This window comes from Gouania willdenowi, chromosome 1 (genome assembly GCF_900634775.1).
Source record: "Gouania willdenowi chromosome 1, fGouWil2.1, whole genome shotgun sequence".
Taxonomy (NCBI): Eukaryota; Metazoa; Chordata; class Actinopteri; order Blenniiformes; family Gobiesocidae; genus Gouania; species Gouania willdenowi.
In genome coordinates this window covers 23722618-23786803 of record NC_041044.1, presented here as the reverse complement: position 1 = coordinate 23786803, position 64186 = coordinate 23722618, and the positions used below count along the sequence as shown (strand labels likewise).

Genomic DNA, 64186 nt, shown 5'->3' with positions numbered 1-64186 from the left:
AAACAAACTCGTCTCACACCATCGAAATAGATTGACGATGTGTAATGCAGAGAAAAGCTGTGAGTCGTCACTGAAATTCCAATCCCATAGCCTCTATAGCCGAGCTCAGAGGAGTCAGGTTACCTGTCATGAAGCTACTGCATGTCTATTAACACAGACGTGACACCAGAGAGCCGCTCTGCTACTTTAGCAACGCTTTAAACTCACAGACAAATAACTGATATTAAATACTGATATCCTCCATCATTTTCTTTTAGATAAAATCATGTGTCAATGATCAAACGTTCACTCTGAAAACAAAGGAAAAAGGTTGAAATTGCCACTTGAATGTTGGTTACATCGCCATTGTAAACATTCCGTTTGTTGACATATAGTGCATTGCATTGTGGGATGTGGAGTCAGGTATATACTGTATTAGTGTTTTTACTTCATTCTAACATCACGGGGAATACCAGGAACAAATAAACAAATACAATGGTGTCAAGCTAGTCACTGTCCTCCTTGAAGAAGAAGAAGAAATCAGTAAAAATGCTACATTGATGTAGGGCTGGGTGATATGGACCAATAGTCTTATTTGGATTTTTTTTTTTCTAATGGCAATATTCAATATAAACTTTGATATTTTTAACTCAATAAAGGCAAACCAGAAAGACAATTCTTGGTTAAATTTGCTGATGCAAAATGCCACACAGGCACATTTATGAACAAGCAGCTGAACAATATGTGTCTAAGGGACAGCACGTGTGAGTGAGTTCTGTAGTGTGGCTTGTTTAGGGGAAAGTCTGGGTTTTGACGCACTCAGCAATCCACCCTAAAACAAGTATTTTGATACAAAATAAGCTACAAAATAAAAATATGTTGATATAGGCGATATTGTAATTATCTATATCGCCAAAATAAAACTCTCGATATATTGTCCAGGCCTACAATGATGTGTATGTGGGTTAATTGTCTTCTAAATAAAAAAATGCTCCTGATATACATTCTCTGAGACTAAAGTTTGCATCTTTAAATGTATGAATGTTTATCTTGAAACCTGTATATATTAAACTTGTAATATTTTAAAGTTCATTTTGGATGATACTATGGGCTACACTACCAAAATTCATAGTGCTGGAACACACTTCTTTAAACCACATTTCTTATATTTAATATTTTGATGCACTCAGAAACAGAGAAGAAGAGATTGGAAACTACAAACTAAAGCTTCTTTTGGTAGGAAAGGTTATTGCACAGTTGCAGGGGTGGGGTCAATTATAATTGTAAATGCCTAATTGATAATAAATTACAATTATGGTGTAATTATAATTGTAATCTAAAAAAAATTGCTGTTTTAATCGTAATCAAATTGTAATTGAGTTCAGATTATTGACTTTGTAATTGTAATTGCCATGAAAATCCTATGAAAACTGTCAATTATAATTTAATGCAAAACTGGGGAACCATGTTACAGTTCTATGTACAGTTATACATATATGTAGTTAACGATTATTAAAATATGTTTTATATCAAGCTTTCCCAAATTTGACCATTTAAAGAAAAATGTAATTAAGGGGGTATACTGACACAAAAATGACTCAGATGCCCACACCAAATATATTAATACCTATATTTTCATTGATAAGGATTCCTAACAGGTAACCAATATACAGTATAGGAAAGAAATTAAATGATTTGTTTTTTTGTGTATTTTACAGCTGATTTAGGACCCGTTATCATAAGAGGTAATAACACAAGGGGAAGGTTAACTTTTATTAGGTTATTTATTTCAAGCTTAGTAATTGTGATTACATTTTCTCGAACTTTTGTAATTGAGAATTTAATTGGAATCGGCTTTCTAAGGATACACATAATTGTAATTTAATTTTAATTGGAAAAACGCTGGTAATTGTAATCGTAATTGAATTGTAATTTAACATGGGTAATTGAAACCATAATTGTAACTGACCCCAACCCTGCATGGATGTGTGCACAGAAACCTTCACCATGGCTGTGGCTGTAGAGTTTATGCTGACTTACATGTGAAGGTGCTGTGGTGTTGGTCACCGATGCTCCACTACAAAGCTCATCGTTGTTCCATCAAAGGAGGGAGGGGCGATGATTCTTGGACCTTGCTGCGTTGTGATGCTGATGACTGGCTTTCTTTCGGAGCTCAATGTGCCACTTTTAGTGGTCATGTGACCAAAACTCACAGGCAGATGCAGCGGTCCCTGTGAAGCTCCTCCTACTGTGCTGTACTGCACACTTTCTGTGCCGGATGGGATAGTTTCCAGACGGGGGCCTCTGGCGTTGGTTGAATGTTCTCCTCCAAGATCCTCTGAGTGACAGGGCGATGGAGGCAGCAGCACTTGGGCAGCTAATGAAGGCGAAGGGATGAAGCTGGGGTAGATCATGTAGGCGGGAGCATATCCTGTGGGGTGGGCCAGAGCCAGGGGGGACAAAGACAGTGGCACAGGGGTGACGGGGGTTACAGGAGAAACAGGTGAATGAGACATGGGCACCTCCACATACTGGCCTGTCTCAGGGTCAAACAGTCTCTTTGTAGTGGCTTGTATGGGAGTGTCCACTAGGTAATAATGACCAGTAGTGGGGTCCAGAAGCATCTTGCGCTGCATTTGTGGGGCAGTGTCTGTAGGTGAGGTGGGTGACAGTGTGGGTGCACAGGGGGAGATGTGCAGTACCTGCTGTTGTCTTTGTGGCCCTGCTGCTGTAGGGTGGTGGTAGATGGTTAAAGGAGATATTATCTGCTCAGGTGCAGTGCTGACACTCACATTGTTTTTACTAACGTCAGACACACACTCCTGATTCAGCTCTTTCACCTCATTTGTATTCCTCAACCCTGGGATTGTTAAATAGTTCTCAGAGTCCGGGCAGCCCTGTGTGAGGGTGGGATTAGGAACACTGACTTTAACTTTCCCCTGCTCTACCAGGCTCTGCTTTGGCGGCTCTGTTTTCACACACAAAGGAGCAGCTGGTGTCTTGAAGCTTTTCAAAGCAGACGATGCCTGCAGCAAAGAGCTTTGTGGTACTAGTTTACTATTTGAACTAACACTGATGTTGGCCTTGTTGCCAAAATGAAGGATGCTTTTATTAGTGAAAGTTTTACTTTGTTGTGCTTTGATATCATTGCTGTTATAAGGAAGATGTATGATGTTCATTTCTCTGTTTACTCCCTGTGTGATCCCGGGGTCTGGGGTGTTGTTTCCATTCTGAGGAACCACATTGATGTTTGACCTCCCTGGTTCCTCTACACTGGGCTTTTCCCTGGCAATATGTGACAACACATGACTGTCTGCAATGGGACGCGGAGTCTGACTTTTACGTTTCCACTCATTTCTATCAAATACATAAAGCTGCTCCATTGTTTTGACCGCTGCTTTAAGTTTCTCCAGTGCGTCCTGCTTTGGTATTGTGGGTTCGTTTCTTCTTTCGACAGGCTCATTTGTTTGCTTGTCCTGCCTGTGTTTGGCTGGTTTTTTGTCAAGGTTTGGTTGAATCTCGGCGTGGTCAGGGTGTCCCTGCTGCTTGGCTGAAGCATTCTGCTCTTTGTTAGTCACACAATGAGGCCTGTTGTCACTATGAGATACTTCAGGAACGGTTTCTATCTCTGTCAGGTTCTCTGGTGTTGTTGCTGTCTGTGACTTAGTTTTAACAGAATTGCATTTAATTACAATGGGGGATGGTAATACATGTTTACCTGGTTCATTTTTTACCTTTTCCTCAGCTTTGTCAGCTGCTATGGAGCTTTTATTTTCACTATTGTCCAATGAAACAAAGCGATAACAACTTTTGACCAATTTGCGAACATCCCTGACTTGATATATTGGTGTTTGTAACTTATATTTGTTTTCTCTTATATCCCTAACTGTAAAACTGGGAACTCTGTCGGCTGCTGACAGTATGTGGCATTTGCTATTGTCTGTTGCTCTCAACGTGTTTACATTGTAGCTTATTTTTGGGGTTAATAGGCTTGCAATATTTAGTGTACAGCCTCGATTTTCCTTTAAACTTCTCAGGCATATTTTGATTTCAGGTGTTTTACCTCCTTTGTCCTTCCCCTCCATGACCTCTGTGTTACCACTGTTTGTAGTTTTCAGCTCTTTTTCACACTCCTGAGGGCTGACAGGAGCCTCTGTGGCAGGCTCATGTCCCGTTAGATCTTCGGTGAGATCTGGATCATTTGAAACAAGTTGACAGCTTGGAACAAACACCAGTTTTGTCAGCATGCTGCTGGTGTCCTGTCCACCGGATGAAGGTGGCTGAGTGTCACTCTCATGTGAAGGTTCAGGATCCTTTCCAGACCCGGACTCAGCTTCTTTTAATACACTAAAGGCACTACCTTGACTGTGGATCAGTTGGACTTTTTTAGCCTCATTTTGTGCCTTTTCTTCTTCTTCTGCTGCTGCTTTGCTGTTCTCCTCTGCAGAACAAAAGGAACCAAGTCTACTCCTTTCCAGCCTTTGATCATCAGCTGAACTTACAGTAAAAGCTGAGCCTGTCTCTGACGTTTGCCGCTGCAATCCTCTACCTTGCGTTTTGTCTTTAACTCCGTCGTGGTCTCTGATCTGAAAACAGGGGGAAGCTGCTGGATACGTGTCACAGATTTCTCCTCTTTCCATTTTGCGCTCTTGCTCAAACTGCATCTTCTTAGAGATCACATTTTTCAGAAGACTTGAGGCGAATATGGCCTTCTTGTGGGATTCCCCCACGCTGTCTGTGTGATATTGCATTTTACACCCCGACCTTGCCAGCACAGTGTCGGTGACCTGCCCAGATCGTACCTTCCTGGAGCTTTTGGAGCCTCTGCCTCCTTCCACACAGCGAAAATTCAGCGTCACTCCGCGCTGCGCAGGCTGAGGATGGATGTGTTTACTATATGATGATGCCTGCTGTGATGTTGTCCTTTGGTTAAACGCATAAAATGTTGTTGGGGTTGCTTTTATCCCTGGAAGAGATTTACCGTTCAACTTGTTGTCCAGGCTGTTATTCATTTCCAAAGTTGCGCTGGAAGTCTTGTGCGCAATTACGCTGCGCTCTGATCCCCGGGATACGTTTCCATAGTTCCAGTCCACATACGCAGACCATTTATTTAGTCCTAATTCCGACACAGAGGATTCACTGGAGGTGCTGAGATTGATGGCATCAAAGTATGGACACGCTAAGCTTCGGAAAGATTTGGCGGTCAAATTACGCACCTCTTTATCAGCGTCGTCCAGTTCACTGATGGAGCTGGAGGCCCCGCTTGAATACTCATTAATATCTTTCCGTCTCAGTTTGGTTGGAAGGTGCTGACGGCCCGGGGCAGGGATGAAATACTGGGCTCTGTCGCACAGGGGAGCCGGTCTGGCGCCAGGGTTCACCAAAGCGTAGTGGCTCCTGTCTGCAGACGGTTGTGTGTATCCACAGCTGGTGCTGTCAAAGACGCTGATGGGGTCGGTCACCGCCCTGGAGGACGTCTTTATTGATAAGTGGATCTCCCCCGCGTTAGTGTCCTCCCTTTGGTGTTTGCACTCACTCTCGTCTGAGCTGGCGCACAGATCGCTCTCCTCCGGCTCGGTGCTGACAACAGGTCCACCCAAATTAGACTGCACTGTCGCCAGGCTCCTGCCCTCCAGGATCAGAGTACCCTCCTGGGTGTCATCGCTCTCGAAAGAGGCGTAATCCACAAAGGAGTAAACAAGGTTATCATCTTCGAATTCCCAGCGGGTCCCTCGGCCCAGGTCGTAATCCGCGTCGTGGTCGAGCTCGGCCAGTTGGATTTCGTGCGTGGTGATGTAGTGGGACTCGTCCTCCACCGTGTCTGACAGCACGGACTCGGTGGTGCTGTTCCGACACATGTCGGTGTACTGCAGCTCCTCAGCCTCACTGCAGTCACTGCGCTCCAGCTCAGCCTCAGAGTCCTGGTCTGCTTTGGAAAGTTTGGTCAAAGTTTCCAAAGGAGGCTTGACAGGTCCAGACCCAGACCCAGGGCCCAACTGCTGGCCTTTGTCTGCACGAGGCCCTTCTTCACATAGATCAATGAGATCCTCTGAAGCGGATTCACTGATAGTTTCGTGATCCACCTGCTTGGACACTGACGCATGGTTTCCGTCACCGGTGAACGTGACTTTCACCGTTTTGGGGCCGTCGGGCTTCATGTCCAGGTCCACATAGTTGGACTCGTCACTGTTGGTCTGAGGTGGTCGGCCCTCGCTGTCCCCCATGTGATCTTTCTCTTTCATGTCGTTCATGTGCAGCTTTCTGTACAGTCCAGTGTCATCTCGGTAGGTGAGAGTTTCCTCTGCTGCCTCCATTGTGTCCGGTGGTACCGTCAGGTGGTCTTGGTCTACGATGTTAGCCTGACACCGGACGGAAAACTCTGAGTGCTGGAGCAGAGGACTGAGAGAGAGAGAGAGAGAGAGAGAGAGAGAGAGAGAGAGAGAGAGAGAGAGAGAGAGAGAGAGAGAGAGAGAGAGAGAGAGAAGGGGGTTTCAATACACTATATATATACATATACTAGAGGTGGGACGATAAGCAATGATACTCGATAACAATGCAAGATGATACTTTTTGAGAGAAAAAAGACAGTTTGAAACATAATCATGCCTTTATTTGACTAACTCTGAACATACTTATATACAGTATACTCTGAATATACTATGTTTCTTTTCAACACAAGTGAACATCAATTAAAGTACGATAAATCTTTCCTATATTGAAAGTGCAAAAAGTGCCACTCTGCTCATATGATGCTGAAACAGAGACTGACATTTCATGTCATTGTGACATTCTTCAAAAACAAATTCCTCTCTGTGCGCAAACTTTACATAACACGTTTTGAAAACATCAAACCCAGATTTATATGTACATGTTTTTACAAATCAGAATCAGATGTACTTTGTCTGGCTAATTTTTTTTTGGCAGCAATTGGAACACATATCATGATATCACTATATCCTATTAGTCACATCCCCTTGTTGTTTTAACTACTGAACCCTCTCTTTGCTGAGGCAGGCCCCAGCATAACTGTCAAAAATAATCCTGATCTGGATCAGGGAATCTAGTGTGTGTGTGTGTGTGTGTGTGTGTGTGTGTGTGTGTGTGTGTGTGTGTGTGTGTGTGTGTGTGTGTGTGTGTGCGTGTGTGTGTGTGTGAGAGAGAGAGAGAAGGAGGATGATAAGAGGGTGAGGAAAGGGGGGGAATAGTGTGTCAAGAGTTGGGCAAAGCCCAGGGAAACCCCACGTTAGCTTCTCATATGGTCTCAGGCTGCACCTGCGCTTTATTTTGAAATCAGTTTTTTTTCCTCCAGACTATACTTCACGGAGATTTCGGTTTTCGGAACCTTTTTTGGAGGAGCAGTTCCTTTGCATCATCTACCAGTTTTCTCTCACATATCCACAGCGTGTCATTTTATCATCTGTATTCTTCCTGATGTGATGCAACACATTTGAGTTGTTGCACACTTTGCCACAACCTTGCTTGAATGACGGAAATAATCCAAACTAAAGTTTGGTTTTGATATTGTGTTTTAAAGTATAAAACCTCTTTGCTTTCAATACTTACACATTTTGGAGCATTTTTTCTCCTTATCATGACACTTACATTTGGTCAAACCATTATTATTCCAATCAACGCAATACTAAAGGGGGTAAGCTACAGCAATCGCTGCAGCGCATCTGGAGCAGTCTGATTGAGCCATGGCTGGAAGGCTGCACCAACATTAATTTATAATATTACGATGTAGGACTGGTGACGTCTTATGTTCAAAAAACAATTTTCTTTGAGATGGAGGTTTAATACAAAAATCTAGCAAAAAGAATACAAAACAGAGCACTTCTTTTCTGAATTTTTCTGCAATAAAAAAAGTGTAGAAAAACATCACAACATAACTAATGTTTCCAAAAATTAATGGGCAGACATACACTGGGTTTCCATTACAGATTTTTGCAAAATAAAAGCGATATTTCCAAATGTCGACAAAGTATAATTGCACTTTGAACGTTTCCATTGAACGTAGTTTTAAGCCTTATATTTCCTATGCAATCTCATCCTGCAAGACTTCACTGCAGGAAAATGGACGCTCTTTATAACACTCTATATTCCTTTGTTGTTTCACGTCTAATGTGGCAGTAATGATTTTAAATCTAATGCTAAGAAATGTCTCAGTCTCCTCTTCTGTTTACACGTTTTCTCAGAGAAATGGTCATGTGACCAGGTACGTCACGCTCTATGACGCGTATTTGCGGAAAAAGTGTTTCTATAGCACTTTTGCGACACATTTCATTATCGAAACGTCTGAAATTCCTCCTCGTGAAAGCGCAAAACTTTTTTTGCGATATTTGACAGTTTTTTTTCCAAATTTCAGGTGTTTTCATGACCAGTTTTTATTGCACTATTTAGACTTTGTGCATTTCCAAGGGTGATGGAAACTGCAGTTGTCAGTGCATGCAGGCAAGAAAATGACAAAAAAAAATCAAATGGGAGATTGTGTAAACATTGTGTAAACATTGTGCTCACCCCACACTTAGCATAATGGGCCTTTTTTTTAAACAGGGTTTCCCAACCAGGGGTACGCGTACCCCTAGGGGGAAAATTAAGAATTTATTTCCAAGATAATAAACAATATTCTCAGTCATTTCATAAGTCCGTCAATAAAATGGTACGTGTGCGCCATGACTTGTTTTTCAAATTTAAATTCCTGTTTAAAGGGGACATATTCAAAGAAACCCCTTTTATGGTAAATGTCATAAAACTTATATATAACACAGGCAAGTTATATATTTGTTTTGTATTTATTTATTTATATTACTTATTATTTTTATTTATTCTTATTTTTTTCTAATTTCAACTGTTATTTTTCTTTAATAACAATATAATCATGATATATCAGTATTAATAATACAGTATTAATAATACAAACGTTTACTATGATAATATTTCTTGTATTTATCATTTTTATTGCCTTGAAGGCAACATCATTTTATGTTTAATTTGAGTTAAATAAGAAGATGATGCCTGAAAATTAATTGTTCAATTTATGAAGATGAAATAAAATGAGTTGCGTTGAATATTCAGTTGTGTTATGTTCTACTTTTGGAGAATCATGAACACGTATGAGTGAGGGGGTACTCATGGTATGACAAAAAAGCTCATGGGGTACACAAGACAAGAAAGGTTGGGAACCACTGTTTTAAAAGACTAAAGCTCCACAAGTAAATGAACAAAAATCAATATCCAAAGTTTGACAGAACATGCTGGATGCAGAATGATGAGAGTTTTCTTGCAAACGTGTTAAAATCTATGCAATGATGTTGCACAAACGTCCTATAAATAAACATTGGATAAACACTCTTTGTGTAATATTTGAAACCGTCCTGCATATCAGTAGTGCACCCATTAAAGGTCCGTCTAAGTGTTGAAGACACAAGTGTTGTCTTTGGCCATGGCCCCACATTGGTGGTATGCAGCATCGGTGGGGAAGGGGAGGGAGAGGCTCAACAGTTGCTCCACGAGGAGGGCACACTGACAGCACTACCAAGGACATAGGCTACCAGTCAAATCCTACTTACAAAACTCTTGTGGACAGATCATTTGCATTTTTTTTGACAGTGTAAAAATAGTGCAGTCGCTCTTTATTAAACTTGTGTGTTTTAGTTACATATCATGTTTCTTCTTTTCCTGCTACACGAACTGACTCAACTACAATACAGATCAGGGGTCACCAACACGGGGCCCGTGGGCACCAAGTAGCCCGTATGGACTATGTGAGGTGCCCTCAGGAGCTCTAGTTACCAATGAGCTTCATTTTAAATCTGATTTACATCCCAGGATTCAACCTCACTAAGATAAATACATATGACAGACGTAGTTAGTACTTAAGTTGCATACTGCTGCACGTGATAAAGTTTTAGTATTAAATTTCCATCTTTAAATGTTTATTCACTTATGACAAGTGTTTTTAAGTGTTGTAGATTTGCTGTATGCTGTGGTACGTTATATATATACGTTATATGTATTTTTGTATGATTGTTACATTTTACAAATGTTACATGTTATACGATTAGATAAAAGTTGTTGGTTAGTAGCTAGTAAAATGGGAAGATGATAGTTTTCTGTGAAATGTAATGAAAACGAAACTGCATGAATTAGAAGTGTTGCATGTTGAAACTTAAACAGTGACTACTTTTTTAGGTTACTGCTAGCCATCCATCTTTATTATTTTACCCTCTAATTAAAGTGAAACCATGAACATTTAGTATTTAAAATGTGATTTTAGCCCTTCAGACTATTCAGTACCTATAAGTTTCAGAAAGGTTGGTGTCCCCTGATATAGACATTTCAGTGCTAATAAGTGTCTACATTCATTAACAAACAGACTGTTTAGAAAATAGCTGTGTAAGAGCCTGAAATATCACATCAGTATGTGTTTGAGTATATTTTTATCAGGTAATGTGCATCACAGGTTTTTATTAGTTATAACGACTAATTTGAACCACATCTCATATTTTTTTGTAACCTTGCAAAAATAATCAAATTGTTATGGCATCTGAATGGAATAAAATACAATGTGGTATATTTCAAGTTTTCTTTACTGTCATTCATGTATCTTGTGAAAAATTCTACCTTAATTTTACTAAATCAGAATTGAAAATCCGGAGTTGCCACACATACTGTGAATTAGCTGCAATGTACTGATAAGTATAGATATTATAATAAATGTGATTTTTGTTTATGAACCAGGTTCAAAGCAGAAGTCCCACTGCCATAAAAAGAATGATCTGCATGTGTCAGTGCCACTGCTTTTAAAACAGAAAATCAATGCATAGATGCCTGTATTATATCTATTTACTACAGGTAGAAAGATAAGCTACAAACTTATAAAGACAAAAGTTATACACTTATAGAGGCGTTTATTGCGATATTTCATATTCAAGTCAAGAAATCAGAAGTGTTAAGAGACATCACAGTTTGATCAAAATCTGTTTTTGTCAAATAAGCTAACATGTGATTCACATGTATGGGGCGCCGGTTGCAAAGTTGCACATGCTAAAATAAACTGACTTTTTGTTAAATTTTTCTTTTTTCTTTAAACCACGGTTCTTTAAATCACGTTTAAAAAACATGTGAACACTTTGGACCAGATTTACAGCAATATTTGTGAAATTTGTGATATTTATTTTCTTAAAAAAATATAATGTCATTGTTAAATCTAAATCTAAATGTTAAATTTTAAATATAAATGTTAAATTTAAATGTGAAATCTTAATGTTGAATCTAAATGTTAACTCTAAATCTAAATGTTAAATCTAAATCTAAATGTTAAATCTAAATCTAAATGTTAAATCTAAATCTATATGTTAAATCTGAATGTTCTGGGTAAAACTAAATATTTAACTAATATACAAATTCATCGGAAGTAGCAACAAAAAAGCTAATTCTGGTGAATTTGCATATTAGCTAAATATATAGTTCCACCCGTGACATTTAGATTTATCATTTGGATTTAGATTTAATATTTACATCTAATATTTACATCTAACATTTAACATGTAACATTTAACATTTAGATTTAACATTTAGATTTAACATTTAACAACATTGACGTATATTTTTACAAGAAAAGAAATGTTGCAAATTTCACGTATTGCTGTAAATCTGTAAAAAAGTAACAGAAAAATTCACGGTTTGTTGCTAAATGTTGTATATGCGTATTTTACAATCGGCGCCCCATAACTGGGGGACGGTTTGACGCACAGGTTAAAGTGACTCACACAAAGCTGGTAAATTTAGGTATCTATTTAAAAAGCATGCTGAGATCTGTTTCTTACTGCGGCTATTAAACAGCAGGTGCTAAATCATGACTGCCATTAATCACTGTTATGATCGGACCCTGTGAGGACCTCTGCAGCCCTTAAAGTCTCAGATGTTGATACAGAACGGGGAGAAATCCACAATGTGTGATGCCTCTAAAAATAGCTTGACAGTGATGGATAAGTTAAGCTCTAACGCACCCAGTGTTTCTGTGCTAACAAGTATCAATGTAACACTGACTGATTTCCAGGGGCGACAGGTGTTAGTTGGACGGTTGTTTGTCCACTCTCACAGCAGAGGGGCCCCTTCATGGTCGACTGACATCATTTGATCAGCTCTCTTGTAATGTTCCTCTGGAGTTCATTCTTACACTGAGAAAAACACCAACACAACTTCAGGTCACATAGAAGCAGCTTCAATTCAAATGAAGAGCCGCAAACATATCAAAAAGGAGGAACAAAGGAAGCAATAAAACTACTGACCGACCGACCAGAAAACCTCACAACTAGTGACCCAAACTAACAATAAGCTGGCAAGCATTATTATTATTATCATTCATGAGGTTCAATGTCAGTAAATCAGTAGATCTGCCAAAGAGCGTGAGACATGACTATCTTTTTGTGGACGTTTTGTTTTCTGTTTACATTCATTCACATTTTTACTGGGTCGGTGTTGATGTTGTCTTATGGGTTGTAAAGTTGCCATGCCAAAATAAACAGCAACTTTTAGCAATGTTTAGCAACAATGCCAAAATAAACAGCAACTTTTAGCAATGTTTAGCAACAATGCCAAAATAAACAGCAACTTTTAGCAACATTTAGCAACAATGCCAAAATAAACAACAATGTTTTGCAAAATTTAGCAACAAATCACATTTAAAAAACGCATGTGGATTTTTTCATCTTACTTTTGACCAGATTTACAGCAATACTTGTGAAATTTGTGATATTTTGTTCTTGTATAAATATAATGTCAATGTTAAATGTTAATGTTAAATGTTAATGTTAATGTTAAATGTCAATGTTAAATGTCAATGGTAAATGTCATTGTTAAATGTCAATGTTAAATCTAAATGTTAAATCTAAATCCTAAATCCTAAATCCTAGATTCTAAATCCTAAATCCTAAATCCTAAATCCTAGATTCTAAATCCTAAATCCTAAATGCTAAATGCTAAATGCTGAATCAAAATCAAAATCAAAATCAAAACAAAATCAAAATCAAAATCAAAATCAACATCTAAATCTAAATGTTAAATGTAAATCTTAAATGTTAAGTATGAGCTTTTGGTACTTCTGGTGAATTTACGTACATATGAGCTAAATATTTAGGTTCAAATGTGACATTTTAACATTTAACATTTACATTTACCATTTATACTTCACATTTATATTTAAATTCAATATTTAACAATAAATTTAGATTTAACATTGACATTACCTTTTTACGAGAAAAGAAATACCACAAATATTGCTGTAAATCTGGTCAAAAGTAACATAAAAAAATTCAACCATGTTTTTTAAATGTGGTTTGTTTCTGTATGTGAAAAAAAGTTGCAGATTATTTTAGCATGCGCAACGTCACAATCAGTGTTCCATATTGTCTGATAGTTGTCATGGTTAAAACAAAAATAACAATAAAATGGATTCAATTGTGAAATAAAGTATAAAAAAGACTCAAACTGTTGCGGCCGGTCAATGACGGCAATGCTTGGACATCTGTTGCCTATGAGAACGCCTGCTGTGAGGCAGTCACCAGCAGCCGGATACTGCACTGGTTACAGGTCACCCACCCCCATCCTTTGAGGGTATGGTTCACTTTGGAATTTTAAAGTGTCGCATATGAGCCGCTTCGATGGATGCTGGGGATCAGCGCGGTATATCTGAAACCACAGATAATGACTATTCACAGCTTTAATGATGACCATGAAGCCAAGGCTTGGTCAACAGGGCTCATAATGTAAATGTGAAACAAGACAACAAACAGAAACTCACTATAATCAAATAAATAGTATATCTTTCTTAAGTCACTGTTTCAAATGAATTAGTTTTTATGGAACTAATTCTACATCTGTGTAACATTTTGCTCAAGCATTAATTCAAAAAAATGTTTGTATTGCATTGCATTTACACATTCTAGACTCACACAGACTGTACTGCAAATTACGTTACCTTACACAAGTATTTAGAAATGCTCCAATGCAAGGTCACAATAACATAAGCACCATACATATGTGACTGCAAATTTGCAAGCACGGAAGTGTTTTTGTTCATTATGTTCATTTCTGATGAAAAGTGAAACATGTAAGTCCAGCAGAGAACCCAGAACAAAGACACAGCAGTGGTAGATATTGGAGTGAAAGAGGTAAGAGTTGTTGACAGCATAGAAAGACTTCAGCACCCTGTTGACCCAGAACAGACAAGCTGCTACCGGAGTTAATGTGTTAAATTAAACTGTTGTTGTTGACATTGACTCAGGAATAGCAGGAACAAGAAGTCCAGCATTAACAGTAGTGGCTTCCATTATGGGAAGATGGTCGATTAGGCAGTTCCCTACTGACAAGATAAAAAACCAGTGGAAACTTTAAAAACTTTTAAAATAACCTTTGTTGCTTTTATATTAAAAGTGAATTGAAGGGACTTGTTTGTAACACCTAGCATTAAAATGTAAGGAATGGGGAATACAACTTTTTCTCTCTCCGTCACATTTTAATCATTGTCTAAAGAATGGGTTGAGGATGTTTGTTCAGGGATACCTTGTGTTTTTGGATACTCTAACCTGAAAACAGCAACGTCAGAGGCAGAGCTGCCATGAATTATGCCAGCAATGACAGACATGCACGATTGCTCCCTTCTGGCATTGGGTGTTTGGTTTCAACCATGCTCATAGACTACTGGTCGTCCAGCAAAAGTCGGCACCTTGTTAGGACCTACACCACGATAACAAACCCTATTGTTACATGAACATATCTTTCTCAGAAATTTGAATGGCAGCTAATAAGTTTCACCAAATTTAAATAGGCAGTGGCCATCGGTTTTTCACTTATAGAGTCAATAAATCTTTGTTCTCTATCAGATCCACAACACTTCAATTCCTCATCGACTATGACTATATATAAAAAGAAGGCAGTGGCTCTCCGTACGGTTGACGTATCAATATACCGACATTCTATCCATACGCAGCGCCCCTATTTTGCGAGTTTAGGTTATGTGATTGGTCAGTCATTCGCCAGTTTAGGTTGCATGATTAAGACTAAACCTTACACTAAACCTAAACCTAAACCTAACCCTAAACCTAACCCTAATCCTAAGACGCTACATACTTGTACTGGGGGTTGTCCGTACAAATAGACACTTTCATTTAAATACAACACTGGCCACATGAAATATTAAAAAAAAAGTATTGTGGAAAAAATGGGCAACTGTTATTCCTGCAAGTCTTAAAGTATGAAGCTATTGCACACCAAAATGCAATGTTGATTTCAACAGCAAATTGTGACTTTTGTTCTTGTCCTGGAACAAATATTTAATTTAGTATTACTTCATAATAAAACTACAATGTATTTAGTCCAATAAATCTCTTGGTTATTTTGAATTAAAATAGCCTGTTATATTTCAACTTTATTCTTGGCATTTTGACTTTATTCTTAAATTAGCCCAAAATTAATTTCCCTATCAAAATTGGCCCTAATCCACTTCCGTACCATATAATTTCCCATATTATAAGATAGTGTCAACTCAGTGTGGTCTGACGGCAGACGGACACAGGATCTATAAGGTGTGAGCTCTTTGTGTTTTAAGAGGGTAACTGATGTGCTTGGAATTCTAAATGAGCCTCTGATTTCATTGCTTTTAGTTAAGTTAATAAATAAAAAAAAAAAAGTATGATTAACGTGTGTATAAATATGTTACTTCTGAGGCGTATCTGCCTGAAGACAGTTGTTGGTTTAAAAGTAGATTTGTACAGAAAAAAAGTTTTGTTAGTAAAGAGTATTTAATATTAAGATAAGTTGAGTTGGACTTTATATTTTGGACATCAAACAAACCACATTATTACTTAAAAGTATTGTACCTGAAACACTGACTCTAACTGAGCTGCATGAAACTGAAATTTTCTCTCTCTTTTCTCTCAGACTACTATGATGATATGATTCCCATTATTTTGTGCAGTTTAAAAAAAAAGCTGAACATGAGCTGAAGAAATAACGCTTTAGATATTTAACCATGGAGAGGAGAGCTGGGACCTATCTAACCCTCTGGCCACATCCTGACCAGGACTCACCCTCTACTATCTTCAGATGTGAAACTCCTGTTAAATGACAGTATATCTGAAATGTCACAAAGACCATCTAATCCAATCAGGACGTTCATAGTTTTAATCTTTCTTCTTTGATCCCTTTTGTTTTGATTACAATCTTGGTCAAGGCAGCACTACCTATTGTTAGAACCAGGAAGTCCAACACAATTAAACGTTCATGCTTGGAGCCATTATCTTAGGGCCAACTACGAATGATTGGCAGGCCACAGTTGGACCATGGGCTGTAGTTTGGACACCACTGGGTTATACAATCCCACAAATTTGTCAAACAGCCTACTATATGGTACACAAAAGTGATCATATACTGTATGTGTGAAAGATCTTCACAATAATTCTACTTAGCAGTGAACTGGGATTATATATGAGAATGACAGATAAATCCCATTATGAATGGGATAAATGGTTGTTATGTGTGAAGAAAAAAGTGTATATTTTTTGGGTTAAGGATACTGCCACTGTTGTACAAGAAAGAAAGAAAGAAAGAAAGAAAGAAAGAAAGAAAGAAAGAAAGAAAGAAAGAAAGAAAGAAAGAAGGCCCTTATTCCATGTAGTTGGTCTTTTACTCCCTCTGGTGGTAGTTCGTAGAGGTGGGACGATGTCACGATTGATATGAAAGACCAACTCCCCCACACAAAAAAAAAAATAAAAAATTATACACACACACACATATATATATATATATATATATATATATATATATACATACTATAATTATTATTATATTCCTATTGAGTGGAAACGGTCGTACCCAGGGTAGCTGTATATATATATATATATATATATATATATATATATATATATATATATATATATATATATATATATATATATATATATATATACCTACTTGGTCAACATCAAGACATTTTCCAAAACAATATTCCATATAAAAGTTGAATAATAACAGTCCACACAACTCATATTTATAATAGGATTATGGACATGTTCTTTTTTTTTTTTTTTTAAATAATCGGAGTAACTATCTGTCTCTAATTATCAGGTTTCCACAGCCAAAAATGTTCAGTTTTTTTTTTTTTAAATAATAAATGATTGAAACATTATTGATATGTAGTAGTGAGCAGTGGCAACAGTTAACTTTCCTCTTTATGCAATTAAAAACATGTCTTTGTTAAAATAAAATAAAAATAAAAACATCTTGTTCATATAAAAAGTCTTTATTGTCAGGAACATTTTAATAATAATAATAATAATAATAATAATAATAATACATTTTATTTGTATAGGGCTTTTACAGTGCTCAAAGACGCTTTACAGGGATAAAGATGCAGTTCGTAAACAAGAAGTAAAAACACAGAGGCATAAAAATAAGTAAAAACACAATGCAATAAACAATAGATAGACTACATGATTTTAAACATAGTTTATCAAGTGTGGTGTTATTGACATTCTCTACTGATATATCCTTCTCAATTAGAACCATTACTTCATTGAAATTAAGTACAAGTAAGTCATACATAAAATACCCAAGTACAAGTAAATAGTAGCCCAATGAAATAGTACTAAATAAAAGTTACACGTTTATCTTACCACGGTTCCCTTGCATACAGTAAACATCTCATGTATAAACTTAAAAAGGAACAGACCAAATCCTGCCCAATTGGAACTTCATTTAGTTTTCCACAAAGTAATTTAAAATAAAAGGTTTATGAAAATGTACAATTCTTTAAATAAAATAACTCCAATAAATACAATAAAAACATTTTTTTTTAAATTCTCAGGCTCTCGATATAGCTACATTTATGAACTCTTAAACAGTGCTATGCCAAATGTGCCATGTAGGTAATTGGTAGAAACTACAAACTGTAACCAAGAAATTGGCGTTGATCAGAAATGGCACAAATAAGAACATATGGATTATGTTAAATGTGCCTTCAGAGAGACCATGAAACAAAAATAAAAAAATAATCATTAAAAAATTATAATTTACTCAGTAACGGTTCAGTTTAGAAATGCAATTAATTACTTCACATCTTTTAAAATGTACTTCTCCAAGTAAAAGTACCCAAAAAAGCAGCACAATTACAGTAACGTGAATACTTTCACCTCTGGTTATTTCTTAAAAAATGTAAAGATTAAACTTGCATTTTGAGTCAAAAAGCTATAAAATGAAATATGTGTGCATATGCAGTTTATTAAAGCATTTTTTCTGAGCACAGATGAACAGTGCCATCACAGATGATGTAATAATATTGGTGTAGCAGGAGCAGCCTGCAGCAGCTGCAGCAGTATCAGCCTGTGTCAGGGCTTTCCTCTGTAGTGCAACAGCAGCAGCAGTAGCAGATAAGCAAGCCTAGCTTCGCTCTGCTTCATCATCATCACCATAAGAGACAACATGGCGCTTACTAAACTGTGGCTTATGGCTGCTTTCACCCTGCTGTGTGTTTGTGGAGCAGCTGAAGCTAAAAAGATTTTCAGATGTCCTTCAGGATGCTCCTGCACCAAGGAAACCATCATCTGTGTTGGCAGCTCACAGATCCCCAGGACCGTCCCGGCTGACATCACTTCACTGTAAGTGGGCTTAAACCAGACACAGGGTGTTAGGGGTGCAGGAAATATTTAGATAAACTGTGATGTAACAGTAATCTATAAGTTATAGAGTGTGCTCTACATGTCCTCTGTGTGTTTTGTCCCAACAGGAGCATGGTTAATGGATCCATCACAGAAATCACAGAGGGGATGTTTGCTTTCATGACTTCTCTGCAGCTTCTGTGAATGGACACACACACGCACACACATGCACACGCACACACACACACACACACACACCTTAACTTGTTTGTTTGTTTCACAGACTTCTGAATTCTAATTCTTTGACAGCAATCAAAGATGATGCTTTCTCTGGTCTGCCTCATCTAGAATATCTGTGAGTATCTAACATAAATACACTTTTTTTTTTAAAGATCATCAGGACTGTTCCTGACTGTTGGGGCATTTAGATTCCTTAGAAGATTATTTATGGCTATGTGCCTGTTGCATTTTAAGATGAATGAGATTTTTTAAAAAAAGAAAGAAAAGATGAAAAATGTTTCAGATCAAGTGCCGTTCTGACAAATGTTAATTGTAAACTACAAACACAGGATGGCATGGCACCTTCTCAGACACATTGAAAAGATGCAGGATGTGAAGTTGCAGGAGAAGTATGAGTGTCATCTGCATAAAGGAAGAAGCAGCTGTGTTCATAATTTGCTGTAGTTTATTGAGCAACACTTCTTTCTTTCTTTCTTTCTTTCTTTCTTTCTTTCTTTCTTTCTTTCTTTCTTTCTTTCTTTCTTTCTCACAAATTGCTTTAATTTGTGTCCAACAGTTTCATTGAAGGAAACAAAATTGAAAGGATTTCCAAAAATGCCTTCCGTGGCCTTCGGGGTTTAACACATCTGTAAGTCAAAAAGATGTTTCTTTTCTAATCAGAGCTGTGTCCAAGTTTATATTTACTGTGTGTAGCATCTGCATCTTTGGGTTTTCATACTCACAGAAAACACTGACACTGCAAACGGATTTAAATATCATAGAAACAACAGAAACGCGTGTTTATATTATTCCGCTGTCTGACTGCTTTAGATCCCTTGCAAATAACAAGATGAGCTCTCTGCCAAGAGGTCTCTTTTTGGATTTGGCTTCACTGCTGGAGCTGTGAGTAGGTTTTAGTGAATTCAGTTATTATGTGTGTGTGTGTGTGTGTGTGTGTGTGTGTGTGTGTGTGTGTGTGTGTGTGTGTGTGTGTGTGTATGTGTGTGTAATTCCTCTTTCTTTATCCCTGATTCTGATCCATCTGTGATGTGTCAGGGATCTGCGAGGCAACGCCTTCCATTGCAACTGTGAGAACAAATGGCTGATGACGTGGCTGAAAAACACAAATGCCACAGTGTCAGATGTCCTTTGCGCAGGCCCAAGTGACATGAAGGGCAAGCGGCTCAATGATCTTCCTATTCGACCAGAAGAGTGTATTTCAACGGGTGACACAAGCATTTCCTACGATACGCACATCTAGTTAAAAACTCTTTTGAAAAAAGAAACCAATAAACGACTGGAGACAAAAGAAAGTAACATAAATAATTAATCAGTGCACTGCTTTGCGTGTGCTTTAATGCAAACCTATTTAGGGTCAAATATTAGCGGCAAACCTATTGTTAGCGATGTAAATACATTTTCTGCTGCATAAATAACCTTCAAATTAAAAGCACCAACAGTACTTGTGTGTTCAATGTGAATTTTTTTGTGTGTCCTGCAGACTTTGTGCGGCATCAGTCCATTCCCATTCAGTCAGCGTCAGCAGACATCTTCTCCTTTAAAGAGGACATCTATGTGGCAATGGCTGTCCCTAACACCAACAGCTGTGTTATCATGGAGTGGGATCACATTGAAATGAATTTCAGGAAATTTGACAACTTAACAGGTTTGACAACAAAGACTACTTTCTCTTCTTGACTTAAAAAGTACCGAAACTTTAGCGTTTTAGTTGACGTGAGTCTAGGCCTTGATTATGGGCGGGTCTCCTGGAGCAGTTGAGACACGCCCAGTCTACACAATGCTAAATAACTACTCACTCAATATTCACTATACCTCCATTTAAAATGCTCTCAATCCAACCTACTCACCACAGATTGTAAAGTTGACAGATGCAAGTTTTTATAGGATGGGCGGGGCCAACAGTGCTGGTTTATAAAGTAAGAAGCCACCAAAATGTCAAAAACCACCATTCACAGCCAATAGCAAAATTTGATTGTAATAGAGGGCAGTCACTCTTACATTTATATATATTTTTTTACTAAATATTGAAATTAAAATGTCAAGAGTTGGACAAGAACCAATCAACAACACTACTTAATGCCCAAATACATTTGTTTTCAGCAGGAAAAAGTGGTTTTGGGGTTTCTTTAACATTTCTATTGAATTATTTAAAAGGGAACCTCATCACAACCCTTTTGAATATTTGTAAAATCAACTTTGCACACGTGCCAGAAACAGATAGGAAGTTAAATAAAGAGCTATACTTAAGATATTCTTAATGAGGACTATTTGTTTAATATAGACCTGAACTTTAATTACAGTAATATAACTGATCCTACTACAACCTTTAGATGAACTTTGTACCTACTGTTTTACTCATGGGCATCTACTTTTACTTTGTGTGCAGTGTTGTTAATGACTTTCACAACCTTTTCTACACAGGAAAATCAGTTGCCAGCTGCAAATCAGTTTTGATTGAAAACTACATTTTGGTGATCGTCAACCAGCTCTTTGGTGGCTCCCACATTTACAAGTTTGATGATCAACAAAACAAGTTCACTCTGTTTCAAAGCATCGATGTCTTCAACATCTCCAAACCAAACGACATCGAGGTGTTTCAAATGGACGGTGAGTGGTATTTTGTGATTGTAGACAGCTCCAAGGCAGGAATCTCTACTTTGTACAAGTGGACTGATGAACCAGAGCGCAACGAGACTGGTTTCTTCTCGTACCAGTTTCTCCATGAATGGTTTCGTGATACAGATGCTGAGTTTGTTGAGGTGGATGGAAAGTTCTACCTCATCCTGGCCAGTCGTTCTCAGCCTGCCGTCATATACTTGTGGAACAAAAGCACTCTGAAATTTATTTTTCACAGTGAAATCCCAAATGTTGACGATGTGGTGGGAGTGAAAGCTTTTCGGCTGGAGATTGAGTTGTACCTCGCCTTAACTTGTTACATTGGCGACTCCAAAGTCCTCAAGTGGACCAATAAGCAGTTCACTGAGGTTCAGGCTCTGCCCTCACGAGGAGCGATGATCCTGCAGCCGTTCAGCTTCTCAGACAGACACTATCTGGCTTTAGGAAGCGATTACTCATTCACACAGATTTACCTCTGGCACACAGAGACAAAAACCTTTCACAAGTTAAGGGACATTTATGTGCAGTCGCCTCGATCATTTACAGTGGTGACCAATGATCGCAGGGGCTTTCTCTTCTCCTCTAGTTTCAAAGGAAAATCCATGGTTTTTGAACATGTATTTGTAGATTTAAGTTTATAACTTTAATTAAAAAACGAGAAATGACGAAAACATGTGCTGCTCACTTAGATCATAATTATATCCATGCTAAGTCTATTAAGCTGTATATCCTAGGAATGTAAACAGTGCTGCCAAATCATTTGCATTTCTAACAGATATTTAGTCATAGATAATATAGTTTACAAGTACATAATGTAAAAGTGATGACTGTCAAAAATATACAACAAAACATTAATATGATGTCAGCGCTGCTACCAGAGCATCTTAAGCAAACCTCAGTGCCTGATATTTTTTCTTCTTAACTTAAAGGAATGGTAGGTAATTTTGGAAAGTTAGCATGATTTTGAATGTAGCATCCTTCGAGGGATCCGCCTTTACCCCACCCCCCCAGTAGTCCCTCCCAAGCCACGTCCCTCACTCTAATGCACGAGCACCGCTGCTCCAGAAGCGGACCTAAGCTCATCGCTTGTATTGTGTAGAAACTACGTTGTCTCTTGTCTCATTCAACAGTAAGTAAACAATAAACTTTATCATTATATATGTTAAAAAAACGTGACTAAAAACTCAGTGATGCGCTTTCAGTGTGGGCTCGTGCACGCGAGGGGTCGAGAACGAGCAGGGAGACGTGATTGGTCGAAGTTTTTACAGGTTTACAGCTGCTACAGATGACAGATTTTCTTCGTTCCTTTTTCAGCGCACATAAGTTCTTAATTTCTGTCAGGACATAAAAAACATTTTAACCATAAAATTCAAATGTGTTTTTGGAGAAAATTGCCTACTCTACCTTTAAAAATGCTTCACAATGACTGTCATGATTGAAAGCGTGTGCCTAAATTCTCTGTTTGTTTTTTGTTTTTTTTAAATAACAAGCTTCTAAACAAACATGCTACTGAGTGCCTCACTGCAAAAATGTCATGCAATATAATACAGTATATGCTAATTCTAATTTACTGTGCAATATATATTTGTGGGTGTTTGTATATGACATTACAATCACATGGTCATAAATGCTCCTGTTGCACCAAATATTTGCTCTTTGCAATACAAATGTGTTTGTTGTTTAGATTTGATTGTCTTTTTTTTCCCACACACTAATCGCATTGGTGGCTTTTCTCGGAGTGATTTTAAAAGAGAAACGTTTCTGGCTTTGTATGTGGTCTGATATGCAACCCCTGCAACAACTTTCTCCTCCACCAGACCAAAGCGGTGCTGGACATTTGATGTAAATGAAATACGTAGAAACATCACATCTGTGTAAGACTCAGTTTGTGAAAAATGCATTAAAAAAATGTAAACACGGTGTAATTCATCATCACTTTCTGTCTTTCATTTCTTTCTTTCTTTTTTGTTGTTGCATATATAACAAGTAAAATATAGATATTAAGACTGATACTTACCTTTACCTTTATAACCTCATACCCCCCAATTCATCTTCTACTAAATTTGAATCAGGTCTCTGTATACCTTTGAGTAGGGTGTCCCAATTCAATATTGATACCGGATATCGGTCCGATATTAGCCAGAAAATTAATATCGAATTTTATCGGACTGTATCTAAAATTACTGATATAAGCGCTCCGATAAAATAACTGCAGCTCCTAATACAAGATACATTCTTAAAGCTTGATGACATTTCAGATGTAGCCAAAACATATCAAAGCAAAATAAGATAAAAACAACCTCATGAGCACCAATAAAATAATATTAAACAACCTCATGATAATTTGTGTCCAATGTACCCTTTATCCTCTCTGTCATATCGCTAGTACCCCATAGTTCAGCGATTCTCAACTGGTGGGTCGGGACCCAAAAGTGGGTCGCGGACCTTGACTGGGTGGGTCCTGGACAGCTGGTCAAAAATAAATAATAGCCTACTTAATGTCTCTCATATAAGACTTGCCTTTTATTTTTTTTAAACATGCATGCTGTGAAATGCATGTTGCACATGAAAATATATGCATTTATGTTTAAAAAAAAGATTATATACATGTTTTTCAACAGCTTGAAAAACTAAATTTGGTTGAATTCTAAAAGAAAGTGGGTCGCGATTTAATTACCGTGGCAAAATGTGGGTCCCAGGGTGACACCAATTGAGAACCCCTGCCTTAGTTTTAATGTTAAATGTTATTTATTTGTGTAAACAGGCTAGTCTAAACCATTACCCTGGGATTTAGCCCTTTGATCACTCTATTTTTGATGCTTTAGCGGGCTTAGACTTGGAACTTTGCATTTTGATGGCATTTAAAGAGTTGTGCCATATTTTTTTTTTTTATCAGTGGAGGAGAAAAATGTCTGTGTGCATGTACAAATGTGTCCTATAATATTAGAAATTAAATTGACAAATACCCCTGGTTGGGGTCCACTGTTATAGGCTAGTATCACTCTAACACTCCCCCAATCCTTTCTCTTAGCACAAAGAAAGCTTTAATAAACATAAATTATTAGTTATAAGTAACCAGGGGTGGACTGGGACAAACATTTTGCCCTGGCATTTTCTGTCCAGACCAATCCACTACTGTACATTATCAGCGGACATCACTCAGTCGTTATTAAGTCCGTAATTTCCATACATGTGGCTTTCTATATGTTTTAATGTTAATTATTATTCCCCCAGAAAAAACTTAAAAGGGGGCTACTTTTTAACCCCTTTTTACCTATTTCCTTTGGCCATTATTGCCCCTTTTCAAAAAGTTCTGACACTTTTTTCCTCAGACTTTAGCTACCATTTGCCATTAAATATCCATTTTCCCTTATGTTTTTAGTAAAATTTTGCAAGTTCTTTTTGACACTTTAATCCAATTTATGGCCACTTTTTTTTATCCCAATGAGTTAACTTTTGCTCAATTAATACAAATTGTTTCCTTTTTTTTTTTCCCTACATTTTGTTTCACATTTTTTTCCCCTTTTTCACTATTTTGCCACATTTTGCTCTAAAGCTATCCTTTGCCACTAGATACCACCTATTTCCTCTTTATTTGCCCATTTTTTTGACCACTCGTGACTGCTTTTGTTACCATGTCTGCCTCCACTCAATAAACAAAGTCTGACACGAAATTAATTTTTTTTTTTTTTTTTAAAAAAAAAGTTGGATAAACAAACCTATTTAAACTAATAAGAAGTTCTTTAATATTATAAATGAAAACCCCAACTCACGCGCCTCTCTGACGTCACCCTCCACGGAAGTGACGCAGATTGCGTCCCCGGACAGTGTAATCCGTGCAGTGATGCAGTTTGTCCGTGACCCAATGCTACTGATGTACTGACGTGAACCCGGGCTCGTGGACAGCACCGCGCGGAGCACGAGGATGGAGTCGAACCGGAGGAGCGAGAGCGACAGGCAGGGTCTGCTCAGTGAGGTGAGATGAAGAAGCGGCTGTGCTCAACATCGAATTCACTCATTATCATATAACGGTTTCCTGCTACATTTCACTGTAAATGCTTTGCAATGTTGTTGTTTTATTGCGTTTTAAACTAAGCGGTGAATTCCTTTTGCACGTGTTCAGTCTCTGGACCAGGTCCAATACGCACAAAAAGTGATTTCATCTCAATGTTTTTCCTGGTGAAATAAAGCTTATAATTAATAAATAAATACTGCACTTTTGGCCTGTTTACATTAATGGTGGCTATATATATATATATATATATATATATATATGTATATATATATATATATATATATATTTTTTTTTTTTTTTTTTTTTTTTTTTTTTTTCAATAATGAAACAGTTGTATTCACTTTTCTTCAGGAAGGAAGTCTTAAGAGTTTTTTTTTTTTGTTTTTTCAGAATAAGTGCAGATACAAACATTTCACATTATTACAGATTATAGACAAAGCTAAAAACAAACAAACAAAACAAAACAAGGGGCTAAACAATGTACTAACTTAGTTATAATCGACCAACAGATTGGGCTATTGAAAATGATCAAGTGTTTTCTAAACAATATTATTCAAACCAAAATCAATCAAATTATCAATAACAAACAAACTAAAATTCCAATCTGATACAGTGAACATTAGGGAAGTAATGATTCACAATACTGGGTTCACGATACGATTCTCTCACGATTTATTTTACAAAATGAGACTGTAGACAAATGATGACTGAAAAATATTCATTTTTTTTTTCTTCAAAATTAAAAATACTGTACTACTTTCTTTTATCTTTCATTGTCAAAAGAATCCCTTGATAAACTATGCTAATCAATGCAATTTAATTAAAAATAAATCCTGAATGACATAAATGAATAAATAGTACAAATGAAGAAGCCTATTCTTTTAAATTCTGGCTCTACAGTAAACTATGCAAAACTGCATAATAGTTCCTTTTAAGCAAATCCCATATTAAAATAAATAATATAAATAAACAAACTATGGCTTTAATTCTCTCTCTTGTTTCTCCCTTTCCTCTTTGTGCTCCTCTTACCTTGGATTTTACATGTTCTTTCTTTCTCACTTCTTTCATTTTGCCTTAGGGAAGCCAAAATTCTTCCACACTTCTGATTTAAAACACGGTGGTGCGTCCTGAATTTCACATTGTAAATAGATAGCACCCTTTGCTTTAAAAATAATAAAATAATTTATATTTATATATATTTTTATATATATATAAATATATATATATTTATATATATATATGCTCCTCCATCACCATTTGGTACGCTGCAGCTACGGCCAAGGACAAGGCCAGACTGCAGCGTATCATCCACTCTGCAGAGAAGGTCATCGGCTGCAATCTGCCCTCCCTCCAGGACCTGTACGCCTCCAGGATTTTGAGGCGTGCAGGAAAGATTGTGGCCGACCCCTCCCACCCCGGTCATAAACTGTTTCAATCTCTCCCTTCTGGTAGGAGGTTTCGGTCCATCAGGACCAGAACCTCCAGACACAAAAACAGCTTCTTTCCCTCTGCCACCATCCACATGAACACACCCCAAGTCACCCACTGAACCCCCCCCCCCCCCCCCCCCCACCCGATCACCACCTCCACCAGCTTGATACCTGCTGCACTGTATATATATATTTATATTTATCCTATTTATCCTTTATTCTCTATCTATTCTTTATTTATCCCTCATCCTTTATATTTATCATTATTATTATTATTATTGTTGCTGGGTTGTTCGTTGTTCTTTGTTGTTTTGTTTTTATTTCTTTTATTTCTTTTTGTTGCTTGTTTTTGTGCACCAACCACCAAGTCAAATTCCTTGTACTGTCCTTAAAACTGTACATGGCAAATAAAACATTTCTGATTCTGATTCTGATTCTGATTTCTGATTTTTTAAAGTACTGCGATTCAATTTCAGAGTATCGAAGTGAACCGTGACACCTTTGAATCGATTTTGAACTGCCTCACGATTAATCTTTACATCCCTAGTGACCATATTAAGTTGAATCCCTTTAGATTGAAACCAATTCTGAACATCACTTCAAACTAACTGACTTCACGTTTCATGAAACATGTAAACATGTGGACTGCACTTCTTAAACACTCTCTGTACTTAACAGGACAAGACAGGACAAGAAAATAACAATAATAATTAAAAATCATCATGTTCCTATTTTACTAGCTACTGACAAACTTTTTACAAATTGTGAAACATGTAAACACAATGTTATATTTTACAAAAATTCACCTTGCCTTTTTAAAAATGTATTTTGTACATATATATATATATAACATATTATTTATAACATACCACTGACCATACACCAAATCGACTAAAACATTTATCACAATGTTGCATTGAAAATAAGCCTTTAAAGATGCTTAACTTAATACTAAAACTTTATCACATGCAGCAGTATTTAACTCTACTAAATACTAACTACATCTTTCATCTGTATTTATCTTTGAGAGTTTGAATCCTGGAAAGTAAATCAGATTTTAGATGGAGCTCATTGGTATCTAGAGCTCCTGAGGGCCCCTCACATGGTCTATGTGGACAACCTGTGTTGGAGACCCCTGGTGTATACCTCCTTAGTAATGCAGTCAATCAATAAAATCAGGAGATTTTTACTGGTCAATATTTACCTGTGTTTAGGTGAGATCCACCAACTACAAAAACAGTTTAACAGAAGCATAAAAAATATATTCTATATTTTACAATATTTACTTTTCATGCACAAAATGCAAACAATGCATCTGTAACTTGTAACTTTGTTCTTTTTTTCGTGTAGTTCCTGGTTTGTAAGAGGAAGCTGGAGAGTAAGAAAGAGGCGCTGCTGATCCTCTCTAAGGAGCTGGATTCATGTCAGCAGGAGAGAGATCAGTTCAAACTGATGGCCAATCAGCTCCGTGAGCGACACCAAGGACTCAAGAAGAAATACACGGAGCTCATTGTAAGTAATGAATGCGTCACAGTTGATATTAAACAGACTTTGTTAACCACTTAGTTTGTAGATTGATTCATTTGTTGGGGCGTGACGAGATCTCGTGCCACGAGATTTCTTGTTGCGTTAAAAATCTGTCTCGTAAAATGTAATTTTTTGTGTTTTTTTGTTGTTGTTGTGAGCGATCCAAACTACTAGGAGGAGCAAATTTTAGTTCTAGTTCCAATTTGTGGAAGAAGAAGTTTATGAACAGTTAAAAGAACATGGCTGTGTAGTTGCAGCATGTTGTTAATGACGTACTTGGTCAGGCTCTGTTTGCACTATTTGCACTCTGTAATGACAGAGTTGAACTTTGATTTGGTTTTGCACATAATATTGTTTGCACTTGAAAAAAAAAATATATATATATATATATCATTTTAGTTATTTTATTTAAACTTTTATCAATTTTAGTTTTAGTTTCAATTTGTGAAAGAATAAGTTTATTAAAAGCTCATGCTTGCATCATGCTTGTAAAGAGTTATAATAAAATATTTCAAAATGCATGTTTAACTTGGTTAAATAAAAGTCTGTTGGTCCAGTCATATATTTTGTCATTGTAGATTTCTTAAGATCCCGTCTCGTCTCATTCTCGTGAACCCAATATCGTGTCTCTTCTCGTGAGCTGAGTGTATCGTCACACCCCTATTCACTTGTGTTTCCTTTTTGCCACCGTCAGGATGGAGATCCTTCCCTGCCTCCTGAGAAAAGAAACCAAGTAATGTCAAACCCACTCATATTCTGTTCTATATAATATATTATACAGTACCACTTCAGTATGTAATATTAAATAAAGTCTAGTGCTGATTTCGTTTCTTCTCAAACCAAGCAACCCAGTGGTCATGCTATCTCTGTTTCACGTCATCATTCTGCAGTATTTATAAAGATTTTTGTCAAAATAATTTCAAAGAATCTGAGCTCTTGAAGTTTGTTTGTGTTATGTTTTAAAAACGCGGGTTTAGCTCGTTGGTTTTGTGGTGCAGGTGAATTTAGCTCAGCTTCTGAGAGACTCGAGGGATAAAAGCACTCAGCTCTCTGAGGAGGTGAAGGAGCTGAAACAAAGACTGGCTGAAGCTCAGGGTGACAACAAGGTATGAGGTGAAATCCACCAGACATCTCTAATGCATGTTTACCATCCCCAACATCAGAGGTTCACTTTACGGAGTCCCCACGGTCATGAAATTCCTGTAAAAGTTATGGAATATGTAAACTAGATTTTCCAGTTTTGAAGAGTCATGGAATACTTTCACTGTTTTGGAAAACTTTTGGAAATATAGCCTATTTAATGTTTAAAATCCAACCTTTGCTATTACTATGGGACGTTAAGCAAGTCCCTTAACCCTAACACATTGTGTTGTACATCACTTTTAATAAATTTGTTTTCAAATTAAAATTGTAATCTTCTAATTAAACATAGTAGTACTTAGTTGTTGTTTAATGTTACATTCAATAGCTGATGTATTGTTACTTAAAAAAATATTGCTAAATGGGTGTCAAAGGCAATTGCACTATTATAGGATGCTGTATGATAGATAAGTGATGCATTCCTTAAGCCACATTATTGCTACTAACCATAGCACACTGTCAGTGTCTGTTGCACTAGTACACTGGAAAGTTTTTCATTTATACGCTCTAATGGTCTTGAACAGATCTGAAAACTAAGTGATGGAAATTTGGTAAAATATTTTGGAAAGGTTTTGAAAAATCATTGTGAAAAAAAAGTGTGTGAACCATGACTTTAAATGTAGTTTTATCAATATAAAGTCTGTAGATTATCCTCTGAGTATGACCTTATCTCTGCAGCAGACAGCAGTGTTTTTCTCTAACAACAATGTGTGACCAAGTATTAATCTACACCAAATCTAAAGCCTCGACACAGTGGTTATTCTAAAAAAAAAAAAAACATTCGATAAAAGATGTGGTAAGATCTGCAGATAATTGTAGTAATGACAGAAAATTCCATATTCAATATAAATTGCTGCTATTTCTAATCTGTGCACTGGGAGACAGACGTCACACACAACTGAGCTGAACAGAAGATGGCACCAAAACACCACTAAGAATCATTGATGTGCTTAAAGAATTCTGTTTTATGTTTTGTATGTATTTTTATGAATATACAAAGTCAAGTCATGACTGATGCCCACTCTAGTTTGTATTGTTTGATGGGCCAGTTCACATCATATGTATGAGCAATATACAGTGCTCATACATTCATGTTAATCTGGTATTGCCTCCGTACTCCTATAAGGCAACAGATGCAAACATAATGTATATGTAGAGATCTGCTTTATCAATAACAAATGTTTCACCCCGTTTGTTCTTTTAGCTCCTACGAATGACGATCACAAAACAGAGGCTGGGAGACGAAGAGGTCGGCGCTCGACACTTTCCCGCACACGAGAGGGAAGATTTGGTCCGACAGTTAGAAAGATTAAGAGAACAGGTGAGCACTGACGACTGCTCTCAGACTAACCCAGTCTGTAGCACAGGGGTGGCCAATCCTGGTCCTCAAGGGCCACTATTCAGCATGTTTTAGATGTTTCCCTCTTCCAACACACCTGATTGAAATGACCAGGATCGTTATCAGGCTTCTGCAGAGCTTGATGATGAGTTCATCATTTGAATGATCTGTTCTTTGAACGTTTCAACCTCAATATTGGTATTTGTAGTGGAAATGAGCTTTAAGAGTCCCTTTTCTAGTCTTGTATATAATAATACATATGTTTAATGTATTACCAATAAATAAAATATGTGCACATTTATTTGAAAAAAAATTCAAGTACTTTTTATGGACCATTTTATAGCCTTTGAGAAAGCAATTACACTTCACAGTCATACAGCAGTGCGTCATGTCTAGTATGCATATCGGGTCTTATTCTCCGGTCTGGACATAAGCGCTTTTTTTACACACATGCAGTTTTGCGCCTCCCTCCTGTGCATTTTCTCCTGACACGCCCCCCGCACGTAAATCAACCAAAAGCACATAGTCTGTGAATGAAGGTGGTCTGAAGCAAAGGAGGCAGACTGGGCCATGATGTGATTATTTTTGGGTTGTCTAGAAATCACGGAACATGGAGTTTTCCTAATTCTTGTAAATGTCATTGAAATCCGTGAAAATGATAAAGTGCACTTTTAATTTGAAACACCTTTATTGATAAACAATGTAACAGGTTGATTTGATCAGATTACTGTAGTGTGAAGATCGGACACATTTTTCTGTTTGAGCCTCAGTTAAAATCTCTCTTTTTCCCCTCATATTAAAGCCAGATTAACATTTTTTAACTTCTAGTGAAATACTATCATCATCATTATCTGTCATCAATGTTTCACTTGTTATTTACTGTTGTAGTGGATCAAACTGTGGCTTTACGTTATACACAGTGTTAAAAATAGTTGAGCATCAGTCTGACGTCTGTCAGAGTTTCATTTACTGAGCTGCAGCAGCTGACGCGCGCACCACGGCACAGCTGATCAGCTCCGCGACGCACCCCCTTCCAGGACAAGGAGACGAGGGCACAGATATAATTAAATGTAACACATTTTGTGACGTTTAGAACTGGTAAATGTGAACATGTTAGAAACGCTGATGGTCAATCCTTTGGTGTGCTTGTATGACCCCCCCCCCCCCCCCACCAACCCCGAGACAGTGTCGCTTTGGATAGATTTTTTTCGGGAGCCTCTTCTGCAGTGTTATGAGTGCGTGTCGCTTCAATTGTAACTTAAGTACATACTTCTTGTGCAATATAATGTTTCACCTTATGGGGGCGCTACACTTATTCCAGATTCAGAGGCTCGTAAGAGGAAAAGAACTTAAGCAGACAGGAGAATACACGCGAGGCCAGATTTGAATGGGAATGGCCACATTTCAGGGCTGCTCCACCCAAAGTGCGTAACTGGGTGGATCAAGGTGTGCAGCGACTGACTTAAGTACAGGGGGAGAATAGCGCACAGCCAAAAACAGCATGGGAGAATAGAGCCCATTGTGCACATGTTTTTACTGGTGCATTGGTCCTATATGTAGTTATACACTTTGATAATGATGTGACATGCACAATATATATATATATACTACTCTACAGAATACATTTGATACAGAAAACAAATTCAATTATGACATTTGTGGAATGTTGTTGAAAAGTTTGCATAATTGTCATATAGTTAGCCTGTAGGGTTTTGTATGTATGGGTTTTAAATCTACTGAACAATGAAACAGACATAAAACTGAGTGTGTTCCTTCTCTGCAGATGGAGGTGCTGGAGCTCACTGTGAAGTCGCTCTCTGACGAGCTTCAGGATGTTCGAGCTGAGCGAGACGTCTTTCAACAGAAAGCCCATCGGCTCAACGTGGAGATGAACCACATTGTGGGGAACGATGAGATCCGGATTTTAGACATTGACGCTCTTTGCATGGAAAACAGGTTTGATGTGCATTTTTAGGGGCCCTTTCAGAGTCATCCAATTTTTGGAATGATAAGTTGAATAAAATGTGGACATTTAGCTTGAATGTTGTCTTGAGCCTCATCTTTTTACCAAACAAAACCATGATTGATGCTTAGAAGGATATATTTGTACCACTGGAGCAAAAAACTGAGGAAACAAGTGATAGGCTGAGGATCAAAGTTTTGACGTTTAATAAGAAAATTAACTAATTAGATATTCTCTATTTTGTAGATTTTAATTATATCACATTGTTTTTTCTTAAAAAACAACCCTAACTAAACATTTTCTCAGCTATGGGTGTTTGTTTCCACTGCAAAACTTCCATTCAGGTATTTACATGAGAGGCTGAGTCAGCTTCAAGAAGAAGTCAACCTGCTCAAAACAAATCTGGTCAAGTACAAGGTGAAGTAACTCTATTTATGTCATTCATAATTACTTCTCTCTGTGCATATAAAATATTTTTAAAAACCTTTGCTCTAATTCCCAGAGTGCCCTGGAGTGTAGGAAAAACTCTAAAAGTGGGAAACCCAACAGCAGTGCTCTGACTGGAGTGCTTTCTGCTAAACAAGGTCAGTGGAGCTCATGTAACTAATAGACATACAACTTTGGATTCTAATTTTTAAACATTGCAGCAGCATTTTATCATAAGCGATGAAATGTTTTTGGTCACTGTGTTTAATGCCGTCCATGCAGTAAAGGAGCTGTTACTGTCGGAGGAGAACAGCTGCAGTCTGCCAGTGACTCCCCAGTCCATCTCCGACCTCAAGTCTCTCGCCACTGCTCTACTGGAGACCATTCATGAGAAGAACATGGTGATTCAGCACCAGCGGCAGATCAACAAGTACGACCTGAATACAACTTCATTCTGGGACTGCAGTTTAGTTTTGAGACATTAACTTGTACATTACATCTCCTTCTCTCTCCCCCTTGTGTCTTTATGTTCAGAATACTTGGAAACAGGGTAGCAGAGCTGGAGAAGAAGCTAAAAACACTGGAGCTATCGGGACTTTGGAGCCTTCCAGGTGGAAATAAGTGCATTAATGTATTGTTCAGACATGCTCTCTTTTGACTCTTTTCAGTGATTTCTTTATATTCTTCTGTCCTTTTTCTTGCTATCTGAAGGGCTGACTTATAATGTCTCTCTGGGATTTCATGGAAGTATGTTTTTCTACTATTTTTGGTTTTCATCACTTTTTTTTAATTTATTCATCAGCCAATACATGTTACCACCATAGGTTTTGGAGGTGACATATATTGACCATATTTGGATGAAGGGATATTTAATGCTTTTTTTTTTGTTTTTTAACAATTTCTCATTTAAAAAAGTATCTGTTTGTCATTGTTTTAATAGGAGGTAAAGATGCCATCATACTGAACACTCAGGAAGTGGAATCATCTCAATCCTCTGGAAAAGAAGGTGGAGACTAAAGAACATGCAGTATTGCTCTCAGTTAAGATTACTTGTGTTTCATTGTTGTGTTTTATATTTCAGGTGACAAGAGGTCTGAAAATGTATTCTCTGACATACGGAGCTCCATCGAAGTAAACGACAAAACCGTTGAATCTCCAACAGTGTCAGATTCACACGATGCAGAGACTCCCCAACCCAATCCCTGCCAGCAGACACTCAGTTCTCAGGCAGATGAAGAAGGCTATGGACACTCACTGGCTGCAGTGGATTATACGGCTTCAGCAAGCAGAGAGCGTTGGAGTGACTCATCCTTCACAGGGACACCTCTAATAAAAACTCTCCCATTGGATCCCTGCTGCTCACAGCAGAGATCTGAGTCAGCAGAACAAAGGGAGGAGGAGTTAGCTGAAGGCCTCAAAGAAGAAAACACACTCAGTATAATCACAGAGGAAATGCTGAATGTGGTTCTATCTGCTGCTGCTGAGGAGAAGCAAAGCGGTGTTGAATCCAGTCAGCAGGTGGCAGCTAATGATAATCAACAGACATGAAGTTGACCAAGTCAAAGCAAAGTATTTATTGAAAATGAAAATTTACCTCACCACTTGTGATTATTAAAGCTAATTTACACCTCAATCCTTTGACTTCTTTGCTTATTTCACATAGTTTAGGGATACTGTTACACATTGAAGCCTACAGAGAGCAAAGTATACATTATGGGTAGAGCACCAAACCATGAGGGCGTGGCCTCCTCCTGCCTTACAGCATAGGAGCTAGACTTGTTCAGCATCTCTGCTGTACCAGGAAATAGCGGTGTTGAGTCATTTGGGCTATGAAAAGCACAAAATCGGACACTTTCAAACTTCTAGGCACTGTAGGCCAGTGGTTCCCAAACGGTGTGGCGCAGCACACTGGTGTGCTGTGAGGCAGGTCCGGGTGTGCCGTGGGATTTTGTGACAACCAGACATGATTTTATTGCAATATACAACTACACAAAAATAATAATTTTTTAATTTACTACTTTGTAATGAACTCATTTCATCCTACAGAGGCAACCTCTATACCTAATTTGTTTTTAAAATATTTTGTTAATAAATATTTTATGGGTAATATAGTTGTCTTTGTCACATTTTATTTGGCATTGGTAAATAATTATGCACATTTACAGATATTGTACATGATGTGAGTGACAACACGTGTTATAAAGACTGTTTTGCACAATAGGTGTGCCTTACTTGTCCTTTGGTGTAACTTGGGCACAAAAAGTTTGGGAACCACTGCTGTAGGCAGAAATTGAAAAATAATTCATAACTAAAACATATTCAAAATATAAATTCACCCTTGGGGAGGCACTGCCTACCCTGCCTATCCTGGCTGCACGTCACTGGACTTAACATCTATTTGTGAATCATGTCTGCAAGATGACGACATTGGCTCTAGCAGATTGTAAACTCATCTTTGTTGCTGTACTTACATTCCTGCTGTTGACTTAAAAATGCATGTATCCGATTTAGTTGAAATTTTGGACAATAGAACAGGAAAAGCAATCGATGCTTCTGATATCTTAATTACTTCTAATGATTTGCAAAAAGCTTAAATTTTTATTTAAATTTTTTTAAATCCTTCATTTTTTAATTGTATAATATGGCTACACATTGTTATATTTGGATAAACTAAATTAACACAAGCTTTTGCTTGAAATTTGTGAACTGCATTCTCCTTGGGATAATTGATCTGTTTCTGTGCCAGTACAGAATGCTTGCCTGGACTTACTGTCTGTAACAGTCATGATTACATCTTGTTCGGTTTATCTCTGAATCCATCATTTTTCTAAATACTTTGCAGTTGTTGACAGTTTTATATTGTAAAGTATATTCATTTGGTTTATTAATTGATCAATATTGTATTTGTGTACCACATTAAAAAAGACCCTCAAACAACCATCACATCTGTCAACAGCTCTCACTGTTAGACAGGCTCAGGAGGGCTCAGATTACTGCAGTTAACAAAAAAGTGGACAAGAGTTCAGCGACGAGTCAAGCACGACCTCGTCGCTCAAAGATGACAAATTTGAACTTTTTAAGCGACTTCAAGCGACAACTCCCCCGGCCGTCCCTGTCACTAAAGCCAAAGCAGCAGCTCCTCCCTCCCGCTACAGTGAGACGGCTGCAGCCAGGACCTCTTGAATTTACCAGGGCAAAATTAAAGAAGTTCACTTTTTGAATAGGTTACGGCTGGAGAACAAGTGATCTCTCCCCTGTCAGCGGCAGACAAACACACACACACACTGTTCCCTGGTCATCACGTCGCTGGCGCGATGAAGGAATGAAGTGACCGAAAAGCACCACTATGTTCAAGCGACTCATTACGGGCGATTGAAGCGACTGCAGTCGCTTTTGGTGTGAACGCACCCTCAGAAGTGTCTTCCAAAAAAGGAAGAACTTATGTTTTATGACCTGGTCATTGAGCACTCTGTGCATTAGTGCCACATATACGACATATGGCTATTTGACATCGTATTTCTTGTTTTTTTTTAATAAAATATTTGGTTTTGGGTAATTTGCAACTTTTTAGCATGTTCAAAAATAAATTCAAAAGCTGACACATCTAGATAATAACCATCCACTGGCTTTGTGTTTGTTTCAGAAAATAAATGTTAATGGACTTGTTTTCAATAGTGCCTAAAATATTACATAAGTAGTCGCAAAGCGCTTTACAATATCAGCCCTCTTATGTGAAGATTAAAGGGAATTCTCAAGCTTTGCAGAAGATTTATGTAATGTTTTTTCAGTGTATAATTACCGGCAGTCGCCAAATTACCGAGAAATGCCTCAAATACACTAGTTTTAAAGCACCATTCCCCCAAACGAAGAAGAAAAATCCCAAAAAACAAAAACAATAGGTAGGCTGTACTGCTTCACTTCTGCTTACTCTACACCCCGGGCATTAGTGTGAGATCTCGTGTCTGAGACCACATTTTTTGCTGGAACATTTGCTAAACCTACAGACTTGGAAGAAAATGTCTTAAGTCCAAAGAGTTTGTCTTTAAGAATTTACTTTGATCTCATACAAATGAAGGGGAACATTTCAAAATGAGCAAGGAAGTCTTTAAACATTTGGCAGTACATATTGTTTTAAGCAAACAGATACAGTGTAATATTACAATGAGATCAAACAGATAGATACACAGGCTAAAATAGGACAGTATATGATTATATGGAGAAAACACCATAGTGGTCAGGGGAAACAAAACACACAGTCATAATATGGATAGAGTTGCATGCAAAACTTAACAATGCTGTGATATGGCATGGATATCATGTAGACTTTAGAATCACTTGAAACCAATTTGTGGTACATGGTCATATGGAGAAAACATGGCAACTAAAGACACATCAGTCATAGAAAATGTTAAATCAGATAATTGTGGTCTTTTTATTCCCTGTGAATAAAAAATATGAGATTTGAATTGATACCATGAGAATAATTCTGCACTTGAGGATCAATAAAAAGGTTTTTATCTTATATTATGTGATTCACATCTCTCAGACGATTACTTATCACCTCGACAGGACTAGATCCTCAGACGTCTGGCCAACAACTTTTGGTTCCTATTCCACTGATCTGCAGAGGAAATCCCAATGACACAACAGCCAAGCCTCCGGCCTGCATTCCCATGCAGGAGGCTCCCTGAGTCTCCACCTTGTCCTAAGTCGTCCATCTTTTCATGAATCACTACTGCCCTCCCAATCACAGACACATTTCCAAACAGGGTCGCCTCTGATTCCATCTGTGTGGTGATTCTGCCCTGTCGGGGCTCAAAGTTTCCAAAGTCTCCTGGGTGGTTGGGATGATCTGCACCATGTGGATTGTAGTGGCCCCCAGTGGCATCGCATCCATGGCTCAGGTCTCCGTACTGATGGATGTGAACTGCTCTAGCCTGTGGACCGTCCCCCGAGGGGAAGCCATTCAAGGAGAGACTTATTCGAAGCTTTCCCTGAGGATATTCCTGCATGAAAACTACACGGCCGTAAACTTTGGGGAGGTCATCAGGCAGAGTGGTGCTGGGTTTCATCCTGCAGGTGGCATACAGAGTGCCATTGTACTGCGAGACCTCCGGTGGAGCCACAGAGTCACTGTGGGCTGAGACCCATTGTTGAGAACCGGCCAGTAGAACAAGGACAGCTCCCAAAGTACTCACTGACCTGAGGAAGCAGATACACAGGCATTTCAATGGTGATCTGGTAATTTTATAAATTAATAAGCTGATCATCTACAAACATTAGGAGTACCAGCTTTATTACTAACATATTGTCTACAGCAGTGGTCCAAACCTTTTTTTTTTAGCTCAAGTACCCCCTTTCTCTTATTTCTGAATCCAAGTACCCCCCTTTGTCCGACTACAACATTTTGCTTAGAAAACTATTTTAAAAAAGTATTATTGAGCATAATGATGGAATGAACAAGTGATAAAATACATTTTAATCACATTTTGGGGCGGCAGTAGCTCAGTCCGTGGGTTGGAAACCGGAGGGTGGCCGGTTCAAGTCCCAATGCGGACCAAAATACGGAAGTTGTTCTGGTAGCTGGAGAGGTGCCAGGGCACTTCTCGAGCACCATCGAGGTGCCCTTGAGCAAGGCATCAAACCCCAACACTGCTCCCTTCATTGTAAGCAGCCCCACTCTGACATCTCTCCATTAATGCATGTCCACAGGTCCTGTTTGTGCATGTGTGTGATTTGGGCCTATGTGTGTGAGAAGCATGTCCGTAAAAACAACAGAGTGTATTGTAATTTCCCTTCAGGGATTAATAAAGTAATTCAAATTTAAAAAATTTAAATTTTGTAAATAAGTAAAAATAAACAGTATGTAGTGCAGTGGTTTCCAACCTGTTTTGGGATTGTGACCCAATTTTGATATCAATAATTTCTGCCGACCTCAAAGACATTAATTTTTCAAAAAATTAGTTTCTGATAATGTCTGAACTCAGATATTTATTTTATTTTATTTGACAAAGTGAAAGTATAGAAATACAGTTGTTTAAGATTGTGTGTGGTTTTAATTTGAAAAAAGAATTATAATTACAAAATTTAATTAAAAAAAAAAAAATAATAATAATAATTCAGAAATTTCAAGCAACCCTACATGGGGTCCTGACCTCAATGTTTAAAAACACTGATTTAGTGGCTCCTGAATAGATTTATTTCTATATTTTTTAAATTTCCAGGCCTGGGGTGTGACCAAGTAACACTATTTGTTAATTTCCCGCTCCCTCTCGCCCTGTATTAGTCCTAAAACTGCTTTTAAAGAGATTTATCAACTATTCACATCAGGTTTTTACATATTTTCATGTTTTACTTATTCATCTATTGACTTCTAATCTTCAGTGCTGTATGTACTAAACACGTATTTATAGATGTCTGTGTGTTATATAACACGGTTTAATGCAAAGCACATTCAGCATACATGCAAATGTGGAAGATGAATGTGTATGTTGAAGTTTCATTCCTTACTTGCACACTAAGTAATATTTTTAAACATAATTTATTAAGCTTGTATTAATAAGTTCAGGCCTTACCATGCAACAGTACCATGTCTTTCGGGCGTATATGTGTCATAACTATTACACTGCGCACATTTGCACAGGGTGCCCGTTAACCTCCCTGTGTAACAACCATAAAATGTTAAAATAGCGTTAGTTTCAATAAAAAAAGCCCTTTTAAGGTTGTTGGTTTACAGAACAAACGTAATTAACGCAGTTTGGTAATAACAGTGAATCACAGACAGAAGACAATCAAAGAAGTGATTTAAGTAGAAGACAAGTTACCATATGAAGTCCATTGGTCTGTGTAGATGTGAGAGCATCTTCAAAGTGAGCAATAAAGCTGAAAAGTCAGTGTTTTCCCTCTTGTTGAGGTCTTCGATGCTTGTGTAGATGCAACAAACTGAGCCCCAAAAATGTGTCAACAGGGGGCGTGGCTCTGTGTGGGCGGAGACCGCACGACACACGCACTTTAGTAACAATATTGGCAACTAAGTTAACTCACAATATGTCTTGATCCATCTTAGTCTGGAATCCACCCTATCTCCTTTTATTATTCAATGTTTAATACAGGTGATTAGGGTTTAGGGCAGTGATTCTCAACTGGTGGGTTGGGAGCCAAAAGTGGGTCGCGGACAGCTCTTCAAAATTAAATAAATACTTAATGTCTCTCATGTTGGACTTGTCTTCTATTTTGAAAGACACTTTTCTTTTGACAGGAAAATATATAGATTTATGTTTTTAAAAAGATTTTATGTTTTGTTTTCAACAGCTTTTTTTTTTGGAAAACTAAATTTGGTTGGTTGAATTCTAAAAAAGTGGGTCACAATTTAATAACCATGGCACAATGTGCATCCCAGGGCAAGATCATTTGATAACTCATGGTTTAGGGCAGGGGTTCTCAACTGGTCTCACACTGGGACCCACATTTTATCACGGTCATTAAATTGTGACCCAGTTTTTTTTTTTTAGAATTCAGCCAACCAAATTATTTTTTTCTAAAATAGCCATTGAAAACACACATATATATTCTTTTTTTAAACATAAATCTATACACAGTATAGCCCCGTGTAACATGCATTTCACAGCACCCCTGTCAAAAGAAAAGTTTCTTTCAAAATAAAGGCAAGTCCAACATGAGAGATATTAAGTATTAATTTATTTTTGACCAGCTGTCCGCGACCCACCCAGTGCAGGTCCGCGACCCACTGGTGGGTCCCGACCCACCAGTTGAGTATCCCTGGTTTAGGGTATACAGGCAATTAGGGGTCAGAAGCACTAAGTGTTCTAGTTTTGACTTTAAGGGTTACTTCTTACAAAAAGTAACAAGTGGGTGTGGCTTCATCAGGCTTGATCCATCTATCCATTTGGATCAAATCTGTTCTCAATAATAATAATAATAATAATAATAATAATAATAATAATAATAATAATAATAATAATAATAATAATAATACGTCTAGTCTGCCGGAAATTCTAAATGTAGAAATACTTCTCCCTCCGGAGCAGCAGGAGGCGCTAACTAAGTCTATAAAGCTAATCCGAGCCTGAGAACCAACTAGCTAGCCGCAGAAATCAGGAAACCCGGTGTCCTAGTCTGGTACAACTCTCTCCACGTTTAGTGATTAAAGCATACGCTTGGTTTTCGTTTAAGTATGTCCAAAAGACATCGCTTGGACCTTGGGGATGACTACTCGTCCAGTAAAAAACGATCTGAAGGGTGAGTAGGGCCTGATAGGCATCGCATTATCGGGCCAGACACATGCTAACAGCTAGCTACCATTGGCCAACCGCCACCATTGCTTTAAAAACGAGGCAATTTACCTCCAACTATCGGATCATGTTAGCCGCTGCTTCCTTTAAGCATATACACTGGAAACCACTATGATAATGAATTAAAATAGATAATATTAGTATTTGATGCAGACAGTTCAACATTATTTGCTTTAGCTCTCCACATTGAGGCACGTGTGTTGCTAATGGTCATATAGCCGGATGCTAACAACAGTTAGCTAAATATCTCTTGTTCTAAGGAGACTTCAAAAGTTATTGTAAATGGTTTTTAAAAAATGTGAAATGCCAAATTACTGTCGTATTTACTTGTCTTTCCAGATAGCCAGAAACTTAATTGTCTATGTTTCAGTCAGATTTAGCGCCATTGTTAAGCTATCTTGGTGTAACAATAACAGTCATCAATAAACCTGTAGATGTATGAAGAAAATGTAGAAATGTGAGCTGGTTATAAAAGTAAACTGACATGCGTTTACACTAGAGTCGTCACATGTTGACACTGACAGCCCAGCTAGTAGAAGAATGACAGTCTGGTGCTACTGACTGTAATTTTTCTACTTTTTAAGTGCTCACAAATCTTTTCATAGGATTCCACTGTATGGCAGAGGTGCACATTAGAGTAGGATTTCAAATAAAACATTGAGCTGTAATAAAGTCTAAAGCAGGGTTTTACCAACTTTTCTGAAACTATGAGCTACTTTAAAGCTAGTCGTAATAGTCCAAAGGGCTACATTTTAAAAATCACTGCGTTCTAGTTTTGACTGTAAGTTTTAACTTAATTTATGAAATGGTTTCATTTTCATTATGTTCCACAGGGAATCATCACGTTGCTAATTTACTAGCCACTAACAACTTTAAATAACAAAACGTATAATATGTTTGTACAATTTAACCATTAATGTAATATTTTACGAAAATCCACTTTGCGTTTTATTTAAAATTATGTTACCACAACCCATATCCCAAATCTTTGACACCTAAACACATTTGTCACAATATTTCAATTAAAATAAATGTATAATTTATAAAGTGCAGCAATATGTAACTCTACTAAGGCACTGACTACTAACCTTGCCTGCAAGATGGATTCTCCTGGTGTTCACAAACAGCAGAATCCATCTTGTGCTGTTCCCGCTTTTGCCTTTCAAAACTGAACCGATTAGAACCAATCATGAGGCAATGTTGTGGTTTAGGGCGGGATATCCAGGTGTGACGAAGGCAGAAGCGCCGAAGCAAAACTGGCACATGCGCAGTTGCGGGGAGAGGAACTGCTGGAGCTATTAGCATAGCTCCAAATCAAAATAGAAAGATGTTGATGCAGGAGGATGGTTAACATGCCCTTAACTTACATACTCTTGTTGCAAAAATGGTAAAACTCACCCAACAACATAATGACCGCAGCATTACTATCTCAAATGAAAGTCTTCACTAGCAAAGCCTTGTTGTTGTTGTTGTAGCAGCGTCTCTGCGGCGCATGCTGATGACGACGTCATTTGTTACCGTGTGATTGGCTAAAACCAATCATGGTGGACAGGCGCATCGCCCAATCAACTTCAAGCATTCTGTTCATGTCCCTCACTGGTTCCGAAAGGATTGACCAGACACAGACCCAGATGGATGAGAACTCGAGTTAGAGGGAGGGCTATACATTAATCTGGCTTCTGCCAGGTCAACTGTCTACATCAGTCATTTGCATTTATCTGTGTGGGCTTGAAGACTGGCGAGTAAATCAGATTTTAGATGGCGCTCGTTGGTGACATGAGTTCCAGAACAGTCCTGAGGGCACCTCACATGGTCCATGCGGACTACCTGGTGCCCGCGGGCACCATGTTGGTGACCCCTGGTCTAAAGCTTTCTTTGACAGAAGGTTGCATCAAAATGTCAAAGTAATTAGCTGAATGTTGCTGTAGATTTTTTTTTTTAACCTTTTAGATAATTTCTTTAAAGTGTAATTGTTTATATTGTTGTGCTTTATTTCTCCTAAAAGGAGAGACAGGGACCGTGACAGAGATCGTGAGGATCGGCCCAGAGACCGGGACCGAGATAGGGATCGTGATCGCGAGAGAGACCGGGACAGAGACTCCAAGCCATTGAGTGCCCCCTCTAACACAACAGCAGCTGGGCCCAGCTTAGCACCACTCAAGCAATTGATTATGCAGCAGCAGGTCAACCCTTTCACCAATCTGCCGCACACACCTCGATACTACGAGATTCTGAAGAAGAGGCTACAACTTCCTGTGTGGGAGTACAAGGAAAACTTCAGTGACATCATTACACGTCATCAGAGTTTTGTGTTGGTTGGAGAGACTGGCTCTGGGAAGACGACTCAGGTATGAAATAAAGGTTGTTTTCAATCAGTTTTTCACAATGTATCGTTACTGCTTATCAAATTTTGATCGACACCATTTTCATGATGCCCAACTCCAGATTCCACAGTGGTGTGTGGATATGGTCAGGGGATTACCTGGTCCGAAGAGGGCCGTAGCTTGTACGCAGCCCAGGAGAGTGGCAGCCATGAGCGTAGCTCAAAGGGTGGCTGATGAAATGGACGTCATGCTTGGTCAGGAGGTTGGATACTCCATCCGATTTGAGGACTGCAGCTCTGCCAAAACCATACTCAAGTAAGATATGCAACAAAATACAGTTTTGGTTTGTCTTTTTTAATTCAGATAACTCCAGTCTAACAGAGCATGCTTGAATGTTTTTCAGGTACATGACAGATGGTATGTTGCTAAGAGAAGCCATGAATGACCCGCTGCTGGAGAGATATGGTGTGATCATATTGGACGAGGCCCACGAGAGAACTCTAGCAACAGATATCCTGATGGGCGTGCTCAAGGAAGTGGTTCGTCAGAGGCCAGATCTTAAGGTAATTTAGTTTCAAGTTCCCTCATAGTTCTTCGTTGAAGCCCTTAGTAAGGGCTGGGTAATATTTGGTGGAAATTTCTTCCAAAGTCTGTCCACAGATTGTAAGAATTATAGCCTTGTCAATTACAAACTTTAGCTCTCTCCCCTCCCCCTCCCCAAAAAAATAATGGCGTTTATTGTTTGTTTGTTTTTTGCAACTGAACTCTTCATGTTACACATAGTATGATTAGCGGGACACTGATAACTCTGTTAATCATAAGTGAGATTACTACAGAGCCGACCTGTTGAACAGAGTAGCAAGATTGTGCCGGTTTCCACCACATTTAGCTTGTTTTGAACTTGATGTCATCTAGCGACTTCTATCTTTCTAAACCTGTGCTTAACAGTCAAAAAACAGCAATTAAAAGAAGTATATCCTTGACAAGAAATCCTGAAATAATAGTTCTTTCACCAATTTTTGTGTTTTAATTACATCTTTAATAGATGTGTATGATGTGCAATCACAGTAAAGACTAAAGCCACATTTCTTCTGCAATGCTGTTGCATTGTTGCTCTGAGTTTAATCTGCCTTGTTCAATATGGAAAGCACAGAAATGGGGTAACAAGTTATTTCCTTTTTGTTCAGTTTTTGTACACACACTCCCTGTTGCAATAGAATAATAAATCTGTCTCCGTGCAAACTGGAATTTGTTATGAAGGTGCTCTTGAGTCTCTACTCACTTTTATTTGTATTTTGGGGGGTTTTAGTTTTGTTTTTTTAGCCATGGACCTAAAGTTTTGATCAGTGGATGGACAGCCTATTTCAGTTTCATTCTTGTTTACAGTAAATAGCTGACTCAAATTTTGTTGTCTCCCTCCCATTTCTTCTTTTTGCGTTTTGAAGCTCCACTTAGAACCTTCTTAAGATCCAACAGTGCAAATGTACATTTTTGCAATTTTCCAACTGGTCCTAAATTTTTGGTCAGGAGTGTATTGAGTATTGTCATTCTGGTTCGATTGTATGCATCAAAGCATCATATCAAGGCAAGGCTCAATATATATTGAGCTATATATTGTATATCGTGATATAGCTTAAAAACCATCTAGATATTTAAAAAAGGCCATATCTTCCATCCCTAACCCAAACACATCTAGTGTCCATTTACAGACCGTATGTTAAATGTCATCATGTCTTCCTTATGTACAGGTACACTAGTTTCTCTGTGAGTGCTGAAACAACAGAAACCTATATCAACATTGAGCCAAAAAATAATGCGTCTTTATTCTCTTTTTCACTACTCAGGTTATCGTCATGAGTGCCACCCTGGATGCAGGAAAGTTCCAGGTGTATTTTGACAGCTGTCCTTTGCTGACTATTCCTGGGCGTACACACCCTGTAGAGATCTTTTACACCCCTGAGCCTGAGCGAGACTATCTCGAGGCAGCAATCCGTACGGTCATCCAGATTCACATGTGTGAGGAAGATGAAGGAGATTGCCTTCTCTTTCTTACGGGTCAAGAGGTAAATATGCAGATGCCAATCTCTGTGTTGCCTCATTCTACCATTAAAATAAACAAAGTTACATGAGATGTTAAACTTTCAGGAAATTGACGAAGCCTGCAAGCGGATCAAGAGGGAGGTGGATGACCTCGGACCGGAAGTCGGAGACATTAAAATCATTCCACTCTATTCCACATTGCCCCCACAGCAGCAGCAACGGATCTTTGAGCCCCCACCACCAAGGAAGCCCAACGGGGCTATAGGAAGGAAGGTAATTTTTGAATCACGTGACCCCAAAAAAGCTTAATCCCCATCAAGTGGATGAGAGTATAATGTTTTCATCCATAGGTGGTGGTGTCGACAAACATCGCTGAGACCTCTTTAACTATTGATGGTGTGGTTTTTGTCATTGATCCTGGATTCGCCAAGCAAAAGGTGAGAAAATAAAGACTTTGAGTCAAAGTATTATTTTGGTTTAAGTCTTTCCCATGTTTGGGTTGGATGAATCTAGCTATGATTGGTCTTTTCCTGATCATGTCTTTTCTGTGACTAGGTGTACAATCCACGTATTAGAGTTGAGTCTTTGCTGGTCACTGCCATCAGTAAAGCTTCAGCTCAGCAGAGGGCGGGACGTGCCGGAAGAACACGTCCCGGGAAATGTTTCCGCCTTTACACAGAGAAGGCTTACAAAACAGAGATGCAGGCAAGTGACATTTTCCCATCAATTTTCATAATGATCAGAAACTCCCAAGAACTATTTTGGTACATAGACAATGTGGACATATTTAAATATGCTGTCAAATTAGGTTGGATTTGCAATTATACCCTCCATTATTTGCTGAATGCATATTTAAGCTGAAGGCATCAGAGGGGATCTCTTAATAAAAAATATTTTCTTTTGATCTTGTAATAATTTCATGATGTCATTGCTCCCTCTCCAGGATAACACGTACCCAGAGATTCTTCGGTCAAACTTGGGGTCTGTCGTGCTGCAGCTGAAAAAACTTGGTATTGATGATCTTGTGCATTTTGACTTCATGGATCCACCAGGTGAGCCACTTGATTAAATTGTGAACACTTTTTTTGTTGATGGGCGCTCCTGCTCACCTCGTGGTCTGCTGTGCTTACTGCAGCTCCAGAGACTTTAATGAGAGCCCTCGAGCTGTTGAACTACTTGGCATCACTGAATGATGACGGTGACCTGACAGAGCTGGGCTCTATGATGGCAGAGTTCCCTTTGGACCCCCAACTGGCAAAGATGGTCATCGCAAGCTGCGAGTTTAACTGCTCCAATGAGATCCTCTCCATCACTGCCATGTTGTCAGGTAATGCCCAGGACTGGGCTGAAGGCTACCTTTTTTTCTTATAAACCACCTCCCTCCGGGTTAATTGGCTCTGTATACAGCTGGTGTAAACGTAAATGCACTGATGGCCCAGTTGGAGATGGCATTTTATCAAAAATGTGTATGCAGTTTATGAAACATTTGTGCTGATAGTGCATTTTGCTAATTCATAATCATTTCTCGTGTTAAATAAATGCATTGTGATGGGCAGCCAGAGCTAAACTCCATGTACTGGCCACATTATTCCCAGATGAGGCTTCAAAGTAGTCATTTACTGTTAAGCTTATGATTTCCTACCTTAATTTGGTTGAAAATTTCTATAAATTTAGTTTACATTTAGATGTCACCGTATCTCATATGTTGCTCAGCTTCATTATGTACATATGCTTAAGCAAATTAAAAGACACTATTTTTGCATTTAAGTGCAAGTCAAAAGTAGTAAATGATGATTTTACTAGGGGTGTGGAAAAAAAACATCGATTTCACGATATATCGTAATATTTTAGTTGCCGATTTTAAATCTTTTTTATTTTTTATCCATTTGAAAAAAATATACATATGTATTTCTTTTCTGATATTTAATCAATATTTTTCTTAAAGTATTTATTCACATTTTTGTGGCTGTGTGTTGTCTACTGCTGGAGACATTGTCACTTCTCAGCAGAGCAGCATAACTGCTGGGCACGTTGACCAGCTCCTGCTCCTTCATAAAGAACTTGAAAATTGTGCCACTTCTGCACCTCCTCTCCAGTAGATGGTGCCATAGATATAATGATAATAATAATAAATAAATAGGATGTTTTGAAGCAAATAGCTTTGACTCAATTTGTCCTCTGAATGATCTATATCTTCTGATGTACAGCAACTTCACTTTTCATCTCTACGTTTAATTTTGGTATTAGCTGCGTAGAGAATATTGCAATATATAGCGATATCATTATATTGTATCGTGACCCAAGTATTGCAACATCCTTGCCAATACTCACCCCAGGATTTTACTATTTAAAAATGATAATGGTGGTTGTTGTTATTGGTTCATTATTGTAAATTTAAAGGGGAGGTTTTGTCATCAGGTACCTGTTGTGAGCTCCCTCTGAATGGACTGTAAACAAACTTCCCATAATCCTTTCATTCTCAATGTGGAGAGGGCAGGCACCACTACTTTCATGTTTCAGCAGTTGTGTGAAGCCCTGAAGTGTCTGAGCCATCTCTTCACCCAAAGCATAGATGTTATACTTCTCAAAAACAACGCAAAGTCAAGTATTGCTGCTTTCCCTAATGCAATGTAGTTGTGTGAAAACTTTTGTTTTACAGATGTGGTAAATGGCTCCTTCTCTCCGAGCCAATAGCCAGTACAGTTGGAAATGACCATGAGAAAAGCCTGCAGCCCCCCTTTGATAGAGCGTGTGGTCCTGCCCTGTCCCAACGCAGTGTGCAGTGTCCTAGCATCATAGGCTGTGCTCCATGTTTCACTGAATGTTTGACTCATCCCTATGGGCGGCTTTGTTGGGGCCCATACCAACCTTGTTTAGTCCCACAGTGCTTTGTCCGTCCCACGGAGGCTAAGAAGGCTGCAGACGAGTCCAAGATGAGGTTTGCTCACATTGACGGAGACCACCTGACGCTGCTCAACGTCTATCACGCCTTCAAGCAAAGTAAGCGCAGGCGGAGGTCTGCCATGAATTTACAATAATCATATGTTATCGCCATCTAAATATATATATATATATTTTTTTATTTTGTAACCTTTTATTTTTCCAAATTGACACTTTTATTGGGAACAGATAGTACAAATATAATACGGCATTACATATTTCAGTTCCAAATTTTTAAATATGTGAACAGCAGTGTTGGGGTCAATTATAATTGTATGCAATTGATTGTAATTGAAAGAATCAGTTGTTGTTGTAATCGTAATTGAATTGTAATGGCATTCAGATAATTGTGATGGAAATTCTATAAAAACTCTCAATTACAGTTTAATAAAATAAAAACCTGGGGAACTATGTTAAAGTTCTATAGCTTACACGTACGTAGTTAACAATTATTTAAATGTGTTTCATATCAACTTTTCCCACTGTCTGTCACTTCTCTTTAGAATCATTTTACTGTTTAAAAAAAGAATAATCAAATCTAGGGCTATACTGGCAGAAAAATTGTGAATAATTGTAATTGAACTTTTGTAATTGAGAACATAATTGTAACTGAGTTTCAGGGGGAAAATAATTGTAATTGTGAAAAAGTGATGCCACCACAGTTGTAATTGATTTGTAATTGAAGATGGATTGTAATTGAAAATTGTAAATGACCCCAACCCTGGTATATAAGATCAACAAAAAAAAACATATGCATACATGGTTGTATAATAACCAAGTAAATAATCATACAAGAAATAAACATTGTTCCAATTTTTCAGTAGATTAGGGATACGTCGTTGCAGTTACATTTTAAAACTGACTGATGTTGAAATGGTCTCCATTTTTTTATAACCTTTTTAAGATTAAAATTGTTATTCCACTTTTTGAAAATAATAATTGTATGCTTAATTTGAGTAATTATTTGTTTGAATTTTCATCATTTTTTTCCAGATAATGACTCGAATCAGTGGTGTTATGACAACTTTGTCAACTACCGTTCACTGGCGTCTGCTGACAACGTGCGGATGCAGCTGTCCAGGATCATGGACCGCTTCAACCTGCCTCGCCGCAGCACAGAGTTCACCAGCAGAGATTACTACATCAACATACGGCGGGCGCTCTGCACCGGCTTCTTTATGCAGGTACGCTAACAGCAGAGCATCTTATGTGCTGTCCTCGCATAGCAATCAGAAGTGTTGAGTCCTCATTACTGTTAGTGTCATAGGATCATGTTCTGCTGACGTTTATGTATGAAAACTGATATCTTCACCACAGGTGGCTCATTTGGAGCGCACTGGTCATTACCTTACAGTCAAAGACAACCAAGTCGTTCAGCTTCACCCATCTACAGTCCTGGACCACAAGCCTGAGTGGGTGCTCTACAATGAATTTGTCCTCACGACTAAAAACTACATCCGTACATGCACAGACATCAAGCCAGAGTGGTAAACATTTAAAAAAATTTTTTTAAACCATTTAAAATCTAAAATGTCATTACGTCTTACTGATGTTTGTACGTATTTATTTATTTTGATTTTGTTCTAGGCTGGTGAAGATAGCGCCCCAGTACTATGAAATGAGCAACTTCCCTCAATGTGAAGCGAAGAGACAGCTGGAGCGAATTGTTGCCAAACTAGAGAGCAAAGAGTATTCCCAGTATTGAACAATAAAAAGGCAGTGTCCTGGTAACCATTTTCATACTGAAGTTTTAGATCTTTTTGTGTCATTGTATCCTACTGTTAAAAAGTAGGCTTTTTCATTCTTTTTCTTTTACTGTTGTGTTTTTTTTTCTTCATCAATGTTAAATGTAATGTCGGTTAAAAAAAGTCAGCAGCTGTAATTGACCTGGTTAACATCATTAAAAGAACATCTGTCATTTCATGTAGATGTGATCACTTTTTCTTTAGGTGACTGCTGAACTAATGACAAACTTTTGCTTGCTTTGTTTCTGTAATAAAGGAGTTCTGACTTAATTTCTTTGTTTAAAAAAAAAAAAAAAAAATGGTTAAGTCTGTTATTGCCAATGTAGAGTAGTCACTCCCCAAAATATGTAAATAGGTTTTGGAGTGGTAGGAGTTGAATATTTCCGTAATGTTGATACGGTTCTTTTCCATCCAGCAATGCTTTTCTGTGCGATTCATCAGTACTTTGTTCAAATTCAACTTGTCTTTCCTGAATTAAACATTGTGCTCCATTCAATACCTCTGCTTAAGTATTGGAAGTAGTGGCACATTCTACTGCTTTTTTGCCCTGGTAGATGAATTTATTGTGTGGACAATTGCATGGCAGCCATTTAACTTATTAATGCAGGCTGATGGGGTCTAATATAGAGTATGAAGAGTGATTTTGATGTGGCATCCTTGTGGTTGATGCAAGACTAGTTGGGTTAAGGTTTTCAGAGACAATCTACTGGAATTTTGTTGGCACTTAACACCTTAAATTTAGAAAGAACATAATGTGTTTTTCTCCAGATTAAAATTAACATCAGAAGTGAATGGTCGAACTGATCAAAAGAGCAAGTACTCGGCACACACCTGCAGGTGTCACTACAGTATAAACAGTATTGTGACATCTGGACTAAGTAGAAAATACTAAGTCAAATAAAAAGGTATGGTTTTAATTTACAATACAAAGCAATTTCAGGGACACAGCTTTTCGTTGAGTTGTGTATTGTAGTGTTTCTTAACCTGGTGGTGAGGTTTGATTGTGATCTTGATCCAAGGTGAATAAAATGTCCAAAAGCTCACAAAAAAAGAGAGGTGTAATGTGCTGAAGAGTGCACAATTAAAGGAACCAGGCAGTTAACTTGATGTGGAGGAGAAACAGGGCCTGAAAAACTACAAGCTACACAATAGAAAGTAGTTGAAGAACCATCAACAGCTCTGCTTGTAAGCCATCCATGTTAGACTCGGACACATAGCTCTTTATGCGAAGTCATTTTATTTAGTCTTGTATACGTCAGATGGATACAGAGTACTTTTCATGTTAATGTTTTATTGTAAATCAGTAACATTCAGCACAAATTGTGTCCTCACTTTAAGAATTGCCTGTCCTCACAAAGCTTCTCAGAGACCTCCTAACTTGGCAGAAAGAGTCCTAGCAAGGAATATTAACTGAAGGCGATTCAGGAAGTTTCTGAGAGCATCTAGAGCAAGGAATGGTTACCGAAGTACACGTACGTAGCGTTTTAGAGTTGGGTTAAAACCCAATGTTGCAACAATTTTTAGGGTTAGGTCACTTGGCCTAAACTGACCAATGACTGACCTAAACTGGCAAAATGTGGGAGTGGCCTCCGAATGAGGACTATTTAAGAGCGTAACATGTTAACGTTGATTAAATTCAGCCGCTAGATTTATCAAGACCTGTGCCCGTATTCACGAGAGTCCTCTCAGAGAGCGCCTATAGCCTAAACATTTCTAGCAAGGAATCTTAGCTTAAAGTGATTCAGGAAGTTTCCGAGAGCAACTCTGAGCAAAGAGTTGACAGAAATGTTTATCTTAGTGAGGATGTCTTTGCTGGGTATGATGCATCCTGCTAAAATCTGTGATTGGTTATTAGAGGTGGTGCACCCTGTGCTCCTAGTAATGAATGGAGAGTAAATAAACTGATCATACTTGGACTACATTAAGAAATGTGTAATCATGAAATTAATTTAATTCAGCAGAATTATATGTATTTGAACACAGCTTAAAATGTTTGAACCTCATTCACATGCTGATTATTATGTTGATTTACTTATTAACTGTCCACGTTGGTAATTTTACCTCTTCATGTATTGATATTAATGTTGGAGCAGACACAGCTGTCAGTGATTACTGTGATTGCTGGCCCTGCTAATCAATGCATCATTCCCTCTCCTGTGTGGCACAAGATACGAGTGTGAAGCGCCATTACCTGCTGCAATCAAAGCAAGGGCAGAAATGACTGCACACAAGCAAGGGAGTGAACAAATCGCACAGCAGTACAAAGGTGCTATTACGTTACGCTGTGTGAGAAAAGTCAGAATCAGAATAGTTTTATTGCCAGTTAGAGTTTAAACAATACAACTTGATAGATGGTGTGAAAAAACCTAAAACAAACCAGAAACACTATACTACTACTTCTACAGCTATTACTACTACTAATAATAATAATAAATTGAAAGCTGGTAGCATCTTATTAAATCACTGTTGTTAAATATACAGAGAATATCTTGCCGTCCTCTCGGTCTTTCTGTCTGTTTAAGACACTTTTAGGCTTCTTTTGCTGCGTTCACACCGAATGCGTCGCAAAATGTTTGTGCATCCAAATTACATACAAAGTCAATGGATAGACAGCCCAGAGGCCAAATCTTTCCTGAGTGGGAGTGCGGTCCGATCCGCGTATCAAGAGCGTTGGCCGTGCAAACGCGCTCCCGATTTTTGTCATATTCGCAAGAGTTGAAAATATTGAACTCTTGTGAATGTTTCGCATGATGAAAGCCAATCATAGTTTATGTTGACGATGACGTCAGGCCGTCAACACGGACTCCGCTCTGTTCACATATTCAACCATGGAGTAGAAGCTGGGTGTGACCACCTGGAGCTGTATGACACTGCCTTTATAACCAGGACCGGACTAGAAAAGATTTGGCGTGGAGGAGAACCACTGAGGAGGTGGTAGTAGCAGGTAAAAGTTCTCTCTGTAGTTTTCATCTTTGAAAGTCGGCACTGAGCTAGGATAGCATTAGCCGCTAATCACACTGGCTTTTTTCACTGGTGGTTTATGTTTATGAGAGGAAAAATAATAGTGCAGCTCCTCGCTTCAGTAGGCAGTGAAACTCACCGAGTTGGATGTGTTGCTGGTGGGCGGTGCTTTGCTTCAAACGCACATATGAAGCGAATGGGGACATTTTTTGATCCTGTGGAACGTTTCGTGCGGCAGACGTGTCCGGTACTGCAGAAGACGTATTCGGTGTGAACGCAGCATTAGAAGTCCTCCTCACTAATCGTAACAGTTTTTTCTCTTTAGGAGCTCTCTTAGGGCCTAAGATGTTTTGTGAATAATGACTTTTACCTAACAAGGAAAAATTCTAAGAAAAATCTTACAATTCGAGGAATTCTAATATTTTTCAAAGAGTGACATCACAAAGAGCTACTTTTAGCCTTAGGATGCTTTGTGAATACTGGCCCTGATCTTTAAGCCATCTCCTCATAACCAAAAGAAAATCAAGGGCTGTTGTAGTCTATAAACAAGTCAAAACAAGTTTTCCACAAATATCCCTCAAGTCTTACCTGCCTTTAGATTCACAGAAAATGCTGTTTAATTAAAAGGTAATAATTCAGTAGTCCTTGCATTGTTCAATATCTTCAATGGTCTCAGGTAGGCACTTATTGCGGGTCTCTGGCAGCGTTCTGGCCACCATTCCTCCAATGACAGCCACACAGCACAAGATGATCTGCGGCAGATCCTTCCATACATCCTCCAGTAAGAGGATTAAAGGGGATATGGCCACACCAAACCGAGCCATGAAGGAGTTGAAGCCCATACCGTTCTGTCTGAAAATGAATAAAAACTGCTGTTAAGAACCGAGAAGCAACTGACCCCACTCTAACAATACCATTTGCCTGGCAAACCAGCCAAATAACTTCTACTGCCGTTTGGAGATACAATTCACAAGACTTCACTCTATCATGACGCTTCCAGCCCACTTCAGCTTACCGGCTCCACATCCACCCCAGCAGAGCCTCCACTGAACTTTAATCCAGGCCTCTCTTACCTCATCTTAAGGGAATCTCTCTCTATCAAAGAGAAATATGTAAACACAATATTTTCTGTCTCTGCAACTTCTTTTCTTACTCTGTTCTTTCTCCCCTTCTATTCTCCTGCAGGAGGCATCCTCACTATTACTTGTTTTTTTCTTCCGTCACAGAATTTTGACCAATTTTGACAATTAACATATCAAAACGTGTCAAAAATTCACAACAGGGGTGCTTGTACTTTTGTGATTTGTAACTTTTGTCATTTTTTAAATTGATTTTTTTTAATTCAAAAATGTCCCATTCATTTCGATTGGGAACTGCAGCATTTCAAAATGTACTAGATTCAACTTTAAACTTCAGCTGTTCAGCCATTCTTCAACGGATTTTAACCATTGAACTTTTTACACATTCAGCTGTCTAATGGATAATGCTAGCTTAATGCTAGTGCTAGTTTAATGTTAGGCTAATGCTAGTTAATGCTAAGCTAATGCTAGCGAATATTAGGTTTATAGTCATGCTAGGTTAATGCTAATGCAATGTTCAATACCACGGACCAGCAAGTGCATCCTCACTTGCATTTTCTTCAAGAAATGCAAATATTATAGTTATTTATGGGCTTAAATTTGATTGATTATTGTTATATATTGTTATTGTTGTATTGAATGTAATACAAATGTTTAATGACGCTGATACATTGTGTTTTTGATAGTAGAATTATATCTGCTAAATGGATTATTTATAAGGGTTTAGTTTAAAATTGACAGGCCACATTATTGTTAATTTATTTGTCTGGTGTCTAATTATCCTTCATATTATAAGAATATTGTTCTTCCATCTGCTCCTTTCTGATCATAGAAATGTATAAAACACTGAAAGTGTGAATCGTATGTGGCTTGTACAACTATGCATTTTCAGGAATAAAGAAATGAATGAATGAACCTTATAAAAATCAAACCTGCACTACACTGCTTCCTTATAGTTTGAATAGGAAGTGTATATTCTTACCTGATGACAGTGGGATACAGCTCAGAGCTGTACAGAACAATTGTTCCAAAGGCTGCAGAAGAAAAGCCTTTTCCTATGATTGCCACCACGGTTCTGGCAACAGACATCTCTGAAAGGACGAATGATACTCATGCTGTCTCTATGGTGATCAAACATATTTGGATCAAACTATGATTTTGTTCCTACCTTTTGGTATGAAGATATTGATTCCGAGACAAGTGCCAGCCAGCAGCAGAGATCCCGCCTCACAGCTTCTCCGGCCAATTTTATCCAATAAATAATAAATACCTATTTTGGCTGGGAGTTCAATCAATGCATAGGTGAATTGGGTGAGATAAATGTTGAGTCCAAAGCCAGTTATGTTAAAACTGATGCCATAAAATGTTGTTGCAATGCAAAACCTGAAAACAGAGACAGTAGGAACTTAGATGGGTTTTAAGGACTATACATTAATAAAAATAAATAAATAAAAAATACACATTTTAAGTTTTTAAACATAGGTTGTGCAACAAGCAGTAGTCATTAGGAACACACACCATAAAATTCCGGTACGCAGAGCCAGTTTTCTCATCTTGGGTGTGCGGATTAAGTCAAAATATGAGTAGGAACGATCTTGGTTCTCTGTCACAACAATAGAGGATAGTGTCTATGTGTGGAAGAAAAAGTGTTAATAATAAACAAAAGGAAGGTGATGAATGTTTCCCCTGGAGAAAACTAACCTCTGTTTGAAGCTTGTAAATACAGTCCCCTTTTCTATTAATCTTGGCACATTTTTGCAAATAGGTCAGAGCTTGTGTCAGCTTTCCATGGGCAATGAGCCAACGTGCTGATTCAGGCATCCACCTTAAAAACAAAGACTGATTTAGTTTGTTTCACACAGCATCGAAACTCAGTTAAAAACAATGGAGTTGGAACTCATAATGATTATCAAATATTTGTATTAGTCTAAAACCGGGCTTTTATTCTGATGGTATGAAACTTATACACTTTGTTGTACAATCACAATGCATCACAACTGCACAATTTTATTCAAACTTGTTTTCAAGCCCTGAAAAACCCCTGTCCTGCTTCTTTGAAATTTGCCTCGGCATTAGTCTTGTAAACATTTGAAGGTGATCATGGCTCAGGTGGTAGAAGAAGTTGTCTTCTAAGCAAGAGGTTGAGGGTTTGATACCAGTTTATACCGGTTTATGTGTCCTTGGGCAAGACACTGAACCCTAAATGGCTCCCAGTGGTTGAGCAGCGCCTTGCATGACAGCTCAGTCTCATTGGTGTGTGAATGGGTGAATGAGCTGATATTATAAAATGCTTTGAGACTACTTCAGTGTGGAGATAAAGCACTACATAAATCAAGTTCATTGACCATTTAAATATCCAACTCAACAGGCATGATGGTGAACTTTTCACCCAAAACCGGCAGTATGGCTCTCTAGGATCAGGAACAAAGCCCTCTAATATAGACTACATTACTGTTGTACATCTATTCATTGATTATATAGGAGCTGTATTGAATGTTTCTGTTTGGTTGGTTGAATCTTTATTTTATTTAAATCAAACCAAGTTTTCTGCTACTAGTTTCTGATGCATTTGAGGATGTAGATGGTTTTGACAAACCTCCAAGTGATGATGGCCAAAATCAAAGGTGATGTAACGCTAACAATCAACCACCGCCAGTCATTTACTAAATAGGCGATAGCTGCAAATGCTGTGTTTCCAAATGTCCAGGATAAACTGTCGATAACTCCCACCAGTTTTCTGTGCTCTATGTCCACCCACTCCACACCTGCAATGGCAAACCAATCTCTATTACAGGAAGGACAAGAATTAGACAGCACTATATATATATATATATATATATATATATATATATATATATATATATATATATATATATATATTTTTTTTTTTAAATGTCTTTGAATAAATGAAGATTTGGTTACTGAGAACACTAGAGATGATGATGATGCCGGTGATGCAAAACCCAGTGAAGAACCTCAGCATTGCAAACATCAAAAAGGATGTGGAAAAAGCACTGGCAATAGCAAAAAGCATCCCAGACACATAGGACACAAGTAACAGGATTCTCCGACCAAACCTGCAGGAAGATGTCATTTGGACATTTTACTTTCAATGATCAGTGTGAATGACTTGAAAACAGCTAAATCCTTTGATTGCATGCTGGTAAACTCATAAACACTCCACACCCCACCTAAATCTTTACATACTGTACATGCCTTTATATTAAAGAAGCTACCTGTCACTGAGACTTCCAAAGGACACGGCTCCAAACATAACTCCAATAAAGAAGATGGTAGCAGTGACTTTGTTTTTCCCCTTGTTATCACATACCAGGTCCCACTTGAGCAAACAAAAAATAAACATTATTCCATAATAGTCTTTGTGTTACTTTTTACTTGAAAGCATTGGTGATTGTATTTACAAATGGTAAAAGAAATATTTCAAATGGGGTCACCTGAGAGGTCACGGTGGATTTCAATGTTGTCTTGTCATAAACCCATCCATTCTGGCACGGCACTGTAATTGTGCCAGTTGTGTTGGTGGGGTTAGAGAGCAGAGTATACTGAGGCTCTTCAAACATCCGACAGGAGCTCGGTGTCCCGTCCTGCTGGACTGGGATGCTAACGGTGAGCCTCTCCGCCTGGGATAAATTCTGAAACATACCTCCATCATCCAGAGAGCTGATGTCACAGTGGTGAGGTGGCACAGCTGCCACAAAATTGTTCAACATGAAGTGGCAGGGCATCGTGAATCGACCAAGGAAGCTGATAACTATGATTATGATCTGAAATCTTCCAAATCCATCAATATCAGCAAGAATATCCTCAAACTTCATTTTGGCGTCTTTTTGTATGTACAGCAGCCTCACAAGGAGTAAGATGGAAAGCTCCTCATGCCTGTTTAGTTCTTGGCCCTAAGAGTGGAAATGACCTTTGGTATATGAAATCCTGGTAAATATTTGATTTTTCTTTACCGCCAAGATAGCCTTTAAAAGACTGTGCCTATGGGGGAGTATATCAGTGCAAATGTTTGACCAAGAATCTTGTGAATTCATTACTCAAAAGAAAGGACGCAGCATGCAGCAGTGTAATATCACTATGGTTGGAAGTGGACAACATGTCCTTGGCATTAAACTGGTAGATTATAGAGACTAGGCAACAAAATGACTCTATTAGGTGATGTGTAAAGTGGTTATCAATGCTGTCTCACAGGAAGAATCTCATGGGTTTAGGCGCTGTATTGACTGAGTAGATATTTGCTGGATCTCTGCTGGTGTGCACACCTCTCCTTATATCGTTGTCTTCACCCAAAATTCAAAGGTAGGTAGATGTGGTAATTTAAGTTAGTTAATCAATCTTAGAGTTGGAAATGGCTTTGTTTGGTTTTAAGGAGATCAAATTAGAAGTTATAAAAGGAGTGGGGCAGCAGATCATTCTGGTCACAGTTAAATTATGATTGACTTGACTTTAGTGAGCAAATCAGGGGACGATAACTTAAAGTTAATGATCTTTACATGGGTCATGACAGTTTATCTGCATTAAACCTAACCGGGCCTGTGATTCGGGCCTGTGTGTGTGAGAAGCATGTCATTAAAAATAACAGAGTGTAACATAATTTCCCTTCAGGGATTAATAAAGTAATTTAAAAAAAAAAAAAAAAATTTAAATTAAATTAAAATTAAAAAAATTAAAAAGCTTTACAAAACTGTGTTAAGGCTTTTGAGATGAGATTTTAGCAAAGTCATAAAATATGACCACATTTGAGTAAACATTTCTGCTCAGGTAATCATCAACTGGCTGTGAAATGTTAAATAAATCAAAATCTACATTTTCATCAAATCTATCATGTTTGTGTAGAAACATATATTTCACCCTGACGTAAGAACAAGTCGGCCTTTCTAGTAAACATTGTGTAAAATGTTTTTTTTTTGCCATCAATTATGTTTTATTGACTGAGCCAGTTACTGCGACTCTAACATTCAAGATACATTTGGTTACAGTGAAAAATACATTATCAATCATGGGTACTGCTGGGCTTTTTTGAATAGCAAAACACGTTTTTATTGAAGAACTTATTCAGTAAGGCAGCTTAATGTTAGAGATCAGTACTTCCTTTCTTCAACATCCTCGATCGTCTCTGGCAGACGGGTATTTGTTGTCTCGGGAAGGAACTGTGCTGATAGTGCGGCTGTAACAGCCGTCAGACAGAAAATAATGCTGGGCAGATAAACCGAGAACTCTTCAAGCAGCAGGACGAGAGGGCTCACAGACACTCCAATACGAGCCATAAAGGAGCAGTGACCCATTCCATTTTGCCTGCATAACAAAAACCACCAAACAGACAGCATGTCAGATGCTACAGTTTCTCATGTCCAAAAATTACATTTTTTTTTAAGTTTGCAAAATTATTCTAGATTATTCTAAATAGGCAAGAACGGGTGAAACGTATTTTACTAACCTCATTACAGTTGGATAAAGCTCTGTAGTGTACAGATATGCAGTTGTAAAAGCACCTTCAGCGAACATTTTGCCTAAAGCCCCTACAGTTGTCAGAATAGTGGTTTTACCTGTAAACATAAATATAATGTGTTTGAACTTCTGGCTGCTGGTGGCAGAAGTTTAGACATATTGCAGTATACAGTTAGTCTTTCTTTGATAGGTTTGTTGTTTCTGTTGTTATTCATTGGCAGTACCAGACAAGTTCCTGTTTTACTGAGGCATAAACCTTAATCGATCATTTACCTGCAGGAATGAACATGCTGATGAATACACACAGGCCAGTGGAAGCAAGCATCCCAACTTGATTTAACCTGCGACCAATTTTGTCACAGGTGAAAAAGATGAACGCTTTAGCTGGAAATTCGATTGCTCCAAAGATGAACTGTGTGAGATAAATGTTTGCACCAAATCCGACAAGATTCAGACTGATCCCATAATAGGTGCAGGCCACTCCAAGCCTGTACAGAAGAAAATAGTTAATATAAAGTAAGAAAAACTAGCATTTTAACTATGCCCCAATGGCTTGTGGGTTCTTGTGCAAATCTATGTTGTCAACCAAGTGACAAGGTACAGCATTAACATGGTGATATAGTGAAGGTTATGCACTTGTGTTCATTTTTGAAAAGGTCCAAACCGCTGTTGAGTCAACATTTCATTACATTGTCAGCTCAATCTTACACATTTTTATTTAGAAATGAAGTGTTTACCACAGAATGCCAGTGAGAAGAGCCAGTCTCCTCATCCCGGGAGTTCTCACCAGGTCAACATAAGAATACTTTCTGTTTTTTTCAGTAACCACAACTTTACTGAGTATCTGGAAATCCAAAAGATAATGTGTCGGAATAAAACCCTGAACATTATGGGGCTGAACTATGTAGAAGGATGTACCTCAGGCGTCAGGTCAGTCATGAACTCTTCTCTTCCGTTCACTTTTGCACATTTATTCAAGTAAAAATGAGCATCAACCACATTTCCATTGTTCGCGAGCCACCTGGCAGACTCAGGCAGCCACCTGTTTGCACAAAACTACTTTGCACTAAAATACTCATCACGTTATGTTGAGCTAGTGCATTCATAAAATGTTTCTTCCACTTACCACCAGGAGATGATTGCTAGTAAAAGTGGGGAGGTTAGAGCAGCAATCAGATGTCTCCAATCTCTCAGAAAATAAGTCACGAGAGAGAGGACAGTTGTGAAGAATGTCCAGTCCAAGCTCAATAAAATACCTACTGTGGATCGATGGCTAATGCTGGTCCACTCGATGCCTGGGAGGAGCAGGTTTTTACATTAAAAGATAAATCCAATTAGCCAGAGATGTAACATTTGTGTTTTCATTCAAAACATTAATCAGTGGCTCCGTTGGTGTCTCACAACATAGATTGATTTGTCCAGCTTATTAGTATTATTTGTAATGGACAGGTATTCTTTACATTTATGTGATTTACAATATAACAATTATCATTAACTGCAAAGACAGAACAGACAACTCACACAGTACATAGGTGATCATGCTTATTCCAGAAAGTCCAACGCCAGTGAAAAATCTCATGGAAACAAACATTAAAAAATTATGCGAAAATGCGCTGGCAAACCCAAAGAAGGCAGTGGTCACGTAGGAAACCAGTAGAGCTTTTTTTCTGCCAAACCTGTGAAACAACAAATAATTACAAATCAATGCTTCACAACAACAACAATAATAATAATAATAATAATAATAATAATAATAATAATAATAATAATAATAATAATAATAAAAATCTATATATGCTCCAATTAGGGGGAAAACTTGAAAATGATATAAAGACTGAATGAGAGAAACTGCACTTTTGAAAGTTCAATATGATCATTTATTATTAGGAGATGATTCATCTAAATTTATTTAAATGAATGTTTCAAAGATATACCTATGCTTAATTATCTTTAAATGAATGAGAACTTTACCTGTGTAAAAGTACACCTCAGCTGCACCACATGTGCAATTGTCTTTTCAACCAATGATCTCTGAGATGAATCAAAACCATCAGCATATTTGTTCCAAAAAAAGTGATACTACGCTTTTCTAAGGCATATTTTATTTTTTTTCTCATTATAGATATATTGTTCCGCTCTTGCAAAATGTTTTCCACCTCAATACATGTTTGGACAAACTGTGTGAAGCAGAAAACCTCTTGACTAGAAATGCTTTGTTGTTTTAGCGAGGTAAATCATAGGAGCACCTGTCGCTCAGATAGCCAAACACTGCTGCTCCAACCATTACCCCGATGAAGAAGATGGTGACCACAGCTCTGTTCAGTCTCTTATTGTCACAAACCAGGTCCCACTGTGAGTCAAGAGAAATCAAAGTGAAATTTCCTTAATCTGAGGTTAAAAGGCTTGATAAATACAATAAAACATTATGAAAATGATAATAAACTCAACTCTCCGGCCAGAGTGGACCTGATGGTGGCATGGTCGTACATCCATCCATTGCTGCATGAAACCGTGTGCATTGGTTCAGTGGAGTCAGAGGAGTTGAGCAGCAGGTGATACTGAGGCTGTGAGAACATTTCGCAGGAGCTGGGGTTCCCGTCTTGTTGAAGAGGAATGCTAACAGTGATCCTGTCAGCCAGAGACAGATTACTGAAAACACCTCCATCATCCAACGAGTTGATGTTGCAGTGGTGAGACGGGACTGCACCGATGAAATTATTCAGCAGGAAATGAAAGGGCAATGTTGTTCGAGAGATCACCAACAACAACATTGTCCTGATCTGAAATCTCCCAAATCCATTAACGTTTTCCAACACGTTGTCGAACTTCATCTTGGGCTGGGATGCACAGAGGACGCAGTCGGATTGACACTGAGGCTGTTTTCTTTTGGTTGATGCTATAAGTTGATGTTCAGCTACAGCTTGAAATGTTGTCAATGAATTGTAAAGGATAACTAATAGCGTTCAGCCGGCTGTACAAATGTCTGATTTTAAAGGGGCAGTATTGTAAAAAAATCAATTTATTATAGTTTTGCTACAGTGATAAACATTTCTTTATCCTCATTCAGAGGGCCAAAGTTGAAAAAGTTCTGTTTCCTTCCTCACTTGTTATTCCACATTTTGTAAAAAGTCAGCTCCAAACAGGCGAGTTGAAATTTTGCCCCAATATTGCATCAAACTCCTCCTCCTACCCTACATAATAATGTGAGCTCCTCCCTCTCAAACTACCTCACAGGTAAAACAAACATAGCAAAGGCAGGTTCCAGTTAATATCACAAATAATATATTTACGTTCAGTATGTAAAGATAATCCAAAGAGCAGCGTAAATGCTCACAATCAGTTTCATTTTTAGCAGTCGTTTTATCGCCTTGTATCGCTTTGATGGGATGATCTGATGTGTTAGTGACCCCATTCGACGCAGCGGTTGAAAAATGGACTATCATCTTAAATGAATTATTCCTGTGGTCAAAAGAGGTAAGGAGGAGAAGAAAGTGACTGTCTTAATGATTTACTCTCCTGCTGCTGTGCTAAGAACACATGCGGAAGCAGCGCGTGTGTTTACTCCTACTCATGCATATGCATGAAGGCCCAAAAAACAGCCCGTTTTTAGGAGCGGTCTGAAACTGACTTTCTTGAGGGCTAAAACTCCAGAAAACAGAGGTTTTTGGGAAAATAAACCTCATATATTATGTAGTTGGGGTTGGAGATGGGTTAAAAACTGCATAATACTGGACCTTTACCAACAAAGACACTTTTAGTGCCCTTACAATGAAGAGGTGAAATACTTTATTTCCTTTTGTCCAGAAAGAAGTCAAACACGTGTGTAGTAAGAAAAAGTGGTGACAGGGTTTGTGTATCCTCATGGGATTATAGCGCACGCTTTCCCTTCAGTGTTCAGGTATGCACACCGCTGTTCTTCCTCCTGCTTAGCGTACCTTATCAGTGATATAGGCTATTGTTTGTTGCAGGATTGCTGTTGCTATGG

The 64186-nt window shown here is 38.1% G+C and overlaps 7 protein-coding genes across 9 annotated transcripts in view; 3 read left to right on the top strand and 4 right to left on the bottom strand.

The window, feature by feature from the left end:
- Window positions 1-6381, bottom strand: part of c1h4orf54 (chromosome 1 C4orf54 homolog) — a 15276-nt gene extending 8895 nt beyond the window's left edge. For both annotated transcript variants that reach the window (XR_003674082.1, XM_028446794.1), the window contains exon 1: window positions 2020-6381. Coding sequence is in view for 1 of the 2 variants with exons in the window: in XM_028446794.1 (XP_028302595.1) it covers window positions 2043-6293 (4251 nt within the window). In the remaining variant the exon portion in view is untranslated. The remainder of the gene's footprint in view (window positions 1-2019) is intronic.
- An 11941-nt stretch (window positions 6382-18322) lies between these two features.
- On the top strand, window positions 18323-22663 carry LOC114463965 (leucine-rich repeat LGI family member 2-like). The gene is made up of 8 exons (XM_028447884.1): window positions 18323-18635; window positions 18764-18835; window positions 18919-18990; window positions 19432-19503; window positions 19686-19757; window positions 19911-20080; window positions 20356-20520; window positions 21297-22663. The coding sequence occupies exons 1-8, from the start codon at window positions 18460-18462 to the stop codon at window positions 22130-22132; spliced, it is 1635 nt and encodes a 544-aa protein (XP_028303685.1). The 5' UTR covers window positions 18323-18459; the 3' UTR covers window positions 22133-22663.
- A 2636-nt stretch (window positions 22664-25299) lies between these two features.
- LOC114464955 (coiled-coil domain-containing protein 149-like) lies at window positions 25300-34964 on the top strand. 2 transcript variants are annotated; one of them, XM_028449644.1, is made up of 13 exons: window positions 25300-25467; window positions 28287-28448; window positions 29158-29196; window positions 29462-29569; window positions 30808-30924; window positions 32726-32898; window positions 33250-33322; window positions 33408-33489; window positions 33614-33761; window positions 33866-33942; window positions 34043-34078; window positions 34272-34337; window positions 34413-34964. In XM_028449644.1, exons 1-13 carry the CDS (start codon window positions 25417-25419, stop codon window positions 34877-34879), a joined length of 1599 nt encoding a protein of 532 aa, XP_028305445.1. In that variant the 5' UTR covers window positions 25300-25416; the 3' UTR covers window positions 34880-34964. The 2 variants fall into 2 exon arrangements, with proteins under 2 accessions (XP_028305445.1, XP_028305452.1); XM_028449651.1 differs by lacking the exon at window positions 34043-34078.
- A 2431-nt stretch (window positions 34965-37395) lies between these two features.
- On the bottom strand, window positions 37396-40298 carry LOC114462368 (extracellular superoxide dismutase [Cu-Zn]-like). The gene is made up of 2 exons (XM_028445168.1): window positions 40156-40298; window positions 37396-38533 (listed from the first exon to the last, which is right to left on the bottom strand). Exons 1-2 carry the CDS (start codon window positions 40191-40193, stop codon window positions 37903-37905), a joined length of 669 nt encoding a protein of 222 aa, XP_028300969.1. The 5' UTR covers window positions 40194-40298; the 3' UTR covers window positions 37396-37902.
- A 1103-nt stretch (window positions 40299-41401) lies between these two features.
- LOC114462364 (pre-mRNA-splicing factor ATP-dependent RNA helicase DHX15) lies at window positions 41402-51173 on the top strand. Its single transcript, XM_028445155.1, has 14 exons — window positions 41402-41590; window positions 43649-43991; window positions 44089-44282; window positions 44371-44530; window positions 45812-46030; window positions 46113-46280; window positions 46358-46444; window positions 46563-46712; window positions 46951-47059; window positions 47143-47334; window positions 48885-49007; window positions 49941-50131; window positions 50265-50434; window positions 50535-51173. Exons 1-14 carry the CDS (start codon window positions 41526-41528, stop codon window positions 50650-50652), a joined length of 2289 nt encoding a protein of 762 aa, XP_028300956.1. The 5' UTR covers window positions 41402-41525; the 3' UTR covers window positions 50653-51173.
- Window positions 51174-53770: 2597 nt separating this feature from the next.
- LOC114465531 (solute carrier family 22 member 7-like) lies at window positions 53771-58641 on the bottom strand. Its single transcript, XM_028450607.1, has 9 exons — window positions 58188-58641; window positions 57969-58072; window positions 57655-57809; window positions 57329-57497; window positions 56434-56557; window positions 56251-56360; window positions 55901-56115; window positions 55715-55823; window positions 53771-54505 (listed from the first exon to the last, which is right to left on the bottom strand). The coding sequence occupies exons 1-9, from the start codon at window positions 58566-58568 to the stop codon at window positions 54289-54291; spliced, it is 1584 nt and encodes a 527-aa protein (XP_028306408.1). The 5' UTR covers window positions 58569-58641; the 3' UTR covers window positions 53771-54288.
- Window positions 58642-59762: 1121 nt separating this feature from the next.
- Window positions 59763-63655, bottom strand: LOC114463933 (solute carrier family 22 member 7-like). Its single transcript, XM_028447834.1, has 9 exons — window positions 62649-63655; window positions 62448-62551; window positions 61723-61877; window positions 61328-61496; window positions 61120-61243; window positions 60939-61045; window positions 60475-60689; window positions 60191-60299; window positions 59763-60048 (listed from the first exon to the last, which is right to left on the bottom strand). The coding sequence occupies exons 1-9, from the start codon at window positions 63030-63032 to the stop codon at window positions 59835-59837; spliced, it is 1581 nt and encodes a 526-aa protein (XP_028303635.1). The 5' UTR covers window positions 63033-63655; the 3' UTR covers window positions 59763-59834.
- Between the last annotated feature and the right edge of the window lie 531 nt (window positions 63656-64186).

Excerpts from the sequence above, each read along its gene's own strand:
- LOC114462368 (XM_028445168.1), bottom strand. The coding sequence starts at position 40,193 with ATGCTCTCACATCTACACAGACCAATGGACTTCATATG. Across the intron at positions 38,534-40,155 it reads AGACCAATGGACTTCATATG|GTCAGTGAGTACTTTGGGAG; the intron begins GTAACTTGTCTT and ends CTGCTTCCTCAG.
- LOC114463933 (XM_028447834.1), bottom strand. The coding sequence starts at position 63,032 with ATGAAGTTCGACAACGTGTTGGAAAACGTTAATGGATTTGGGAGATTT. Across the intron at positions 61,497-61,722 it reads CATGATCACCTATGTACTGT|GCATCGAGTGGACCAGCATT; the intron begins GTGAGTTGTCTG and ends TGCTCCTCCCAG. Across the intron at positions 60,049-60,190 it reads CTTTATCCAACTGTAATGAG|GCAAAATGGAATGGGTCACT; the intron begins GTTAGTAAAATA and ends TTTGTTATGCAG.
- LOC114462364 (XM_028445155.1), top strand. The coding sequence starts at position 41,526 with ATGTCCAAAAGACATCGCTTGGACCTTGGGGATGACTACTCGTCCAGT. Across the intron at positions 46,713-46,950 it reads CTTACAAAACAGAGATGCAG|GATAACACGTACCCAGAGAT; the intron begins GCAAGTGACATT and ends CTCCCTCTCCAG. Across the intron at positions 47,335-48,884 it reads CATCACTGCCATGTTGTCAG|TCCCACAGTGCTTTGTCCGT; the intron begins GTAATGCCCAGG and ends AACCTTGTTTAG.
- LOC114464955 (XM_028449644.1), top strand. The coding sequence starts at position 25,417 with ATGGAGTCGAACCGGAGGAGCGAGAGCGACAGGCAGGGTCTGCTCAGT. Across the intron at positions 32,899-33,249 it reads GCTCTTTGCATGGAAAACAG|GTATTTACATGAGAGGCTGA; the intron begins GTTTGATGTGCA and ends ACTTCCATTCAG. Across the intron at positions 34,338-34,412 it reads TCAATCCTCTGGAAAAGAAG|GTGACAAGAGGTCTGAAAAT; the intron begins GTGGAGACTAAA and ends TTTATATTTCAG.
- LOC114463965 (XM_028447884.1), top strand. The coding sequence starts at position 18,460 with ATGGCGCTTACTAAACTGTGGCTTATGGCTGCTTTCACCCTGCTGTGT. Across the intron at positions 19,758-19,910 it reads TTGGCTTCACTGCTGGAGCT|GGATCTGCGAGGCAACGCCT; the intron begins GTGAGTAGGTTT and ends GTGATGTGTCAG. Across the intron at positions 20,521-21,296 it reads GAAATTTGACAACTTAACAG|GAAAATCAGTTGCCAGCTGC; the intron begins GTTTGACAACAA and ends TTTTCTACACAG.
- LOC114465531 (XM_028450607.1), bottom strand. The coding sequence starts at position 58,568 with ATGAAGTTTGAGGATATTCTTGCTGATATTGATGGATTTGGAAGATTT. Across the intron at positions 56,558-57,328 it reads TTGGCCATCATCACTTGGAG|GTGGATGCCTGAATCAGCAC; the intron begins GTTTGTCAAAAC and ends TTTGTTTTTAAG. Across the intron at positions 56,116-56,250 it reads CTGCGTACCGGAATTTTATG|GTTTTGCATTGCAACAACAT; the intron begins GTGTGTGTTCCT and ends CTCTGTTTTCAG.